Genomic DNA, 72,089 nt, shown 5'->3' with positions numbered 1-72,089 from the left:
TTATTTACTCGGTATACTATTTCAAGTACTGACCAAATAATCGTTTTTCCAATAGGTATTTACTTTTACCCATATTCTATAAAAGCAGAGAGTCAGTCAAGTGAGAAAAGTACAATGATTCTTTATACCAAATTATACACTCCCAATTAATCGCGATCGGTGGCCTTGGCGTGTCTCGTCGAGTTCAATTGTATTTGGATTCTATTTTATTTGGACATATCATTCAATTTACTGGATGAATACGGAATAATTTCCAAAGGTAAGCCTGTTATAGTGTATTTAATTATTAGTGGATGAGTGAAATGTACATGACTAATACAACGTTCAAGAATCAACGAAATGTCGTCGCTTAGTATAATCAGATAATACTATATATATATATTTTTTGGACAAAGGCTGACCATGTTATGTTCTGTGGTGACATACAAATAAAAGAACCTTTTCGACATTACGGATATAAACAGCGTGAATTGCGCAATTTCATAAATTACTGATACTGCTGAATGAGGCTACAAGGCTGTGATTCCAATATGACATGGGTCCGAGACCTTCGTAAGGAATGGACCCTGCCTTATCAACTACATCAACGCTCAGTTATTTCTAAAGTTTTACACTGTTTATGTTAACATAGAAAAAAAATCGGTGACATTAATAGGTTTAGTTTTAATATATTTATTCCCAAAATAAAGTTCATACATTAATACACCTGTATACCGTAATCAAAGATACCAGTAATGGAAGACAAGTCTAATAGACTTCTTCTTCATGGTGCGTCTTTTGAAAACGAAAAACATAATCTGCCTGGATTTCTTGAACGTCTATATATTTCATATAGATATCCTACCTTTTCTTTTAGGTTTTGAAGCTTCTGCAGAATAGACTAGAATTATTTTTACGAAGTTTTAATTTGAAATGTATACATACACATTATTCATTTTTCTACCTGTTTACTCTCTTTTACATGTGTTCAGGTATTTATATTATCAAGTATTTAATCGGTTTTTACTGAAAGCGAAAGAAAAAGAATTGAAAGTTTCAATACCCGGGGCCATTTTTGATACCTTTAACAAAAAACCCGAATTACCAATTTGTACTAAATTTCTTTCGGATTCGTGAGAAACTGTTTCATCGGAAACTATTCTTTCGGATGGTCAAAAAGGAAATGGACAAAGACATTTTATAATTAGCGATTTGTAGAAACAGTTTGAGCCGCGCCATGAGAAAACCAACATAGTGGCTTTGCGACCAGCATGGCAGGCTGGTCTGGATCCATGCTGGTCGCAAAGCCACTATGTTGGTTTTCTCATGGCGTGGCTCATTTGTTTATTAAAGTAATTTTTTCATATCCGTATTCTTGACCCATCTCAACAAAAACTATAATCCTAAAATTCTATTAAAACATCCAAGGCTCTTTGTTTTAATAAATTTAGATGCCTTAGTATGCCTAAAGTAGCAACAACCGACGCAATTTATTTTTGAATTTTATAAGTGCATTGATAAATAACGTTTATAAAAATTATAAATCTAAATAACCAACGGTACATAACACTATACATTTGTTGTATATTATAAAAATGTATCAAATATTGAATTAACATATCAGTTTTGTCCAGGTTCTGTGAAATGCCAACCTACGTTCGTTTTCGATGATGGTAAGTAACACCGAAATCACGCAGAAAACCGTGACACTTTGCCAGTCAGAAACCCGTTACCAAGGTTCGTCCGAAACAATTTCTTCGTGTGACCGACACCCCTAATCGTTCATTAATTACACTCATATTCGCCTTGGATACCAACTTTGACCAGAGACCATCTGATTATAAAGACTAATAGTTTAGTTTCATTTCAGCTATAATAATTCGAAGTTTTTGTTAAGCCATTCGAATGACGACCATCTACAAATATAGACCACTTTTTACGCTGTTTATATGTAGATTTAAATTCATGTTTATCGCAAAACCTATCCACAGTTAATATCTTTATGCCCAGTAGAGCAAACTTTTCATTTCATATTTTATAAAGTTTCTCTGCATGAGAGAATGCATTAGAAAATAAGATTGCCATCTCAACTGATTTACCAAAAATATTTATAATAGCCACTTTCTGTGTTGTGTGAACTTGAATGGGTAGATTCAAGTTTCTCTTTAACAAATCATTATTAGCATGATTTATTTTCGCCCACATTCGTATATTACAAAATCTGACTGAATGCTTGAGCAAATTAAATAATATTTTACCCAAATATTGTAACATTACCTCCATTGCATTGAATTTTATCTGCTGAATATTGGTTAAATTACAGAGGGCCTTGTGCAATTTCTATGTAAATCCTTCAAATTGACTGATAGTATTAATAATTCTGATAGTATTAATAATTCATTTTGCGGCTATAACCACTTTTCAACAATTTTTTCGCCCAGTCCCTTGATGTCAAAGGTGTAATACGGATAGAATTGATTTTGCTAACAATGACAATTGCATATATAAAATGTATCAATATATTTGCACAAAATATAATTAGTTTTGCTAACAGTGACCTTTACATATATAAAATGTATCAATATATTTGCACAGATACTTACTGTTTGTTTTAATATTTCAGATAGCTAAGCATGAGTACATTGCAACCGGTTTTGCTCTTCCTGTTTCTACACGTGCTTGTAGCAGACGACATCTCCCACCTCCACAATGAAGGATCAATTGAATATGATAAATATTCACGTGCAGTAAACAACTTGGACCTAGAAACAGATATAGGAATAATCGAAAGAAGCAGACGACAAGCTTCCACCGCAGCTGATGAGGAATATTATGTTACGCAATGTGGCTATGACAACGTACAGCAACCAGACGGTCCAAGCGTCCAGGTTCTTGGAGTTTCTCTGCAATTCCCCGGAGCGACACTGGTGGTAAGTTATACTTTAGTGCATGTTCTCTTACATAAGGTCAATTTGAGCAAAAGATTGAGGTTTTATGTTATAAAGGGAAACATGTCCGTTCACCTAACTTGGAAGAATATTGACTTATTGACTTCACAGACATCAGCAAACTGAAATATAAACCTAGTAGTAAGAAAGTATAGTGTAACTCAAATTCATCAAACATTATCGTTTTAACTTTTCGTCTCGTCTGCAGCAGTAAGTGGATGTAATTTGTTAGTTATTTCAAACGAATTATTGCGTTTGTTTTAAATATTGCTTCATTTTATTAACGTTGATCAGTAAGTAACGTACACAGCGTTTCCGGGTGAGGTACTGCACTTAATTATTCTCCACAAGTAACTGACAACATCCACACATGAATCAGCGGCGGGATCGTAAGATTGTCACGGAGAACACCCCCCCCCTCCCCCACTCCCCCCGTGAGATCCCTTGACAAGTAAAACTATTTGCTCCTGAGCTAATCATCTGAATGGAGATAATTTATTTAACATTTATTGAATGGCTTGCCGGTTAGTAGTCAAAACTGTTGCCTGGGGTCCGGAGGACAGAAATGAAACCCTTTAGACATTTGACCAGCAGGTCATTCAGACCTCGGGCAATAGTTTTGGCTATTGACCGGCATGTCATTTAGTAAATGTTTTATTACATGCCATGAGAAATAATGTTCATAATATAGAACATATACTGGTCAACAGTACAAACTAAGGACTGGCAATTTATGTAAGGACTCATGTAATAATATATTTATAAAACGAATCGACATATGATTTGACTATCTGTTACCTGTTGCAGGCTGCAAAACTTCTACATCTCCTGGTTAGATTTATGCCACGTACGCTCTATCTGAAGATTGTCGAGAAAAACACGGTGGGCATATTTCCTACAATTCAACTACCAGCAAATCTATTTACAGACTTCACAGACAACATGCCGTCAATTTGTGGAGGTAATATTACAATTAAATGAACAGATCGTATTCAGTGCAATTCCAGAGTATATAACCTTACATCATGTCCTAGTGGTTAACATATCCGACTAGAGAAGTCGAAGCTTCGAATCCCACTTGAAGCAATTCTGATATGTTCAGCCAGTCAAGAATAGATCTAAACACAGAGCTCCGAATTTAGGTGTTTAGACGGAGTAGGGGCTATGACTAGTTCAAGAATAGTTACCGATTGCCTACCTGCCTAAAGCCTGGCATGAAATGTATGCTAAATGTATGTGAACAAAGCAAGTGCGACTGTGGTACGCTAGCCTCTATGGTTAGAAGTTGTTGTTTAAGACACCGGTCAATAGCCCAGCAATATGTAATAGTTATAGTATGTGTGAGAGTGTGTTACCAGGATATATCAGAGCTAGGTGTACATCGAGGGTATTTTTCTCTGCACATATCGTCGAGGCCGGTAGGCCGAGACAGATATGTGAAGAGAAAAATAACGAGATGTACCCCTAGCTCTGATATATCCTGGTAACACACGAGCACTACATATTATAACTGTTTTATCGCATAGTTTATCATTAAAATTTATATATTATTTTCATTTAAATTTGTTTATTATTATTTTTTACTATTTTGATTCCCTTTCTGCGCCTCGCTGACTGAAACACTAAAACTTCTGTTTTAGAAAATGTGTTCCCCAGATAAAAGTACCCAATAAATTTCTGCATTGGTTTTAAATCTTTGCATTTCATTGGCCAGACATATTGTAAAACTTGTTGTTTTGTTTGTAAAAAAAATCAAAGAAAAAGAAACATTTGAGAAATCTCAGAATTTCATATATTTCATGTATTTCTGAATTTGGCAATAACTATCAAGTTTTTGAAATATTCTAGTTTATTTATTCTTTTACTTTATAAATGTAGGTGTTTGTGACAATTCTTTCTCTGTGAACTGTAAATTGGAGCTAAAATCATCTTTTCTTTGAAAGGGAAAAATTATACTCCCTTGATTGGACCTCAATAGAGAAAAAGTGTTCCGATATATATCGGAACAGTTTTACTGTGCTGATATATATCGGAACACTTTTTTTCTTATGAAACTCCATAGAGATTTCCGTGTTGATATATATCGCAACAGTTTTGTAAGATATCAGAACAGTTTTGTAGTAATAATGTGTGTTACTATGTATAACATGCTGCAAAGATCAAAGGAAAATTGCCGCACTATGCGATAATACCGTTTATTTTTCCTCGGCTTGATATCTTGTAGTACGTGCGTGCTCTTCATATTTCTGTGAATTGTCTTTAGTCTATATAGGTTTTACATCTAGGTTAAGGAATATCAATTTCTTTATTAAATAACAGTAAATATTCTTTAAAAGCACGGTTTATATTTTACAAATAAATACGAACTGACAAAAATCAAGATAGATAGAAATCCGGTCCTTGTGTGATATTCGTAACGTAATGAATAAGTGAAGTTACTAGTAAAATAAAAAAAGTGGTGGTATGCATATCCGGATTTCTGTTTCAGGAAGGTGTGGAATTCAGCGACAAGGGAGTGAAGAAGTTGACTGTGATCAATGGTGTACCACACCAGACTATCCTTACCAATCTTTAAAATACTCTATTAACTATCTTTGGGCTTACGGGAATTTTTCTAGATTGTTTGTCGTAGAGACCAACGTCATTTGCCTAGGGTTCAATCCTTCAGGTAAGTCTTTCTTCTTCTTCTTCTTCAAATTACTACACTCCTTCATAGCTTTGAGGATTATGTGTAGGGTTCGGTGAAAGTAACAAAACTGACCTTGGGAATGTCCGTAGTTCTTCCTAAATGGGCACTCCTTTCCACGCTAGAATGTTGCCCGTATGATTGTATCTGTTTGTAAAACGTTAAATTCATCATCAGGTCAGATATAGGATGCCGTCACACAGTCTACGAAATTGACAGTATTGTGCTGTATTGCAAGATATAGGTATAGGCGTGCAATCAAAGATTACGCTATTCATAGTGCTTCAAGAATCCCGATGTGGGATAACTTTCAGAAGACTTTCAACACACATGATATGATTTATTTCCCTTAGATTGCATTTTTAGCACTAGGGTTATCTTGTAATTTATGACGGTAAACTGTTTGAAACAGTGCTAAATAAGTGCATAACGTTAGTACATTGTCAGCAACCTAGATAATCCAGAATTTCTTGAACGATAATTAATTGAACTATACTTCTAACTAAAAGTTTGCTTTAGCAGAGATGAGTGATGTTCTCACTGAAAAAATCTTAATCGAAGAATTCTCACCACAAATTTAGTTTGATCATAATTTGCCGAAACTGTCAAGACCAAATGAAATTTGAGCCGCACCATGAGAAAACCAACATAGTGCATTTTGCGACCAGCATGGATCCAGACCAGCCTGCTGTTCGCTTTCAAAGCTTTTTGCAACTAGAGAAACCGTTGGCGAACAGCATGGACTGAGCGGATGCGCAGGCTGGTCTGGATCTATGCTGGTCGTAAATGCACTATGTTGGTGTTCTCATTCTGCGGCTCTTTTTTATATCAAGCAATAATTTGTATAAATTTCAGGGTCTGAAAATTTACTATAAGAGAGTTTGGGTTTATGATGATGGCGAGAATTTTAGACAATCAGACAGTGACAGACATCCGGGATGCTTATACATCTGCTGTAGGGAATGCCACGTGGGAGACAATGAAGAACGAATACGAATATTTCATTGTTGGAACATTGGCATGGTTCAATGGCGTTGGAAGCACCAATACGTTAAGTATGTTTTTGTTTCTTTTCGCTTTTACAATAATTAGTTATTTAAGCTCGGTTATGATAAAAGTTTCAGGCTTATTTGAACCACTCTCGAGTCCGCTTCCTGGAAAAAATACTGGTGTGATATTAATTGTGGACGTGAACCTAGTGGAGCTCGAATCCACGACCCTGGGATTAGCGGCCGACACTTTAAGCACTAGACCACCGCATGAGAGCCATTATGGAACTAGGTGTGTCATATAACTGGACACCCCTACAACCATTTATTGACATTTTTATATACCTTATCTTTACTTCATATCTTGGTATTTTCATTTTTTCTATATTTTTCAAGAATTAATACGTACCAGCTTCATTTCTTTCGCTTCGTCTTAAGTGTTCACTATTCCTCAGTAAAGATACCTGTTCTTAAAATTCAGTCATTCTAGGTTTTTTAGGGTTGTCGATAAGTTGTTGAGCTGTATTCCGCCGCGGCTAAATATCTATATGCATCGAAACTTGTCAACGCGATTGATTTTTATACAGTGAAATGCAAGTCCGGTGTAGTAAAGTGGACAAAGAAAAATAAGACATTTCCAAACTATTTTATTCTAACCCGCCACAACCCAGGTACCAAACCCAGTATGCACAGATGAAGTGAAAAAAAAATACCACTAGTTTTTGTTTGCTGCTGCTGCTGTTTTTTTTTTTTTTTTTTTTGGGGGGGGGGGGGGGGGGGGGGGGTGGGGGGGGAAGGGGGTGGTGGTGTGGGGGAGGGATTTTTTTCGACTGCACTTCACTACACCGCGGAAGCGAGATATACCGCCCTATACATCCTGTCAATATTGACATTTCAAAAATGTTCTATTTCTATTTTCAGAGGGTATGGCGTGTTTGAACATATTTGGAAACAACGGTATCAGGCTGTGTTCGGATGAATTTGGACAAAGGCAATTCATAAAACAGAAAGACCTGAAATTGTACAACATACTGAATTATGTATATAACAATAAAAGAGAGTATGTAAACGCTGACACCTCCATCTGTGAGTGGTAACAAAAGTCAGAGTTGCGCAAACGCTATGAACAATGAGTATGTTCATTTACATTTCTAAAATCTTTTGGATCTATTAATTCCTAAGGGATGAAAGCCTTGTTTATCTGTTTTTGTTTATCGGCATTATCCGGCGATCTCATTCATCAGAGGTTCGTCAAAATCGCGTTACGAAATACTAGGAGACCATGGTGGACCTCTTGTTTGCGAGAATGGCGGTCTTGGACTTGCAAGAGAAGAAATGATTTACGCAAATTTTCATCTGAAAAAAGAACACAATAACCACAAAACTTTTAACTACCAACGAAAAACGTCTGTGACTGTAAAAATACAGTAATACATCAACGATGTGACCAGAAACTAAATGTCTTACATGTTAGACTCTGGTTGTAGGTCCCCTGTATGCAGATGGAAATCTCAGGTTAAGGTTAAACGTTTTGGTGGTAACGAGGTTCTGCTGGAATAAGTATATTCTTGATGAACGTCAGTGTATGAAAACAGATGAACGTCGGTGTATGAAAACAGATGAACGTCGGTGTATGAAAACAGATGAACGTCGGTGTATGAAAACATAAGGACATATCAGTTAGATTGTGTTCATCATACAGGTAGTTAAAAAAGGGACTTTGACATAACAAACATTTGAGAATGTTGTTAATACATATATCCCTAACAAGATTTCTAGAAATACGACTTTTAGGTAGTGAACTAGTGATAGATATGTGATGGATTTAGTAAACTGATGTCAGTTTATACCTAATGTCTAAATAACAGTTCTTGCAAAATATTTGATGGTTCATTGTAGAATTTATTATATAATTATTATAATTTATTGAAACGTGTCTTTGTTGTTGTCTTTTGAAGTGTCTTACCAAATTAAACTTTTATTGTATGCTTGTATTTTTATTTTTTTATGTCCGATTAAGCTGTGCATTACATGAACCGCACCATGAAAAAAAATAATATAAAGTGGTGTTATGACATTTTGAAAAATAATACCGACAGAATTAATATTATAGAATCTATTTTCATTTTAAGCTCCCCTGGCGTCGGCGTCGGCGTCGGCGTCACACCTTGGTTAAAGTTTTGCATGCAAGTACATACTTATTTTTTTCTTTTTCTAGGTCTATTACCAACCTAAATGGACCAAGTTCCATAACTATGACATGTATTTTGAGCAAATTATGTCCCCCTTTGGACTAAGAAAATCCTGGTTAAAGTTTTACATGCAAGTTACTATCTCCAAAACTAATGCAGATATTGAATTGAAACTTCACATGTGTCTTCGGGGTTATAAAACTAATTGATAGGATCAAGTCCCATAACTCTAACCTGCATTTTAGCCAAATTATGTCCCCTTTTGGACTTAGAAAATCCTGGTTAAAATTTTGCGTGCAAGAACATATAGCTATTACTAGAAGGCATATAGATTTGAAACTTATTTTTTTTTTGTTTTCTGGATCAAATACCAACCTCACTGGGTCAAGTCCCATAACTCTGACATGCACTTTGGGCAAACTGTGCCCCCTTTTGAACTTAGAAAATTCTGCTTAAAGTTTTACATGCAAGTTACTATCTCCAAAACTGATGCAGACATTGAATTGAAACTTCACATGTGTCTTTGGGGTTATAAAACTAGTTGATAGCATCAAGTCCCATAACTATGATCAGCATTATGGCCAAATAATGCTCCCTTTGGACTTAGAAAATCCTGGTTTAAGTTTTGCGTGCAAGTACATACAGCTATTACTTAAAGGCATATAGATTTGAAACTTATTTTTTCATTTTCTAGATCAATTACCAACCTCACTGGGTCAAGTCCCATAACTCTGACATGTATTTTGGGCAAATTATGCCCCCTTTTGAACTTAAAACTCTTGTGATATTTTAACATTTTGGGTAAATTTTCCTGCTTCTGGGACATAATCGAGCTTGGCTATCTTACGGACAGCTCTTGTTTAAATTGTGACTGATAATCTCGAAATTTGTCGTAATGTATTTTAAACTATCTTGAAAATGTGTTATGGAAAAGATACAAGAAAGGACCTCGATTATCTTAGAACGGTTGCGATTTCAGTAATTGTACGTGTGCGCGTACGTGTGCGTGCAGTAACTCATAAATATCTGCTGAAAGTGATCGAAAAATCTGTTTGCTTCCGAGATTGAAAAAGTTTGGCTGATTTTTTATTTAACGTTACAAGCAAAAAGAACGTCAGTATTTTAAGCACTGGTTTTAAAAGAGGTTTAATGTCGTTAACTTGTTTCAGCTTTTATTAATTTTCAGATCAAGATATAACAAGATAGTACATTTAAAAGATTATAAACATATGCCAGATATAGATGCATTGAATAGGGTTTATTTACAATAAAAATGCAAATGTTATAGAAAAGATGTGTGGAATCATATACATAACATTAGCATAAGTTTTCCATTAGCACATATCTGTCTCACGTCCTTGGAAATTTAGACGTAAAACGTCATTAAAAGCCATGCAAACTTATTATCATGCTATCATATATCACCCTTTCATGTTTTAAAACACGTTCACACAATGTCTCGAGCCTGCATTTACCAAAGTTTTATATTCAAAGTGTAAAAGAATGAGTAACAGGTTCTATTCTATACATGTAGGTTGTTACTGACACACGGGAGTCGTCTGGTCCCATCTTTATTTTAACTGCAAATCGATAAAATACATATATGAGGTATATTGTTTTCTGTTTTAGTAAAATTATCTATAACGGATCTTCTTATACTGTAAAGCCGAGACGTTGTTCTTTAAGACGGCCCCTTTTTAAAAACGCAGGTATTGCCATTCTTAAGCATATACACACTGACTGATGTTTTAGAAGGAAATGGCGACCATTTGTTAATTTGAAATGTGTCCTAGTTTTTTTCAGGACTGTGTTAAAACAATCCGCAACCTTAACCGTTTTAAGTTTTCACTCTGGGCATCTGTGACATCATTAATCCTATAAAATCGTGCAGAAAATAGTCTTTCCGTGCCGGACTTGTTTGATTGCATGTCCACGTCTGGCCTTTTCGATTGCTAGCAACATCTGAAATGACCAAAGTATACGAAGTGTCAGCCTGAGAGAGCCGCGTGCTTCTCTTTGCTAAAACATTTTATGCCAAACGCTTTCAACTATATATATAGTGATAGAAATGTATTATCCGTGCGTGCATGTATGCACCCCTGTGTGCAATTCTATATGCTGGACTTTATTGAACTTATGAATTTATTGTTTTGAATATTTCCACATGTTAAAAATACACAAAGAAAGTCACAAATGACCGTATATCAGCTTCAGTTTGAAATATTTCTATCGGAATTTTGATTGTTTTTTTTTTCAGCAGCTCATTCGTAAAAGCAAACGGAAAATGCATGTAAGTCAGTTCGGCTATTCAGTTTCAGTAGTAATACAAAATGAATGTAGATATTCTGTTATGATCAAATTGCATATAAAATAGATAAGCCCGCTATATAGCAAACAAGTCACCACTTCAGTATCGAAAAGTACCAATTGTAACTTTTATTATAAATCAACTTACATCATCTTCGTATGGATATCCTCCGTCACGAAGTCTTGAATACAACAAGCTTTCATTAATATACACTTCAAAAGAGTCTGAAATTAAAAAGATGGCAACAACTTCAATTAATTTGGCGTGTTTCAAAAATGAAGAAAACATTGAAAGAGACTGAACTACAAATGAACCGCGCCGTGAGAAAACCAACATAGTGCATTTGTGACCAGCATGGATCCAGACCAGACTGTGCATCTGGTCAGGATCCATGCTGTTCACTAACGGTTTCTCTAATTGTAATAGGCTTTGAAAGCGAACAGTATAAATCCTGACCAGACTGCGCGGCTGCTCTGGATCCATGCTGGTCGCAAAGACACTATGATGGTTTTCTCATGGTGCGGCTCAAATGTAGATTACCTGTGATCCAGAGCACATTGGTTCATGACATTGTCTTCTTCAAGAGTTAAGCATCAAAACGTCTTGAAAATCATGTTTTCATTAACTTAAAGCCAGGCAAACAACCAGTAAATGAAAATATATTTAAAATCAATCAATGGTCTGAACGGGATTTCTCTTACGTTTGTCTCCGGGCTTAGCTCTGTAGCTAGTAATTACTGTTATTACGTAAAAAGACATTTGTCCGCTATAAATAGAAACTTTGCAAGTGGAAAACAAATTAGAAATTTTAAGTTGCATTAAGGAGCACTGCTATAATTTGCTGACCATCATTACACTCAAACAACTCTTTTCACAGACTTTCAAGTACATACTCAGTTCGCCTTTCCTCTGCTCAAACGACACATCGGATTCTTCATAGTTGTCTTGTACTGCCAGACGTAGATTGTCACAGACGCCCTGTCCTATTCATCCAGACCTTTTTTATATAAAATAAATTGAAATAAGTTAGCAAAAACAAATCCGAAGAAAAAGGTTCGAGATTTGATATAACTATACATTCTCGAAGCGTGTTTCCTTTCTTTTAATATAGTAAAAAGAGAAAGTGGCATTTTTGTGAAGTAAACTCACACGCTCATCAAAACTGGACATCTGTCATGTTTAAGCACAGCAATATTGTTGATATCTAAGTACCACGAGCACTCCATAAATGAAACTAAATATTCAATATTACAGAACCTAGCAACTTAAAAGTTTACAGCAGGACAAATCCCCGCAAAAGCATAGAAAATAAATAAGTTGACTTTTACGTTGGATATAAGCTGTTATTCTAAAAATTACTTGTAAACAATAATTAGTTTGTCTCATAAAAAACAACAACTCACCAATGCGTTATTAATACCCGCACGTGTTGTTTTCTTTCACGCGAAGCACGTGTACGAGGTTTTCGATCCCTCCCATAATCTTCATAATCATCCGAGTCTTCAATGTATTCTCCACGCTGTCTTGCAGTCTCGTCGTGGTTTATTCGCAATATATCATAGTCCCCGTGCCTGCTTTCGTCATGTCTTGTGAAATAATAATTCTTGTCAGTATAACGAGATCTGTTTGAATACTTGTAATAGTCCATCTTGATTTGGTTCTTGTTTTCTAAATAATTCAGAAACGTTTCCTGTTCTTTTAATGTCACCGTTAATGTTGATGTATTTTTAAGTATACTGGAATAAGACGAACCTTCACATGATGAATACCCCGAATTAACGGAAGAACACCAAAGAAATTGTTTTCAGCTTCATTAACCTTTCTGTTTATAATTCTCTATTCTTTTGAATAAGTACGCCTTTGAAACTTCAAATTATGTCTATATTACTTTTAGATATAAAATTATATTACACATGTCGAAGTATGATGTTCTTTTCCACAATATACTTAATATCGTCTCATAAGTCGTTAACATAGTGTAAAAGTTTCTATTAAGGTTTTGAAAAGAAAAATTCTTAACTTTGTAAAGATGAATACAGAATATTTCAAAGCAAGATCTACTGTGATTTGTATTTGCGTCAAAGTTTATATTGAATCTAAATAGATGAAAAAGAAGCAATAAGGTTCATTTCTATAGGCAAACTTAAATGTAAACATAATCTGTGTGATCAATATTGTATATGTATTGACGACTAAAAATTAAAAACGCTTCAAATCAACTTTCAGCTCATCGATCAAAACTTTAAGAGGTTGGTAAATTTGATATATCTTTAGACGGTTAAAAGAGATCTCTGCATTAAGATTATCAGCAACCTCTAACCAACCTTACTATTGCCGTCCTGCTTGAGCTTGAAGTCACCGGTCTAACTTGAAATCACCCGTCCTGCTTAAAATCACACGCCCTACTTGTAATCACCCGTCCTGTTTGAAACCACCCGCCCTACTTGTAATCATCCGTCCTGTTTGAAATCACCCGCCCTACTTGTAATCACCCGTCCTGCTTAAAATCACCCGCCCTACTTGTAATTACCCGTCCTGTTTGAAATCACCCGCCCAACTTGTAATCACCCGTCCTGTTTGAAATCACCCGCCCTACTTGTAATCACCCGTCCTGTTTGAAATCACCCGTCCTATTTGTATACAATCACTCGTCCTGTTTGAAATCAACTATCCTACAGGAATCACTCGTCCTGTTTGAAATAACCGGCCTTACTTTAAATCACCTGTCCAGTTTGAAATTATCACTTCTACCTGAAATATTCCGTCCAGCTTGAAATCACCTATCTTAACTGAATCATCCGTCCTACTTGAAATCACCCGTCATGAGCTTAAAATAGCCCATGTTACTTTTAATCACCCGTCTTATTTGAATTCACTCGTCCTACTTGGAATCAGCAGTCTTACTTACTTGAAATCACCTGTCCGACTTGAAATCATCCGTCATGAGCTTAAAACTCGTCCTACTTGAAATAACCCGTCCGACTTGAAATCACCCGTCATGAGCTTAAAATAACTCGTCTTACTTGAAATCACCCGTCTTGTTTGAAATCACCCAGCCTCGTCTTAACTGAAATCACCTATCCTACATGAAATCACCTCTCCTACTTGAAATCACCCGTCCTGTTTGAAATAACCCGCCTTACTTGAAATCACCCGTCCTGTTTGAAATAACCCGCATTACTTGAAATCACCCGTCCTCTTTGTAATAACCCTTCTTACTTGAAATCACCCGTCCTGTTTGAAATAACCCGTTCTACTTGGAATCACCCAGCCAGCTTGAACTCACCCGCCCTACTTGAAATCATCCATCTTACTTGAAATAACCCGTCTTAGTTGAATCACCCGTCCTACTTGAATTCAGCCGTCCTGCTTGAAATCGCCCGTCTTACTCGAAATCACCTGTCCTACTTTAAATTACGCGTCTTACTTGAAATCAGCCGTCCTGTTTGAAATCTTCCGTCCAACTTGAAATCGCCCATCTTACTTGAAATCACCGTCCTACTTGAAAATAACAAATGTTTCTTCGACACATCGAGTGCAGTACAAGACCCTAAGCTCAGAGGTCAGTTTGTCATATGAAATATTGAACGTCATTTTTGTCCGCTCTGTAATCAGTTGTGTATAAGTTGGTCGATATTTAAATGAGCTGGCACAAACATTCATCTAAACAAGACTGTGACGCGTGAAAGACCAAGATTCATAATCTAAAGGTCAATGTCACATTCAGAGATCAATGATCTATATAGGCATTCGTAGTTTGTGTATGTAGGCCTATGGGCGAATATTCAAATAACTTAGTAAAACATCCATGTAATATTTACCACTTGCAAGACTCAGCTAAAGATCATGGTCACACAACCATGTTTAGATCATTTTTCTTTTTCTTTTTAAGTAATTAATAGTGATGACAGGCGTCCTTGTAACTTGCGACAAATTGACACTGTAAATCTTCAATGTGTGAAAACTATGCTGCCAGTTCAACGTTCGATGTCAAGGATGCTTGAAACTGTTTTGTGCTTGGCTGAATTTCAAAATGCCTTGGCACAAATGATAACCTTTATCAAGACGATGTTTTGCGTGCAGGAACTATATCGACAGCCCAAAGGTTGAGACCGAGGAGCAATGACTAGCTGACACACACTTGTCCGGGGCATTCGTGTCCTATGCACACATTTAATAATCAAAATGCCATTTTTATGCGTTTACACGAGTATACTCCTCATTGGAAGTGAATCGCACTGGTAATTCTTGGATGATTTGCAAGAAGTCAGTGTGGTTTATATTCTTATAAACGCACGAAAATACATTCATTTCTTACAGTTACATTTTAAGTAGCTTGCTACAAAAATAAGTGGTTTGCTCTCTACGATTACCAGAAAATCAAAAGACGTGTCAGGAAATGTATAAATAGAACAGCCAAAAAGACCCACCAACGTCATATGAAAATACTGTTCCTGTTTTTTTTATTAATCCAGTGAAACATCATATAGTCCTGACGAATTAGTTTTATCTATAAAATTACAGTTCTTTTTGAAATTTTGGTAAAATTGAACGATGCCATTCTTGATGGGTTTTTTTCTGCTTTTTTTTTGGAGATGACGTCAGATTTCGCGGGCAATTTCGCAGAAATGGCCGTTTGATGTCGTTACGGCCATGCTATTTATATGAAAATATACGTGTTTTTTTTTTCATTCTATACAAAATATACAGTGAATATAAACATTTATAATTAAATCATATTTCACACAACATTTATGTCTTTGGTTTAATATCAATTTCAACTATAAAATATCCTTAACAACAATCGCATTTTTAATAAATAGTAACTACAGTATATACATTTTGTACATGTAACGCCGTGCTCGTCAAAGGTTGTACTACATTTTGATAGAAAAAATATAATTATAACTTACTACTCCTTTCGGAGAAGTACCATAGTCCTTTATGTACATGGCATTGTTACACATAAATATTTACACTCAAAAAGCGAGAGAAAAAAACCAACACATTGCAAGCGGTGTCGCGAAAATCTCTACTTGGTCAAATGTAGAAAATTCTCTTACTCATCTATACTTGCTCATTTAACCACTTCAAGCAAAAGACCATTGTTTTAAATTTTCCAGGCTAGTTGAACTTATGACCAAAAATGTGCAAGCAGTGGAAAAAAGTTTTATTGCCTTGAAGCAACAACATTAAAGGTTGAGCAAACGTTAGCCGGTAGATGTGACATCAGTGTGCTGAAGAGAAAAGAAGTGCGTCTGTTCATGTCGTCTGCATGTAAACGAGATGCAGAACTACTGAGGTCCATAGTATCACCATACAATACGGTGTCACATAGAACTTTCATTGAATGATGCTGTAGCATATATAAATGGCACTTTCTTCACTTATTAGTACCCTAATTTTGTGTCTTTCAAAATTGCCACATTTGTAATTACTCAGACGTTATTTAATTAAAGACGTAATGACGTAAAGTTTGTAATCGAATGTATTTTGACATCACAAAATGTTACAAATGTCAGATCCACCGTATCTCTCTATTTGATATATTTCTTTCCCGCGCTTTGCTCTCCACACAGCGTCCAGAACCTGTAAAAAGAACAAATAAATGGCCGTTGTAAATCTAAAAGCGTTTACAAAAGACAAAATGTCAACTGCTTTTAGTTAATATTTCAGCGCAAAAAAAATCAACATTTCTAAGTATTCTCTAAATGTTTAATTACATGTATATGTAATATTTAGTGATATGTATATTGCGGTTGACTTGATTTAAATTTAAGACATTGATGCTGAAGTTGTATTCAATGTGATAGTACTTTGTTATTAGCAATACATTCAGACTGCACTAATGACGAAAAAAAAAACACTACAAACTAACGCGATTTAGAAAACAAAAATATGAACAATATGTTTAAAAACGTGGTTTTTATATCGACCTCGAGGTTGAGACCGCAGAAGGAACGCCATAATTTCATATCGTGTATCTATGAAAACATGTTTATGGATAATTTTATTATATGATCAATTTATGAGAAAACTACTTCTTATTTGCCAACATTTTGTCTAATATATTTTTGCATTATCACACGCCAGCCTGCAGAGTTACTGATTAGGCATTTTATGGTGCCGTAAACTGTATTGCCCAGGCTATACATGAAACTATAACTCGTGTTATTTTGCGGGCAATACTGACCTGCAACGTATGCTAACGTTTGTATGATAATGCACCTACAGTAAAGACCGCCATACGATATCATCGGATATGAAAGATTTTGTTGTTACCGTGTAATAACAAGGGATACATACCTCGTCAACATAAGGATATCCCCCATGCATGATTCTGGAATACAGAAGTTTTCCATTGACAAATACCTCGTAAGAATCTGTAAACAATGACAAAAATAACGTCAACGTCAAAATATTTAGGTAGAAACTTGAAAGAACATACAGTATTGCCAAAATGTTTTGAAATATTATTTGTCTATTTACATACTATACAAACCCCCCCTCCCCCCCCCCCCCCCCCCCCAACACACACGCCTTCTTTCTCTCAAAAGACTAGCATAAATCTCTCTCAAAGGACTTCTCAAAAGACTTGCATAATCTCTCTCAAAAGACTTGCATAAATCTCTCTCAAAAGTCTTCTCAAAAGACTTGCATAAATCTCTCTCAAAAGACTTGCATAAATCTACCTATACTTAGTCTCTTATACAAAGATATTCCCTTACGTTCTCTGCCGTAGAAGTCTTTAAACTTCACATCAGGATAATAATCTTCTAATGCAAATCTTATATCGTTTGTCAATCGCTCGCCTGTGCACCCTGCCCTGAAATAAACAAACAATATCGTGTTATTTCTACTGAACTTTTACAAATATATGTAGCCCGTCGCAGAAAACATGATATCCGTGTTTCTTCGTCTACTGCTGTATGCTCAATGTTTCTCACAAACCATTTAAAGAAGATTCTAACATGGCTCGAATTGATTTCCAGTTAAACAAAGAAGAAAATCAAGCTCTGTATATTCTGCGATAAACAACGGTTGACGCGCGAGAGCATTATGACGTCAAATTGCCGCATGACGTCCGATACATTACTCCTCGCGTAAATGAAGCCCAGCATAATATTTATCAAAATATATCAATGAGCATGTCAGAATGAAAACAATCAAGGCCTTCTTGTGATTTATCGTCTAATTTACCACGGTTCATCGCTAACGCCCTCGTGGTTCAATTCCTACGCATCTGAACTCTGAACCGTGGTAAATCAGACGATAAACCACTCGAAGGCCTTGTTTATTTGTTAAGTAGTGAATGATATTGTGAAACAAACCTATTTTTAGTTTTCATTATGATCCTACTATAAATGCAAGTCCGCAGAAATCTATTTAAGTCCGTTTTCTTTCATTCAGTTGGCGGTAACAGAAGCAGCCTTCAATAGAAAGCAAGTAATATTGATTTCACAAAATAATTTCATAGGTAAATATTGAAATTTCTGGTATATCGAACTTATTCTCAACGACGGACAATACATAGATCTGTTCGCGAATGTTGATTATTCTAGTCGGAGGTGCGTAAGCTCTAAAATTCACAATCATGCTTTTGTACTCCGGCGTCTCGTCACTGGTCCACAGATCCGTCCCTAACACTTATTTATTGTTTAAATAATTATGAATTTCTTTGTTTATATTTCGAATTATTTACCAGTGCTCAACTACGACTTGAACTCTCTCATTGGCTTGACGTCGGCTATATTCGCTGTTACGGCTGCTACGGTAACTTCTTTCTGTGGTGTATTTTTCTGGACTACGATAGAACTTCTCTTTGGCGTCTCTAATAGCGTCATAATCCTCATAGTCCCCAATACCTGTGACGTATCTCGTCTTTTCATATGACATAATTATGTCTCTTTGAGCGAGTAGACATAATCGGTTATATATTTTGTGACATGTCTATAAATCATCTAAATTTTACCGCCATGTGTAATAAACTTCTCTTTTTTCCCTTATAATTATTCACTGTTATACTCCAAATGTACTTCGTAAAACTATTTAAAAGTCTTCGAAAATATCTTGTTCATATTTCAAGATCCTATCGTTTCTTTTTAAAGAAATTCACATATTAACATAAGTTTACATAAAATCCACAAACTGGTCCAGATTTTAATTAATGTTCAAAGCGACTTGATCTAAATCTTTAAACATAAAGGTTAAAATATTTATTATTCATGCATTATTCAGATGTTTTCCGATTTTTTATTGACAAACATATTTAACGCTTTCAAAAAGAAATATCGATTTCATCAATTGATAGATTTGTCTAGTATTCGATGTTTAAACGTTCTTTACAACTTAAGGTGCTGTATGAAAGCAGAAAAGGATAAAAAGACAGCAGAGGTAAAGGTCAGCAATAATGTAAGTCATTTTAAAGGCAGTGACCTCCAGATTTCGGCTAAATATTATCGAGTTTGTTCGTATTATGAACATGAGAACATGAAATTTCTAAACTATCTTTAAAATGCAAAAGCAGGGGGAAAATATGAGTCGGAAGTCGAACCTGGACCGCCTCGACAAAAAATTTGTACCGCGATCTTGACAAATACACCACGGAGTACGGTTGTTAAATATAAATATTGATGATTTACGCACTTTCCCTTCTCGATCCCGTTGCAAACGCTTTTCAATTTTAAATGTAAAAATTAGTAAAAACAACTAATTCTTATGTGTTTCTATAACATACAACAAAGAGCTATAAGAAATATACATTGTACTTCTTTGCATACAACCTGTCAGTTACTAGATTTCAAAGCCTTCTTAATAAATATAGCAATAATTTCCTGATATCTAAATATTTTCTCTTCTTTTTGTTGTCGTGCGACCTAGAGGCCAGTGCCAACTATATTGATGACATGATGAAAAACAAATACAAATACAAACAAGTATTGTAGTGGCAATACAGAAGAAATATGAAAATGCCATCGCGTTTTAATTTCTTTCTATTTTTGACCCCAAACAACAATGTTCAGTCGAATTCACGTTTATGAAAGTCGAAATCACAATGGTGAATAGACGAAACGGCGATGGTGGCAAACCGCGATGATGAAAATGCGATATGAGCCGTGCCAAGTGAAAACCAACACAGTGGCTTTGCGACCAGCATGGATCCAGACCAGTTTGCGCATCCGCGCAGTCTGGTCAGGATCCATGCTGTTCGCTTTCAAAGCCTATTGCTATTAGAGAAACTGTTAGCGAACAGCATGGATCCTGACCGGACTGCGCGGATGCGCAGGCTGGTCTGGATCCATGCTGGTCGCAAAGCCACTATGTTGGTTTTCCCATGGCACGGCTCAATTATAATTTCGTGTTTTGACCATTGTGGTTTCTACTTTCAACTTTAAACATTGTTTTCAGCATAGTTGTTCGACGTTCGACTCTCGTAATTTCACCATCCGATTCATATGTACATGGATTTTTCCTTTTTCATCAAGAAAAAGGGTAGGACCTCCATTGCCCTCTTGACTTGATTTCTCTTGATACTGTGAAAGTCTCTTAACATGTCGCCTACTTCAAAATTATTGAAGGCAACTGTTCAAGCAAAAATGGCTGCTAGAGTGCGGAGCTAGTTCCATATGCGTTTTATCCCTGTAGAGCTGTAAAACTCAGTTACACCATCAAAGGCTATGATGGCCGGGACCCGCTTGTAAAACCACGGCCCGCTTGTTATACTATCAAGGTCTGTCATGGCCCGCTTGTTTAGATTTTATTTCCGACTATAATGTTACCATAAGCAGCAGAACGAAGGCAAAATATCAGTGTAGAAAATTTGGGCTTTGTACGTTGGACATTACTAGTGACAAGGGAGATTAATCAATCCAAGATTAAACTACAATCGATCTAATTACTTCCCTTTGACCGCTTTCAACTTGCCCAAAAAAAATTGTTACTTTCCCATAGAGTATTTCAATTTTTGGATCGATTCAAAGTTAACAATGTAGAAATTTCCTTACTGCAGACCGAACAAAAGTAGTGCCGTAGGTACAAACAAATAGTTCAGTGCCTTACATTTATTTAACCATCAAAATATAATTATTTTGCCACGACGGTATTTTCAGCTGTCGAACGTCAATTTTAACGTATTTTTAGTCAGTATGATATACAGACCTGTTTTTTTTTTTTTTTTTTTTTTTTTTTTTTTTTTTTTTTTTTTTTTGACTGCAGTATCATATTAATGCGCAAAAACTGGGTCACCGGACAAACGCCGAAGATATAAATAGATTTATTGGCTAATATATTTACGACTATTTTGGATTCTGGCTAAATACATTTACGATTGTAGTAGCATAGCGAGACACCGGAAAGTTGTGAGTTGTAAATATTTGTGAATGAGAAATATTTGCTAGATTTTATAGATGTTTGTTTGGTTTTGTTTTTTCTTAATTATTCATTCCGTCAGTAGTGTTTAAAGTGGCATTATGCGCATCTTACTGCACATATAGTGTGTTTGGTGAATGTTTTATAAAAGCAATTTTCGGTTGCTGTGCATTTAAATGTGTTAAATCAACGATAATGCCGCATAAGTATTTGAAGTTGATTCTTTAGAAATAAAGATATTGGACTAGTAAAATAATAGTTCTTTTCTTCAATCTTCTAGGCAGTGATCTCCCTTACATATAGGTAGAGATTTCTGAAGTTGAAGGGAAGCAACTCCTGCGTGCAGTTCGACTTTTCTTAAAAAGACTGCCCCAGTCAATATAAGAAAGGTCATATTTGGAAACTTATTATTTCTTACTGGTAACTGGAAGTTTGGTAAATTAGGCTAAAAGCTATAATTTCCTCCACCCTTTTTACACACACATCTATTTCAGATAGATTTTTACTTGAAAAATGCGCATAATTCCACTTTAAATACAAATGTACATGTATTCCATCAAAATGTTGGTAAAGTAATGAAATGACGGCGCTAGGAACATTACTCGTTATTTTTAAATCAAAGGTTCACTTTGAACAGCATGTTAAACTTTACTATTGATTATTCTCCGATGTGTCTCTCAGTTTGCATGCCTATATCGGATTGACAGCAGTCGGACCGATATAAAAATATGACCCACACCATTTTTTTCCTTACGATTAGGCATAGTGTTATGTGTGTAAGATATGATTAAACATCCCCACAGTCAGTACCTAACCATTCATATATGTTAAACACATCAAAAAGAACAAAGGTCAAGTATTGGCCAGATGTCGTAAGAAATACAACTTAAACGTAACAAATGTAAGCTGTTTGGAATGCCGATTTCAACGTTGATGATTTTTTTCAGTGTCAATAACAGTGAACTGCGTAAAAGACGGAGTATCCCCAGTGACGGATAGTCGGTATGATATCTATTCGATATCGGACCTAAACGTGATATCGGTCCGACTTAAACTATAATGGTCTGACATCATTTTACGATATCTATGCTATGTAAAAGAGATATTGGTTCAAGGATGGATAGATTTAGACTGGATTAGATAACACTGTTATAAAGTGCTGAAACGTTAAAAGCTGGAAAGTCGCCATATGACCTAAAAAAAGAACGTTTTCAAAACGGAACAGAAATTATTTCAGGGACTACATGCATCTTCCGCTGGCTTTACAGACCTTCATTTTGGAAATTTGTACAGAAATGTTGTTATATTTTTTGAAAAATATGTTACGTACTACTAAAACAAACAATAATTTGTTTCTAAATGCTTAAAAGCATCAAGTTCAGTTAAACGGTCAAAAGTATTCATGATTACAATTACGGGCTGATGGCGGGTTATGGTTTTATCGGTCACGCAAAATATTGCAAAGGGCTCTGTTTTAACTTACTTGCAGTATTTAATTCATATGTACACAGAGTATAGCATACGGATAATAGATCAGAGGCTACAAAATTATATATTTCGAGAAATAATTGACGAGGAGTATGTATTAGACAGTCATATTTTTACATGCGGAGAAGGCAGTGGCTAGGTAGCCGGTTCCGTGAATGTCAAATAGCTAATGTTAATTGATAAATGCTAATCGTCAAAATCTTGTACAATCTGTGTTGTTCAAAGACAATCGATCCTCCAGTACTTTCAGTCCTTTGATTATTGGACGGTGACTACACGGCAATTATATTTTACTTTTTCGCCGATGTAACCGCTGTAAACGTAATACAAAATGTAATACATATTCCAAAATTGTCACATTTCGCCAGGATAAACGTACACAAGACAATATAAGTTCTTGTTGTTAGCTGTGTACTGGCACGGACAGAATATTATGCGCCGTGTAACCGACCAGTTTCATCAGCCGTTGTCATGGTAACACATAGGACTACATTTTTACGAGCCGTTTTAGATCGCTTCAAAAATATTGATGACATTATCTGTCGTATAATGACTTTAAGAATTCATTTTACTTATTAGATAAGCATTATTCATCTTGTTTTTCGGTCAAGTTATAAGTCACACACAGAAGAATTTCGGAATGCTACTTAAAATAATTTCAGCACTTGGTCATATGAGAAAGTGACAGGTCATGATATCTCGCCCAGGTTAACTACCCTCTGTCCACGTCATGATTGTTGTTTTTGTTCAGTTACTAATTGTTTGACAAGCTGACTAAATAGGAATTATGACATGTTTATTTTCTAATGGTCATTTGCGTGTGTGCTCCGAGAAAAACATTTTAGTCATCCGATAGACAGTTTTCCTTAAATACAGCACACTTTGAGGCAGAGCTTTAGTATCATTCTGGTACTCAGTTAGGTTAGATGCGTATGTTCGATACTAGCAAAATGAATTAGTTAGATAAAGACCGAGGCAATTAACGTTGAAGTAATTATGTCGAAGAATAGAAGTTCTGTTAATAACTGAGGAAATGTTAGTGAACTATGTTAGAGAATTATGAAGAAAGACATTGATGTATATATTATCTTAGAACTTAGTACAATATTAAAAAGTAGTTATCATACAGAACAGAGTTGTTGTTGTTGTAGCTAGAATAGTGAACTTTAGACCCTGTTACACCACACGGGACTGATTTGGTGCCTTAAAAGAACCAGGATTTAAACGAATCTTCACAACGTCGCGGACACAACACGAAAGAAGTACTACCAACTACGACGAGGCCACCATGACGATTTAAGACGAAATAACTTTTACCACTGACGATTTTGCAGACGACTGGAAATGGAACTGATGACCGATAAACCTCTTAAGACAGCTGTTAGAACCCCCATGAACAAACGAAACGTACGGACAAGATGCAATTTAAGGCTCGGCAAGGAAAGAGAACATCCATGGTGTATGGTTATGGAAAAAGAAATCGATACTTCATCAGGTTAGTGACTGTTCATTTTAACTCGTATACCAACGATGCTATTCGGGAATTCTTTAGATACATTTTTGATTTGATGATATTTTTAGATCTGTTAAACATTTCATACATTTTTATATACGTACCAACAGAAACTTTAATCTTAAATATAGCGAATTTTCGTACATTCAAGTCATCATTTATAATTTTTTATTAATATTACAAACTATAACGGAGAATAATTAGGAAGATGTTATCATTCATAAGGAAAATACGTAATTGTTGTACAGATAAATTTCAAAGAATGTACAAGTTACTTATTAGAACATAAAAATGTCAAAGAATACATACATAGTCCAGCTTCATTATTTTTGTTATAGCCTTGGGAAAGTAAAGTAGTATAATTGCTCTCAATTAGTAAAATGACAAGGCAACATTTTATGAATCATAACCCAAATGCTCTGAACTCCATGAGATTTTGATATGACGTTAATAACGTCTGTGAGGCGTGTGTTACGCTAAATGTATTATTATAATGTGTCGTTGTATGATGTGTCAAGAACCATCATAGAGCACGTGTAATGCTTATACATAGTAGAATGTCGCAAGAAATGCGACCGTTGATGAAACAAGAAGTTTCTTATTTTATGAGTCTTAGGGGAATTATGTCGCTAGGAAAGCGACCATGTATTGATATGGAACATGAAGTTTATTACTGAGTCTTTGAGAATAATGTCGCTAGACATGCGACCCCGGCAATCAGACCTAGAGATTGCTTCTTATGTATGAGTCAGAGTAGTTGCGGTTATGTTTCAATATGAATTAGTATTACTTGTTAATTAGCTGGAAATTCATTAGTAAAATATTTCATTGCATTACTGCTATTAAAGGCGGAATTCCGTAAAGAGAGAGAATAAAACATGTTTTTATGAGTCTAAGTGTAAGATTTAAGGACAAATTTGTGCATGATAAATACATAGTTTTTCAGCGTAGAGATAACTGTTATTAGAATTATCGCATAGTGCGGCAATTTTCCTTTGATCTTTGCAGCATGTTATACATAGTAACACATTATTACTACAAAACTGTGCTGATATCTTACAAAACTGTTGCGATATATATCAACACGGAAATCTCTATGGAGTTTCATAAGAAAAAAAGTGTTCCGATATATATCAGCACAGTAAAACTGTTCCGATATATATCGGAACACTTTTTCTCTATTGAGGTCCTATCAAGGGAGTATAATTTTTTCCTTTCAAAGAAAAGATGATTTTAGCTCCAATTTACAGTTCACAGAGAAAGAATTGTCACAAACACCTACATTTATAAAGTAAAAGAATAAATAAACTAGAATATTTCAAAAACTTGATAGTTATTGCCAAATTCAGAAATACGTGAAATATATGAAATTCTAAGATTTCTCACATGTTTCTTTTTCTTTGATTTTTTTTACAAACAAAACAACAAGTTTTACAATATGTCTGGCCAATGAAATGCAAAGATTTAAAACCAATGCAGAAATTTGATGGGTACTTTTATCTGGGGAACACATTTTCTAAAACAGAAGTTTTAGTGTTTCAGTCAGCGAGGCGCAGAAAGGGAATCAAAATAGTAAAAATAATAATAAACAAATTTAAATGAAAATGATATATAAATTTTAATGATAAGCTATGCGATAAAACAGTTATAATATGTAGTGCTCGTGTGTTACCAGGATATATCAGAGCTAGGGGTACATCTCGTTATTTTTCTCTTCACATATCTGTCTCGGCCTACCGGCCTCGACGATATGTGCAGAGAAAAATACCCTCGATGTACCCCTAGCTCTGATATATCCTGGTAACACACTCTCACACATACTATAACTATTACTTATTTTGAACATTTATGAAGAAACTATCATTTTGTATTTTACAATAAATGTATCCCGAATAGTTATTGGAGGTTTACGAAGTTTTTAACAGTCCTGACTTAAGACAACGACGCTTTATTACTAAAATGAAATAAAAACTATAAAATATTGAAAAACAGAAAACAGGAAACCAGATTGGCATACAAAAGACAAATTTCAAAACATTCTATTTAGAGATTCTAAGAAGGCATCCTTTTGTAACGTTCATATATAGACAAACGAAACTTTTGACAATGTTAAATGATTGCTTGTATCTTCATTAAACCGAGGGAATGCTCAACAACAAGACTTCCTAGAGCTACACTTCAAACCTTCTATCAAAAGGACCTTCCTGAAGCCGGGCAAAGCTATTACTCAACAATGAAGGCTATAATAATGGGCGGTGGCATACGAACATATTTCATGACTGTTTTGAGAAAGCTGACAAGTTGACGGGTCACCACTCTTACAAATACGACTATAGCAACTGCGGTGTAGAGATGTCAACCATGGAACGGGAATGAATGATGTCACTTTACACGTAAAAGCAAGTATCGTTCCGATTGTTAAATATGATTCTAGAACATTGTTTCATTTTTAGTATATACTAAGTTGTAGATTTTTATTATTTCATTATAATATAAAACAGTTTACGGGATTATTCTTATTAATATTACTTTTGCATATTTAATCGTATTTTCAAGAGATTTGTGACCTAATATATTTCTTTATTATCAGTAATTTACATTTTACGCAGGTCTAACAATTACATGGAGTATTTCTTAATGATAATATTCTTTTTGACAGGTATATTTCTGACAGTTATATTGTGTACAAACAATTATTATTTTTTATTTCAGTTACAATCTTGAAGGCAAAACCCCTCTGGGAAGGGAGGAAAAAGTGCATTTATAATCGCTAGTGTTTTATTTTAATTTAATGGGGTTTTGACTTCAAAACGCAAGGAAAACAATCTAGGACTGAAACAAAAATGAAAATAAATTGATTATTCTAGGACTGAAAAAATCCGTGAAATCGTGAAAATTGTGAAAATCAAATCTACGTTTGCCATGTGATTTCCTATTCATTGAGTATGTATATTATGTCATGTGTTGAAACTATATATTCTTGATTTTGTATTCTATTCTTCTTAAAGACATTAATCTTCCGAAGTACGGCTAAAAACATTTAAATTAAAATTTACGTATTAATCAGCCGGTTTTATGCATTGCCTATGTTAAATTGTTAATTGCCTCACATGAATTTTTGTTTTTATTTTTATTCTCTTATAGATAATTAAAAAAAACTTTCAAGGAAGAGGCGAGTGTCGTATAATGACTTTAAGAATTCATTTTACTTATTAGATAAGCATTATTCATCTTGTTTTTCGGTCAAGTTATAAGTCACACACAGAAGAATTTAGGAATGCTACTTAAAATAATTTCAGCACTTGGTCATATGAGAAAGTGACAGGTCATGATATCTCGCCCAGGTTAACTACCCTCTGTCCACGTCATGATTGTTGTTTTTGTTCAGTTACTAATTGTTTGACAAGCTGACTAAATAGGAATTATGACATGTTTATTTTCTAATGGTCATTTGCGTGTGTGCTCCGAGAAAAACATTTTAGTCATCCGATAGACAGTTTTCCTTAAATACAGCACACTTTGAGGCAGAGCTTTAGTATCATTCTGGTACTCAGTTAGGTTAGATGCGTATGTTCGATACTAGCAAAATGAATTAGTTAGATAAAGACCGAGGCAATTAACGTTGAAGTAATTATGTCGAAGAATAGAAGTTCTGTTAATAACTGAGGAAATGTTAGTGAACTATGTTAGAGAATTATGAAGAAAGACATTGATGTATATATTATCTTAGAACTTAGTACAATATTAAAAAGTAGTTATCATACAGAACAGAGTTGTTGTTGTTGTAGCTAGAATAGTGAACTTTAGACCCTGTTACACCACATATCGACGAAAAAGCAATGCAATTATTGATACATGTAAGTTTGCGAAAACCCAGGAAAGAATAAAATAAAGAGATAGTGAATAATATTAAAAAAAAAACAATAAACGGCTGGTGTGACTCCTAGCCATGCTGATGGTAAACCTAAAGTCATAATGGCCGCAGGTCCAAATTCTTCGGGCATTGTATGGCAAGCAGGCCCAACTAAGTCGTATTATTATATGCATAGTCTACATCTACATCGTACGTCGACTCAATCACACTTGACTATCACGCGACGGGTGGTTTGGTCAAGAGAAAAGATGGAAAGGATAGATAGTTAGAAAAGTGGGACAGGTAAAAAAGAAGAGTAGAAAAAGTGTTACCCAGCTACGTTTTCGCCCCTTTAACCCAAGCCTCTCCGGTTACGGTGGCCGCGACCGGCACAGCCCGAGGAATCATCAGGCGGTACTAGTAACTGGGACGGTCCTATTTAGAACTTTAGTGATGATAGCCCCTGCTTGAAGGATACCAAGTCAGGGGCGTCAGCGGTCGCCGACGGTAGGCTGTTCCATATGGTGAGGGTCCGGGGAAAGAAGGAGTTCCTGTAGTATGATGTAGATGATGATGGCTGCCTGTACTTTCTGCTGTTTGTAGATCTAGTGCGGCTTGAAGATGGAGTAAGATGCTGTTGGGCTGGGATGTCTACCAGGTTGTTGACAATACTGTGTAGCATGATAAGCTGGGCTTTAGTTCTTCTGGACTCCAGCGTATCCCATTGTAAGTGGTCCAGCATGGTGGCGACGCTACTGGTGTTGTGGTGCCTAATAGTGATAGCGTGCTGCCTTCCTCTGCACCATCTCCAACTTTTTAGTCTGGTCCTTAGTGTAGGGGTTCCATACGGTGGAACAGTACTCTGGGTTTGGACGCACAAGTGAGATGTAAGCTGTGGTCTTTGCTTTCTCATTGCTAATCCTGAGGTTCCGATGGAGAAAACCCAAGGTACTGTTCCCCTTCTTGGTGATCTTACCAATGTGGGTGTTCCAGGGGAGGCTCTGTGTCAAGTGTACTCCCAGATACTTGGTGCATGTCTCAGAATTGAGTGTATGGCCCTTGAGAGCGTAGTCAAACATGACTGGGGACCTCTTCTGGTGTACTCGTAGGACACTGCATTTTTCGGGGTGGAATGACATATCCCATTGCTTCTCCCAGTCCGCAAGGTTATGTAGATCTTGCTGTAGTATTTTGCAATCGGCTTCAGTGTTGAACTCGCGGTATACCACACAGTCATCGGCGAAGAGTCGTGACTTGGATAGGGGTAAGTCATTGATGAAAGCAAGAAAGAGAATGGGGCCGAGAACACTTCCCTGGAGTACGCCGTTAGTAACGGTTACCGGCTCGGATGATACCCCATTAACGATCACACGCTGCGTTCTGCCTGTTAAGAAGGCCTGAATCCATGTCTTCCCTCTGATCCCGTAATGGTTTAGTTTGGCTAGGAGACGCCTGTGTGGTACCCGGTCGAAAGCTTTGGAGAAATCTAGAACTGCAAGGTCATGCTGTTTACCCTTGTCTAGAGCCTTGATGAGCTCATCCACCAAAGTCAGTAGCTGTGTCTCGCAGCTTCGCTTCCTCCTGAAACCGTGCTGAAAGTCAGTCAGGATTTGGTACTTGTCGAAATGCCGCATGATGTTGCTGACTACAATGTGCTCGAGCATCTTGCAACATGCATGTAAGGGACACCGGCCTGTAGTTGCTGGCCTTGAAACGCTCTCCCTTCTTGAAAATGGCCGAAACGTTTGCTTTGGTCCAGACATCAGGTATCCCACCGCTAGACAGACACTTCCTGTATATGCTGCAGAGGTATGGGGCACACTCATCTGCTAGTTCCTTGAGGACTCTTGCAAGCATCATATCAGGTCCTGTTGCTTTATGCGGGTTGAGCTTCCTGAGTAGTTTGAGGATGCCTTCTGTAGAGATGTCGATGCCTGGCATAATGGGGGAGGGGCCGCCGTCTGGTGTTGGTACTGATGCCGTGCTTTCCTGAGTAAAGACCGACTGATATTGTCGGTTGAGGATATTGGCCTTGTCTACTGGATCGCTGTGCAATTTCCCCTTATCTTTCAATGGTGCCGCACCGCAGCTGTCTTTCCTCAGGGACTTGATGTAGTTCCAGAACCTCTTTTGTTTACTTGGCCGGTGTTCTACATTTGGGTCTCCAAACTCAATGAGGTTTTCGACATACTTCCAGTATGCTCGATGCTCCAGTTTCTGTGATGAGCTACGTGCTTGTACGTATCGCTGTCGGTCTTTGGCGGACCGGGATTTCTTCTTCTTGATGTATAGTTTGTTCCTGTGCCTGTGTCTTTGATAGTTTTGTCGATCCATGGTTTCTTTTCTTTGTTGCCCGAGACCATCTTAGATGGAATATACGTGTTTATCAGGTTTTTCAGCTTCTGCTCGAAGGTTACCCACGAGTCGTTGGCATTCATATCTCGTGTGATGTCAGAAAATTCATCGAAGTATGAAGAGAGTTCATCTCGCATCTTGCTATAGTCTGCCTTCCTGTATATATAGACCTTCCTGGCTGATTTCTTCACTCTCATTGGTCGGAGGCTAGACTCTGCTATTCCCGGTAAGACTTCACACTTGTTGATGAGGGTCTTGTTGTTCGTGAGGAAAAGGTCGAGCAGGTTACTGGTATATTCTGTGACTCGGGTGGTGAGTTGACTATCTGGTCTAAGAACGTATCTTGGCATACATCAATGAGCAGTTGACATTGCTTCTTGTGTGTAGCCTGGGTATGTGGACATTCACTCTCCCAATCAATGTCAGCAAGATTGAAGTCTCCACCTAACCACAAGTGCGCGCCTCTTGGTATTCTGGAGAGGATTGTCTGAAGCTGTTCAAGGTATTCAGTTTCTGTCCTAGATGGAGGCTTGTAGAAGGAGCCGACGTACAGGTCTTGAGCACCCTTTACTCTGATTCTGCTCCATACGAGCTCACAGTCCCCATCTGGTATCAGTTCTTCTGGCTTTTCACAAGCGTACTTAATTGTCTGCTACGAGTATAAAAACTCCTCCTCCTTGACTAACCCTGCGGTCTCGACAGTATGACTTGAAGTTCCGGGGAAATACCTCGGATGATTTGATACTGTCATCAAGCCAGGATTCAGTTCCGACAACAATGTCGGCTTGGATTGAAGTTACCATATTCTCCAGTTGTGCCTTCTTCCCGGGGCTTTTGGTGGCCTGGCAATTGACTACAAGTACTCTCAATGGAAGGTCATGTCGTCTTTCCGGTTGGCCGTCAGTGGTTGAGCTGTAGTGCCGACGTTGTGGCGAGGATATAGCGTTTGGGCAGCTGAAGCTGATCTCACTATCTGTATCAGTAGCGTTTCTTAGGTTGATGAAGCTGTTGCTGGTATCAAAGATGGAAGTGTCGAATATACCGGTAGAGAAGTTTGGCCGACCACATTGGACACATTCCCAGGTGTAGTTGGCAAGGGCTTTAAAGACTGCATCATTCATCCCCATGCATTCCTAGTGGTACCACCAGTCACATGTGTCACAACAAACACAATGTGTCGTCCATTTGCATGCTTTGTTGCATATTGCGCAAGGGAATTTGGGAGCTCTTAGTGTATTGTCTTGACGAGTTATAATCTTAAAGTAACGAGTTTATTCTACTTCTTCTTATTATTATTAGCAACCACAGCTGATAAGCTAATCAGGCTTCATTAATCTGGAAATTTCCTAATTTTCATGGGTCACTGTACTTTTTTGGCCATAAAATCAATATTTGTAAAGATACAGTAATGAAACAAACATGTTTCAAACGGTCATAAAATGCTCCATATGGCTATATAAATCGTTTTCCAGCTGTATACCCCACTGAGACCAAAGGCTTTGTTTATTCAGAGCAGCATGACATTTTCTAACAAGTTGCCGATAATCCCACTAAAGAGGCGTTGCACTCGTCAGGTACCTTCTTCAAATCAAAATGCGAGTTACAAGATTCTAATGAATATTAAAATAATTTATGTAACAAGAAAGCTGATTGGATGACCTTTACGATGGTAGGCGTGAAATTAACGTCCGATATTCAAGAGCCAAAATATAGTCCCCTAAAGTCAACTTGAAAACTTTGACAAAATACGCATTTTTTCATATTTTCACGAAAAGTTATGAAAAATATAATGTTTGCTGTTTAATTTGGTATAAAAATTATATTTCTGAGTTTACTATAAGTATACCGCATTTTGTTTTGAAAACGGCGACCTTTCATCTACAGAGGTCAACACGCGTGCAATCCAATATGGCGGATCACGGCAGTTATCGCCGAGTACACTAATTACGAAAGCCGATAAATACTGGCAAATTACAAGCGTACATCATAAATATTTCGATCTGAATCAATCGGTAAGTGAATAATTTATTTTAAAATGTTAAATTTGTTATTTAATTTAAGGCAGATTTAACGTTTTTGATGCAAATATTGAGAAGGAACATCATGTTTATAACCGATCTCCGGATTCGTCCCAGTTTTCCGATGTTTCGCCGAAGATATTTTTCAAACAGCGTAATATTTTGGCAAAATTTTGTTACAAATAAAACAAATTGGTTATAATGAAGTAATCTGCACCAAAGATTACGTTTATTTTTTAACCACTTTGAAAATTTTAATGATTATTCGTTCGGGTCTTTCGTACCTATAATTTTCGTACCATGACATTGGCAGATTAAAGCATGTCATCATTTTTTTTAAATCGAGATTATTTAACGTTATTTAGTTTTTTAAGTTTTATAAATCTAAAATTATTTTGACTTTATAGGTAAATCATAGCTGCAAGTTTAAAATGACCAACTTGCCTCTGTTTATTTCCTAAAATAATAATTAGTCTTTTTTTCTAATTTCAGCTGGCAGAGATGCCTCCCCTTGGACCTTTTTGCCAGTCCTCTGGCATCACTACAGAATTATTAGAGACAGGAAAGTTTCCTTTGTTGGCAAGCTTAACCAATGGACTTGTGTTAGAACTTAAACACTATGCAGATTCGAAAAGTTTTACGCTACAGCAGTTTGTCGATTTGTTGTCCCGACTCAGTCCAATGTTTTCAGCAGCAAAATCGGTAACATCAGTGTATAATAGAGTTAATACCCTAAAAGAACAGAAAAGAAAATTGCATTCTAAGAAAAAGGTGAAAGGCGTGAAAAATGTAACTGAACTCCTGAATAAAGAATTTCATGTAACAGCCAGTGTAATAAGTACAGAACAAACTGAATTGTCATCAAATTTCAATTCGGAGGCAGAGGTATGCAATGATGTCCATCCCGCATCAGAAAAACACAAAACAGAAAGTCTGCAGAAAACAGACATCAGCGTGCAAACAGATGGAAATCCTGATGATGATGCAAAAACTACAAAAAAATGGAACATGAAAAAGTACCTTTGTAACAAACAAACTAGACAGTTGAGGAAAATACAAAAACAAATCAGAGAACATGAACAAAAAATGCAGAAAATAAGCAGTCGTACAGGACACTATTCAGTAAAAAATGTGAATAAGCGTGATGAAAATTCGAGAAAGAATAGTCTTCTTTTGCGTAAAAGTTCCAGCAAGGTCAGGGCACAACAGTTTAAAATCAAAAAGTTGTCGGAAAAAAATGTGTTGACTGAACGACGATTGAAAGAGATTCAAGAAGAATATGATGCATTAACTGTACAGAATGAAAATTTAAAAGATATAAACAGATCTCTTAAAGAGCTGTCTCAAAGTGAAAAGGACAAAAAAGTGCTAGCTCAGAAGTCCAACAGCTATCTGAGAAAGGAGATTTCTGATCTGCGGACAAATTTAAAGCAGTGTGTCGACAGTGATTTTCTTTTAGAAAGTAGCTCACATGAAATATGTAACAACTCCATTAAACAAATGAAGTTACTCTTGGATGAGAAAGAGCAACAAATAAATGAATTACAAGAAGAAGCAATAGAAAAAAAGAAAATTGACACTAGAAATGCAAATGGATGTTTCACGGACAATGTTCGCCTCTGTGTAATGGAGCTCGCTGCTCTTGAAGTTGCGACAGAGAAAGTGTCGAAAGTGATTCAGTGTGTTTCGTCCCATTTACATAATTATAGCTTGAAAAATGACGAGCTGCCAAATTCTACAACAGTGCAGACAATAGTTGATGAGGGCACTTCATAGCCAAAACATATATCGCTGAAAAACTTGACGAGTCCAGCACATGGGGTCTCAGTCGCGATGGTACGACCAGGAAAAAGAAAAAGATCCTCGACACAACGGTTACATTAGACGATGGGAAAGTAATCAGCCTCGGTTTCACCCAGGTATCACGTGAAACTGCTTCAGCCATAACAGATGTTACAAAGTCCCACCTGAAAGAACTTTCCGAAGCACACGAAGCAGTCAGCTCCTCACAATCAAATCTGGAAGATATAAACATCAGTGAAGAATTTATAGTTAACTCTTTGGAAAAACTTGCTTTTACTATGAGTGACAGAGCAGCCAATGAAAAACTTGCCGATAAATTATTAACTGAATGGAGGGAAAATATGTTGTTAAGATGCAGAAGTGAAACTGAAGTTAGCTCCGTCAAACATTTTCACTGTATGGCTCACGTCTTATTAGGCTTTCATCGTTATGTGGTAGATGAAATCAAGTCAGTTGAAAAGGAAATTTTAGGAAGTGATGGGCCTATCGGCAGGGACAGTCTGCCAGTTTTCAAATTTTGGTCTAAAAAGGAGTCGGTGGGTGAACGTGTAGTACGAACTACAGCTGACACTTTCGGACCTGTTGGCGAACATACAGGCTTACGTGATCGTTGGGAAGCTCACTGTGCAAAACACGGTATTAAATCTGTCATTGGGAATTACAAAGACAACAGATTCAATGGACTTTTCGAAACAGCTGCTCAGATTTATGTGCATCTCAATGACTTTCTACATGTCATAAACACAGTTAAAAATCCTAACCTCAAAATAAAATCTGTTCAAGCAGATCTTAAGTCTGAAACAGTGTTGACACTGCTACTATGTCTCGCTATACTCTACGTGAAAGTTACTGGGCCATACTGGTGGCTTGTCACTTCAGGATCAGTGAGCTACCTTGAGCTTCACACACATATCCAAAGTCTAGAACTCTACCTGAAAAAGTGTGAAACCAAACCAGCTCTCTTGCTACAAGATACCGATTGGCTAGGTGACCTAGAAACACATATACCAAACATAAGGATGTTCACTAAGGTTATCAACATAGAAAAACCCTCAGGTCTGCTTCTGAAGTTGCTTGCTGTGTCTTCCACCGGGCTATTGAAAACTGTTCAAAAACAGTTATGCGACTTTCTTGAGGGAGGTCAATTCAGTACCAAGCCATCAGAAAAAGATCTGTCCAGAACAGGCTATGCTCATGTAACAAATCTAGGATGCGAACACCATTTTGGTGATCTTGACTCGAGCCAAAAGAGACGCCCTAACGCTTCCATGCATCATCATTCATCTATTCAACTCCTGAAAAGAAATAGAACTGATATGATAAAATGGATTGATAGCATGCCAGAAAAGGATAAAGAATCGCTAATGGCAAGTGCTAGGAAACGCGGTAAAGAACTGCGAAAGCAGCACCGAAGAAGTGAACAAAATGTGCAGACCGAAATACTGGAAATGATGGAGGCTGAACCGAAAAAGAAACGTCGAAAAACTGCTGTTGAAGTAAACCCGGAACAACCGTATGAGGATGTTTGTGTAAGTCTTCCAGAAGGTGACTTCAGAGTTAACGATTATGTCATAGTTGCATACCAAGATGCTTGGTATCCCGGAATAGTGACACATGTTACCAGCGTTTCAACTGCCACAGTCAGCTTCATGGCTCCATGCAAAAAGGAGGGCACATTCAGCTGGCCAGTCAGAAAAGATATTCAGGAAGTGAAGAAAGACTTTATAATCAGTATGGGTGATGTGCCTGAATGTAAGAACTCTGGTAGACAGTGGTACTTCGCAAACTATGCTGATATAAATGCAACATTTGAAGCTTTTGCTAAACAATTCTTTAATTAACTTTGTTTTTTTAGGAGTGATTTTAAAAAAACACTTTAGTGTACATATATCATGTGACGGTGTTAGAGTGGCAATGAATTATTTTATACTTGAATATGTTTTACATATGGTTATGAAATGATTGTCATTTTACAGATTTTTAATTGCAGTTTTTGCTTAATTTCTTAAAATATTTCATAATAATTTATTAAATAAATATAGTTAATTTTAACTGCTTTGCTTATTTACACTTACAGAATAATAAAAGGTTTATATGCCAGGTCATATACAGATGGAATTGGTCAAAAATATCAGCCTATATGAGCCAAGCTGAAAAAAAAATTTCAGTATAAAAAAAAAATGTGTATCTGATCACTGTTCTTGTGGAATAGCAAGATAACCCCTTCAGATATGGTTATGAAAACATCAAAAATAGCTTCTAGAGAAAAAATGCCATAAGTATACCAAGTTTCATAAAGATATCTTTAAAGATAAAAAAGTTGTGCAAGATTGAAGTATTCTGTTTAATCGCTCGGGTCCGCTACATCGCGATATTTTACTTTACTTTATATAGAGAAAAAATTCCAGAAAAAGTCGCTTTTCATGAAACTTCAATACTGCATAACTTTTTTATTTTTTAAGATATTTTGAAAATTTAAACAGTTCTGTGCTTGTTTATTCAAGCAGAATAAGATTAAAGTGTTATAACTGTGAAAATTCATGTTTGAAAAAACAGCTGTGGTTGCTATTATTATAATCAAAAATGCAAGCAACATTTAAAAAGCTAACATATGACATAAACCATAGCAAGATATACTTTGATTTACCTTGATCCCGTTGGCCGTTCAGTGATCTGCAACTTGAAATCAGTAACTTTGCAAATTTTAACTACAGTAAAGCAACGTTCAGCCTTTACATCAAATGTGCTGAAAAGAAACAAAACCCTTTAATTACATATCAAAACAGTTTTGTCTAATTATGTGAGTTACATGTGTAAAAATCAACATCATGATACCCGTCACGACTGAGCGGGTGCATCTGAATAGAACATTATTCGCCGAGTTTCTATAACAACTAAACATTCACGCCAAACAGTAAACAAATATGGCGCCTGGATATTGGGGATCCCCCACGTCCACGTTAGATTGGTGTGAAGAAAACTATGCTGTGACACATTTCATAGCTGAATTTTGTAAGAATCTTTGAAAAACATTTTTCCAACATCCTGAACCACAATTTTTTAGAATAAATTGCATTTAGGTTTCTAAAAATATGTTGCTAAATTTTGACATGGGATGATGCAAAATGTAAACAAACGTATTTCGCGTTGTTACAGTTTCTGACCTTTCCGTATGGTGTCAAAATTTTACGTTTTTATACCAAATTTTAATGCCTGCTTCCAAATGTGTTAATGCTTATGATTTAGAGATAATTTCAAGACCGTTAAATGTAAAATTAGTGAGGCGATTACTGAAGATGATGTAGCGACAACTGAATTTACTGATAAATCCACAGACACTTTCAAGTAATATTCCCCTGCGCCCAGCCCTTCCCGCCTCTACGAAATGCCAACCGTTTAAATCAAACTCATATGTGTCAATCATTAAATATATTTCATTTTAAATCCAGCATGTTTTAAATTAAAATATCAATGCAATAATTATATAAAGAAGTAAAGAAAACTTACTTATAGTGTTTGAACACAATTTCCTTGACCAAGGATAATGAGATCGATCCAATCTTGGTGGGTGTTCAACATCAAGGCCAGGACACAGAAGATACCATCTACTACTGTTTGCAGATCAAATTGCCCTTTCGCCTTTTCTTAAAGTTAAATTGATAGACTTGTACCTTTACGTCACAAAAGCAGCAATGCTGAAGCTATTTTTGGATCTCGTCCATACAGGTAACTCCGCCTTTCCGATATGAGTAAAAAAAAGTACTGAATGAACTTGTTTACATTGGCTGCATCACCGAGAAATGATGATTTAAATACTGTAACCGGGGTCCTTTTCTCAGGGAAATTAGCTATTATTAAACAAGTGGTAGAGTTATAATATTCTTTTATTCCATTCTAAATAATAATATTATTTCACTTTCCAATAATTCCAATTGATCAATTCATAGTACATAATAATTTATTATTCTCAAAGTTTCCAAAGTATTTCTTGCCTAAAATATTAAAATATCAATTTTGACTAATTTTGACTTTCCGGTGCCTAAAACAAAAACCTAAATCTAACTCAAACTCAAAACTGACTTCTTTCAACTTTCCCTCCAAACTCTGCAACATATTCATTCACGCCCACTTCATACTTCAACCAATCACATCACACATGCATCATATTTCAACCAATCATATCACACATGCATACATTAAAACTTGACCAGTACTTGTCTACTCCAGTGGCTTATTACTTTCTGATACTAATTAACACTTACTAATTAAATTATTACCATATCAAATTCTGTCTGGAATATCTTTTGAAGTAGCAGACCAAATCAGATGCACATATGTTTAGCTATAATTATTTCTAGATAAGTAATAAACTGTAGAAAGGTAAGGGCACTCTGATAAAATAATGACTTAATGTTATTTTAATGACTTTCATAATAAAAATATATCTAAAATATAGAACTGGTCACATTTTCTCCCTCTCTCACTGAATTTGCTCCTGCAAATTTGTAATATTAAATAACATTTGAATAATAACCTTCTACATTATGAAACAACAAATGTTATCATATTAAAATTTAACATATATATACAAAAGAAAACAATTTACCACACACAAATGTTATAGATCAAATATCATAATCACAGTTCAATAATATGTGGCAATTAAATTGTGACAAAAAGAAAATGTTCAAACTTGAAATTAAATCATTCATTATATTACATAAGTTTTTTTTTTTTTTTTTTTTTACAAGAAAAGTCCGGCTGAAAATACATTTTCACTGTTTTACACAATTAACTATCTGTGCCACATTTCTTGGTCATTTTTCCAGTTCTGCACTGTCCTTGTACTTGTCACTGCTCACTGTTCATGAATAGACATGTATGTACAATATCACACATTTTTATTTAAATACACTTTTTGTAGGATGTGATCAATGTTTCAAAGTCTAGACTCAAAAATGCCATTTTAAAACATCGTTTAATAAAGAATTCTCTTTATCAGAACATATTTACAGTTTACAATCTGCATATGCTGACATTTTGAGTCAATGTACTGTGACTAACATTACAATTAAAAACATTTGACTATCTACAAGAAGAATAAGTACTAAAAGTTTGACTCTTCAAACTCATATGAATTAATAAATGTAGTGAGCCCCAAATTAGTGTTCCCTTCCAAAACGAACAAAGAGGTAACTATACTGGAAAATCACTAGATTTACAATAATCTGGATAATGTAGAATCATGATTCAGTGTACTGCTGAAATCACTCCTTGTAACCTGGTTCTTATTATACTCCAAATAACTTCAACTCACTGTACTGTCTCCTTACCCCTTTTCCTATTCCCAAGCATAAATCTACAAATCTCCCTTTTAGATAGAATGTTTATGATAGCACATACAACATTTTGCTTTAAACATCTATCCCCTCTCATTTCTCAATATGTAGGTACCTATTTCTCATATTTTCTTATAAACCTACCTTTGGTTTCTAAAAATTTGTAGCCTATAACAATATCTTGGGTATCACATAATGCTTACACTAACAAGGAAACAAAGCTGAAAATAACAAGAAAGGTCATAGTTTAATTTAGATATGCCTGTATATTAAGTTCCAAACAAAAATAGCCAAACGAAAAAAAAAATGTGTAGGCCTATACAATTTAGAATTTTGTCATACATGACATACAAAATCCTTTACAACCAACTTAAATTATTTAACGCAATGCCTTATTTAGTAATAGCAGTGATCAGGGTATCCACATAATCTCCACTTAGAACCCAAAAGTTACTTTCTCTTCTCTGGCTCAATAATGCTATATATCTTATTTACACTGGATTTTATATTATTCTTTATCTACAGGCGTAATTATTGCTTTACTCAATATGTGGACGCTTGCGCACTTTACCAGAAAATGTGTATTTGATGTGGAATTCTTTCCTGACATCCTCTGGCAAGTCCTCGTCAAAACGCCATAGTGTTCTTGTTTTTCCTTCTTCATCTCTGTACCTTACTTTGTATACCTTTGTAATGGCTTGCCTGCAAGACTTTGTCAAGTTCCCAGCTGTCCATGTCGGCATCACTTCCTGGGCTGTGTGAGTCTGCCGCCATAGTATCCTGGGAAATATTTTCTTGTCTGTCTTCATCTTCTTCAGTTTGCAGCTCCACTACATTCTGATCCCTCAATGCCTCTGGGATGTTTGTTGGTCTCAGTGCTGGGTTGAAGTAGGGTTTTAGTTTGCATGGATCACACTCTTGATAGCTTTGTGTGTTTCTAAATTTCTGAGTCGATAATTGACTTCACCGAGTTTTTCAGCTATGTAGAATGGTCCGGTCCACCGCTGTGTCAATTTCGGTGATAATCCTGGCTCTGTCCTTGGATTATACAGCCACACATTGTCACGGACATTAAAGTTGGGAGTTTTAGCCCTCTTGTCGTAGTATTTCTTGTACTTCTCTTGTGCTTTCAGAGTATTTTCTCTCACCAGCTCTCTGCACACTGTCTGATTCTCTATAATACGTCTAAGGTGCTGTTCATGTGTTGTACCTGCAGTGGTCGTGGGTATGAGGGCTGTGTCCAGAGGTAGTCTGCATTTTTGAACCTACACCTTAAAGACAAATGACCACACCTACCACAATGTCTGCACTTCTGTCTGTCTGGCTCCTCTCGCTCATGGAATCTTCTCCTGTACTGTGGGTTCTGATTGTCCCTTCTGTATGGCTGTCTGCTCTCCCTGGTTCTATTTACTCGCATGTTATGATTTGCCTGGTCGCTGTCTCTTAGTGTTTTATCCTCATTTTCAGAACTTTCTGCCATCTTAGCACTTTTCAGCAACTCATCCAATGTTTTAACTTCCCTCAAAACCACAAACTTTCGTATGTCCATCCGTAAACCATGAATACTCTTGTCTAATATGTCACTTTCACTCTTTCCCAGATCACGTCCCAGACTAGTTACTGATTCAACATAATCCTGCACTGTTCTACTCCCTTGCTTTGAATTTACATATTTTGTGTACAGACTTGATCTACTGTCCAAATTAGCAAATCTGCTGATAAAGGCCTGCTTCAACTTTTCAAAATCATGTTTCACTTATATATAGATGTCAACAATGATTGCCCGGTTGTAAAGAATGAAAAAAACAAGCAGGTACACATTATAGGACATTTATCATAGCTAGTTAAAAGTTCAGAGAAATAAATTGAATTTTGTAATGATTTACTGAAATAATACAAATAGGTGCTATTAAGTTGTTTGTAACATGTGATGCGGTCAACATCAGTGACGGAGGCAAAATGTATTATTGTCACTGACCCATATCAACAAATGAGTGTATTGTCATTGAAATCTCACCTTAATGTTAAGACAAATGGATTGGTATAGAGGGATTATGAAAATATTCTAGATATCTAAAGAATAAAATATATTGGTCTGAATCATATTTCCCAGTATTGCCCGGGAATTACCAGTATTTCTCGGGAATTCCCTGTATTTCCCACCGTCCTGGGAAATATGAGTATTTCCCGCTTTAATGCCAACCCTGGTTGGATTCGCTGATCATTGACTGAAGGTCAAAAGTTCGAATCCTGGAACCGACCATGCCTCTTCAGTTGAAAAAAGTCGGCAATTTCTTATGGAATATGTGAATCTTAGTCAAACTAATTTGACGCGATCCTAGGAAACAGTTACGAGTTATTTTCTCCACTCGAAAGAAATTGTCATCGCTAGATTTGGGTTTAAATGCTGATCAATTTTTGTTGCGATTACGAGATAATTTCAAATAAAACTTACATGTATCAAAAGGTAGTCCAAATAATTGTACTCAAGAGTTAAATATCGTTTATTTTTTGACTGGTCGATATTCCCTTTAGGTAGACAACGTAAAATATCAAAATGTTAAATCGGTCTTCCCGTGGTCTCATTAATTATTAAGACTAATCAAAAGGGGGATTCAATTCCTCATTAATTTATGTAAAAGTTATCATAATTCCCTTTAACACGATTAACGTTACACATAAAGTGCAAGCGATAAAACCAACTTTACATGACGGTGTGCTGTTATTTATCCTCAATTTGTTTGGTCCTTTCAGAGTGACTGTCACAAATACAAAACAAACTCAACATCGAATTATTTTGACTTATGTGAGTCTATAAGTGGACATGACAGTTAGATCTACAAGTGTTGTGTAGGTTGAAAGTTCAATGATACCTTTCTATAAAACCTTGTATACCTTGCGTGGTTGGAAATTTCGTTGATAATAATTGTTATAACAAACAAAAATGCTGTTTTCATTTGAACGTAGTTGAAATATTCTCTATTCTACTTTTAAAACATATCCATTATCACCTAATTGCACTTTACAATGTATGCAAGTACGGCGATACTTCAAAGAGTCAAAGCACGCGCTTTGTGTGACGTCAAGATAAAGAAAAAATGTTTCACGACAAGGTGAATGAATAATTTATTGCAGATGAGGCGAGGTTAACCTGTCAGGGTTACTCCAAAAATAGCTTCAGCTTCACCGTCTTTGTGACGTAAAGGTGCAACTCTATCGAGTTGAAAAATGTTGAAGGGGCAATTTGATCTGCAAACAGTAGTATTACTTATGCAAAATGATATCGGAGTCCGGACTCGGTTTGATTGAGTCTCAACAGTTCATGAATGGTGATAGAATTTAGCGCAACACCTTTCACACACCCTAGCATCAGCTTTAGCAGATCGCAACTTCTATACTGAGATATTGAATTGACTCCATGGTCCCAAAAATATATTTACGAAACAATAATAGCAAATTTTAAAACCAGAGCACGCAAGGATTAAACTTAATATACTAATACTAAAAGTAGTGAAATATAACGAAAGAAAAGGATGGTCACATTACCAGATGATGAATTTGCTAAATTCATTAATAATCTCAGGTAGTGCAATACATGCAATAAATTCATGAAGGGGGGTGAAGGCAACTTCAAAATACAATACGAGGTGCATGAGTAATTCCGTATCAGATATGCTTGTCATCTCTGACTGCCCTTTCAGCAGAAGGGAGCATTTAAACATCTATTGATATTCTGTGCAAATCAAGACACACCACTAAATGACTGAAATCCAGATTCATGGACATCAAGAAAAAAAACTTTTGGGGCCATTTAAAAATTTTGTGTAGTCCCAGGGTCTTATCAAAGTTCACCAAACTTAGAATGTTTATTGGCATAATATCTTCACCAAGTTTTATGACCAGCCAGATGGTCTTTGTCTATCTTGAGTAACAGCCATTGAATTAATTGAAATTGAGAATACTGATAACTGTCTGCTCAATAAGAATGGTTTTATCCTGCATAACATGATGTTTGCTGACATGAATATGAAGTAACTTTAAATTTTATGGCACTGTTTAAATTATTGTTCATCTGTTTTAAAGAAATGCATGCAACCTATACGAAGGCAGTTAATCTTCGGTAACAGTCATTAATGTTTATAATAATTTTCTTTTCCGGTGTACTTTATGATTTGTTTTCGTTAACAGCAAATATACATCATGTAAACAACTTTTTTTACAGAATAGTAATATATTTATTCAATGTCTTTTTGTTCTGAAAAAGCTTGTATTTCTGTTATGGAAAATGTGATTTTGCAAGCATACAATGACAAAGAAAAAAAGTTCACTAGATGGGAAGTAAAACACCTCTTATTCTTTTGAAAAATTTAAACCGTTTGTGTTACTCTTTAATCATGCAGCTGACTGTTGACTGAAAAAGTAAGAAATCAGAGTGTTTTTAGCTCGACTTTTCGAAGAATAGTCTAGCTATTCTACTCACCCTGGCGTCGGCGTCGGCGTCACACCTTGGTTAAGTTTTTGCATGCAAGTACATACAGCTATCATTTAAAGGCATATAGCTTTGAAACTTATTTATTCTTTTTCTAGGTCAATTACCAACCTCACTGGGTCAAGTTCCATAACTCTAACATGTATTTTGAGCAAATTATGCCCCCTTTTGGACTTAGAAAATTCTGGTTAAAGTTTTACATGCAAGTTACTATCTCCAAAACTAATGCAGATATTGAATTGAAACTTCACATGTGTCTTCGGGGTTATAAAACTAGTTGATAGCACCAAGTCCCATAACTCTGACCTTCATTTTGGCCAAATTATGCCCCCTTTTGTACTTAGGAAATTTTGGTTAAAGTTTTGCGTGCAAGTACATACAGCTATTACTAAAAGGCATATAGATTTGAAACTTATTTTTTCTTTTTCTTGATCAATTACCTACCTCACTGGGTCAAGTCCCATAACTCTGACATGTATTTTGGCCAAATTATGCCCCCTTTTGGACTTAGAAAATTCTGGTTAAAGTTTTGCATGCAAGTACATACAGCTATTGCTAAAAGGCATATTGATTTGAAACTTATTTTTTCTTTTTCTAGATCAATTACCTACCTCACTGGGCCAAGTCCCATAACTCTGACATGTATTTTGAGCAAATTATGCTCCCTTTTGGACTTAGAAAATCCTGGTTAAAGTTTTACATGCAAGTTACTATCTCCAAAACTAATGCAGATATTAAATTGAAACTTCACATGTGTCTTCGGGGTTATAAAACTAGTTGATAGAATCAAGTCCCATAACTCTGACATGTATTTTGGGCAAATTATGCCCCCTTTTGGACTTAGAAAATCCTGGTTAAAGTTTTGCGTGCAAGTACATACAGCTATTACCAAAAGGCATATAGCTTTGAAACTTATTTATTCTTTTTCTAGGTCAGTTACCAACCTCACTGGGTCAAGTTCCATAACTCTTAACATGTATTTTGAGCAAATTATGCCCCCTTTTGGACTTAGAAAATTCTGGTTAAAGTTTTACATGCAAGTTACTATCTCCAAAACTAATGCAGATATGGAATTGAAACTTAACATGTTTCTTCGGGGTTATTAAACTAGTTGATAGCATCAAGTCCCATAACTCTGATATGCATTTTGGTCAAATTATGTCCCGTTTCGAACTTAAAACTCTTTTGATATTTAACATTTTGGGTAATAATTCCCTGCTTCTGTGACAATATTTTGAATAGTCGAGCTTGGCTGTCTTATGGACAGCTCTTGTTGATGGTCGAATTGTTCTGCAATTACACTATGAATACTGGACGATACGATGTACTTCTGTTTACCAAATATAATTACTTGTTTGTCCCAAGTGTACATATGACCATAGACTAGCTCCTAGACTTTGATATATTTTTCATATTTAAAAATGTGAATGTAGCCTGTCTATAGCCTATGTCCAATATCATAATATTACAACAAGTTCTATGTGAAAATCTTTAAAATAGACTTGCATTTGTCACTATCATATAAAATAAGAGAAAAAATACAAAAGTTGATTTTTTTGTAACAAATTCTTTATTATCCGTCTAGTGGTTAGTCTAACATAACCGTTTAGATCTATATCTCATTGATCAGCTTCAACTGATAATTACTTCAAATTTTAATAACGATAACTGCAATGTACTGATCAAAATGTATGTAATAAAGTGTTATTACCATCCATCTTTTATAAATAGACGATATATATGCAATAATAAATGACGTGTAACAGCTACTTGTATTACTTTGACTTTTTTTATACCCTACTCAAAGTATAATGTTCAAACTGATTATTATGTGGCTGTCCTTCATAGGACATCAAACCAGAACATGTACAGTAGTTAACAGTATATACTATAGTATACATCTAGATAACTAAAGTCTTGTTGTCAGATGTTAAATAGAAATGAAACATAGCGAACATGGTTAATCTTGCTAAACTGTGTATATCTGTTTTTGTTGTTGTTTTTTTTTGTGGGGGGGGGGGGGGGGGGGGGGGGGGGGGTTCGGCGTAGCTGAATAACATGCATTTTGACCTATATTCTATAGTAAGCAGGGCACGGAACAGGTGCGCGCTGAAAAGATAAACCATTTATTACTAAGTCTTAAATAACATTGAATATTAGAAGGCACATATTAAATAGAGGATATTTAGTCATTTTAATCCACTACTAAAATGATTTATTCTAACTTTAAAGCCTTTAGTAATTTATAATCTCAAGAGAAATCGAAAGTACACTTTTTTCCCGTTGCGTACCTCGCTTTCATATGAATAAGTGGTGGATGGTTGTAACTGTAGTATGGGTCGAGATATCGTGCTAGTGGATACTTTTGGGGGATTCTGACCCAACACGAAATTATTTCAGAATCGGCGCAGGACGTCGAATCCTTTTGACCTGCTGTAAATCTTTTCTGTCTTTACATCCTATTTAAGTATGATTTTTCCATGCGCCAAAACATTATTACCTCTACGCCGTTTGTCTTTTTAAAAGACATTTCTTGTTTTAAATACTCTGGGTACATTTGATCAAAGTGTAGACTGGCTTCCGTCCCTATGTTTGTCCTTATTTACATATATATCAGTTTTCTTCATTAAGAGTGAAGTAACTCCAGCAGGTTGTTTCTACATTGACATTTTTATTGCCTCTGGCTCCAAACATAGGTGTGTGGTTCAGCCATCAGATAAAATTGTATTATTTTAGAGGCTTAAAATTTTCTTACAAAATGTTTGCAGTATTTATATAAAAAAAAAAATAACCATGCAGCCAGGGAGCCAGGCTAATCAAAGTGTAGTTATGTTATTTAGTTGCTGAAAGCTAATTCTCAAAGAAATCACTATGAACATTCAAGTAGTTATAAACAGCAAGTGTTAATATTTGGCTTCACCTTGATCGATCCATAAAATTTGTGAATCATTACTTTTTCGAGGCAGATTTGAATGAAGCAGTGTGTTTTTGTAGCAAAGCAACAGTTAGTGTCTTTGACCCGTTTTGTCTAATAAAAATCACGCTGTTGTTGACACTTTGCTTAGCAGGGCTTTGTCCCCTAGGGGTTGATCTATATATAAAAAAACCTAAATTATTTTAATTACACAAACGAGTGCATGACATGTGTTGGAAATCCGGAAAAACTGCCATAATTTCCTTGATTTTATAATAGGGGTTGTGAAAGGGATAGGTTAAACACCTAATTCTGGAGAAGGTATCAAAATAAAAAAATTTTGAACAAAGAGCTATAAAAATTAAAAATACATTTATTCTATACTTCTTTGTTTTGAAACACACATTCCTGCCATTTTACGGAATAAAACACAGGTGATGTTACTTTTCATTGACGGGAACTCTCGAGTATTTTGCGACGTGCTTCAAAATTTTGAAAACACCCGCTCCCCTGCTACCTTAAGGAAAATTGAAAGCGTACTTTCGTAAGTTAATTCTGCGAATTTGAAAACAAAAATATTATGTAACTGTTCACACACCTGGGCATGTCGGAGTGGCACATTTGAAAATACGCTCTACATGAGTATTCGGATAAATGTTGAGCTGAATCTGCCATATGTTTTGGCAAATTATGTTAACCTTGCTCATTTTGAAGGCGTTTATTAAAAATACTGAGATTTCATTAAATGTTGGACACTGATTTTTGTGTAAATTGCTACAAATGGACGAGCTTCATTGTGTTCAGCAGATGGCTATGCGTTCTGCCGGTTTATGTTTCAGGATATTACCCAGAATTCGTTTAGCAGCCGCTTCTATATTAACATGAGTATATTCGGTAAAATAATTTTGTATCTGTAGTGCTTTGTTTTTTCAATTACAGGGTGTTTTTTCTTTGTTGTTTTGGAGTTTACGCCGTTTTTCAACAGTATTTTAATAAGGTAACAGCGGGCAGTAGAATCAGGCATGGAGGACGAATGATTTCAGGGACAGTATATCTTATCAAATCGTCACCGTGAGAGAACATTCACCTCGCCCAGGGATCGAACTCACGGCCTCGCTATCCTCCCTGTTGGGCTAAGCGGGGAGGCTAAAATATTGTTTTTGCTGTGTCCTCACTAGTCTGGCTACCGACTAGATAACCCTTTTTTTTAAGAAAAAATAATTATGTTATATATTCTGACTATATCAGTCTTGGCTCCGATTATCCAGTGTTTTGCGAGAGAAGGGACATAATTATACAAAATTTGAATAGCCTCAAGAGTTATCTCCTGTGAACAAAACACAGATGTCATCACTAGCGTGTGACGGGTTTGTTTACAAGACATGCAATGTTGTACATCAGTACCGTACATTATACCGTTTTTTCTTAAGTTATTCCAGTCATAGAATGCATTGTACGTGATTTTCCCCCATGCTTTTTAGCTCGACTATACCAAGTATATGAAGAGCTATCCTACTTACTTTTCCGTGTCCCCACCTTGGTTCAAGTTTTTTTTACACTTTCTCTTTTTTCTCCTGTAATTACTTGATGGATATGCTTTAAACTTAGAATAGTTATTCCTCATCATCACCCACATCATATGGCACAAGGGCCATAACTCTTGAACCAATATTTCATGAAATATTCCCCCTTTTTACCTAGAATTTCAGGTTAAAGTTTTAATGCACTTTCTTCGTATCTTATACAGATTCCCTTGAGGTATTTAATGGATTTGATTCAAACTGAAAGTAATTGTTCCTCATCATCTCCCACATCATATGAAACCAGGCCCATAACTCTGGTACCAATATTCAATGAATTATCCCCCCTTTTACTTAGAATTTCAGGTTTAAGTTTTGATGCACTTTCACTATATCCCAGTTATTACTAAACGGATTTGATTCAAACTTAAAATAGTTGTTCAATACCATCACTCACACCATATCATTATGACACAAGGGTCATAACTCTTGCACGATTATTTCATGAATCATCACCCCTTTTTACTTAAACTTTCAGGTTAAAGTTTTAATACACTTTAAAGAATTCACTCTATCTCAGTTATTACATCTAATGGATTTGATTTAAACTTAAAATAGTTTTTCACCTTATCACCCACATCATATGACACAAAGTGCATAACTCTGGTACCAAGTTTTCATGAATTATGCCCCCAGTTTCTTAGAATTTAAGGTTAATTCTGATGCATTTTCACTACCTCTCAGTTATTACGAAATGCATTTGATTCAAAGTTGAAGTAATTGTTCCACATCATCACCCACATCATATGACACAAGGTCCATAACTCTTACACCAATATTTTATGAACTTTGCCCCCTTTTTATACACTTTATCTTTATCCCTCTTATAACTTAATATTTTTGACACAGACTCAAGCTATTGTGCAATATATTCATCCACCATTGGAGTTATTAAACACTCCAGTGACAGCTCCAGTTTCCTCAGATGTGCACAGTTTCACTATTCAGCATCGGAATAGTCGAGCGCGTGTGACGATTAATTTATTTCCAGGTGACACTGCAATTTATCTTGCTGTTAAAAGCTGCAAGATTCCCATATTCAGCAAGAAGTCCCCAGAAAGCTAAAATATGGGAAGAAAAGTTGGAAATTGAGTTCAACCCCCAGAAAATGTACCATTTTGAGAGAAAATAAATTTTAATAGATTATATTTGTTTCTGTTTACTAGTGTCATTATCTTTTAAAAGGTATACTTGACCAAAGTTTCATATCAGAAAATATGAACAGTTACTGCATGTGGTTTATGTAATCATAAAATAACAAAATTTTATGTACGTGTACTCGTTCTATGCATTAGGTTTAAAAAAGAACACACTGCATGATATTTAATTATGAATGTAGGTCTATATTTACAATTACTTTACACAGACAATTTTAACACAATTGGATTTTTAACATTCGAAGTAAAGATTATTTTAGTGACAGTTGGACATTGGATATCTTTAATCAAGAACTGCTGGGAAGTTTGTTAGATAATCAGAGTAATAATATCAACTTACAGTAAATTTTCGTGTCTCAATATAGCCAAAACTAGAATTCTACGGAAAGAATATTTTAAAACTGTATTTGGTGTGGGGCACACAGTATTTGGAGTTTTTACCAGTACCAGCAAATGTGTCATCTGTAAAATGTTTGCAGTCAGTATAAGAATCATACTGCTTTGCGGGGTCGATCGGTCACAGATCAAAGTCCTAATGACCCTGAGACTGAAATGATTCTGCCCAATTACCTTTAGAATCCTTAAACCTGCTGCTTTCAAACTTCTTATGATGATTACCTATGATTAGTAAATTACCTCTGTTGATATGAGGGTCAACATGTCAAAAGGCAAGGTGAGCCGGAAAATTCCGATAACAGATACTAAAAATTATAATTATTATTAATAAATGGAAAATTTGATTGCCATTTTATGGGTCCGTTACCTTAAAGTAAAAAAAATGATTGAGCCGCGCCATGAGAAAACCAACATAACATAACATCCGCGCAGTCTGGTCAGGATCCATACTGTTCGCTTTCAAAACCTATTGGAATTAGAGAAACTGTTAGCGGACAGCATAGATCCTGACCAGACTGCGCGGATGAGCAGGGTGGTCTGGATCCAGGCTGGTCGCAAACGTACTATGTAATTGGTTTTCCCATGGCGCGGCCAAATTATGCTGGTCTGGATCCATCCTGGTCGCAAACGCACTATGTAGGCCTAATTGAAAATTTTGAAAGCGTACAACTTCTCAAACGTAAGTTTAATTTTGGTATAGATCTATTGCACATCCATCTCTGAGTTGCTTTTTTTATTTATTTAGAAGCATTGAACCAAGCAAAATATGAACTGACTTTGTTTAGCTGAGTCTATTCATGAAATATAATAAATGAAATGTGTACCATGCCTCCACTCAGTCAGCTTCGTTGTCATATAGTTTAAATACATTTTATTGCTTCAGAAATAAGAGTGCTATCAAAAGCAAAAGGGTCAGTTAGGCCATAAGTTATAGATCTACCGACATTCGGGGACGCTTACATGTGCAAATTGTTGCCGAACCTGACTGGCATTTTTTCCCCAAGCTTTACAACAAAATATGGCAATATTACAGGGCACAGAGGTTGCGTGATTTCACATAATTTTGTTTTGTTTCGATGCCTACTTTCTGGAGCTGAGACGTATCCGGGACACCATCCAGGCACGAACCATGAGCAGTTGCTTCACTTGCTTCACTGCAAATTCGTGACGTCATTACAGTTTGAAGATGATGAGGCTCTGCTTTGTGGTTTATGCTACACAATGATTGATCGTTCTGATTTTTTTCGACTTTCTCGACACGCCTCATTTTGATGATCAAATGCTGAAACTAAAAGCTTATTTTGTAGGGTTTCAAATTAAAAGATCTATATTAAAATCTGTCAAGGGACAGCTTAATATCATTACTTATATTTCAGTTGTAGACTTTGTAGTTTCTGGTATTTTTTTTTAAACAATGAATCAAATGAGCCGTGCCATGGGAAAACCAACATAGTGGGTGTGCGACCAGCATGGATCCAGACCAGCCTGCGCATCCGCGCAGTCTGGTCAGGCTCCATGCTGTTCGCTTTTAAAGCCTATTGGAATTGGAGAAACTGTTAGCGAACAGCATGGATCCTGACCAGACTGCGCGGATGCGCAGGCTGGTCTGGATCCATGCTGGTCGCACACCCACTATGTTGGTTTTCCCATGGCGCGGCTCAATTATCTTTTTCGCGATAGACATGACTTGAAATTATACCACTGCTTGTTCATTTCAGATATTATTTTCCTACGATAGTGTCACTAGAACACACAGCAGAAAAAAATACGCTTACACGTAAGTGATACGTATGACGCGGTTTGACCCGTAAGGTTTGTGTCATACCTACTTTTAGTTTAATCATATTTTATTGTAATTATCACACAAGACGTTATGGTAAATGTACATCAAGACAATAATATACAGATACATATGTAAATATATATACAACAGCAAACTATCAAGACATCAAGATATATATAATACTACTGTACGTTAAGAAATATTCGGTAACTTTGCAAAGGTGTAAAATCAATCAGTGCACCCTCATCGCATCTGCTGCCGAATCCCCACACCCAGCCCAACCCAGAGTTTTCAAATCAGATATTAGTCAAACGATCAGGAGGCAGTGCTTGAGAAACGATTTGTATTTTTTATATAAGTTTGTACTTCTAAAAACAAAGATTTGTTCTCCTCATCAGTTAATGAATCAATTCCGTGAAGAAATTTGTGAGTACTAAGAGGATGAAATCTTCGAGTATTAATAAATAACAATCGACGAGCATTGGCATAATGGCTACATTTTAAAAAAGAAATGTTCCGCATCTTCAATACCATGTCTACAAGAGCAATCGGGATAGTCTCGTAAATTATGGTTATAAAATAGATCGTTGTTTAAGTTGTTGCATCGGTTTCTAATACGTGTTTGAGCAACATTACAGAATCGTTCTCCTATTAGATAAAAAGACGGAACAATTGGAGATTTAAATTTACTCTTCAATTTGCTCTTAAAAGAGTGTTAGCATTGCGTGTCGGAAGGTCAAGGTTATTCCATAGTTTAAACTGATTTTGAGTAAATTTCGAGACGTCATACCTACGTTATTATATCGGCAATATTGCTATTTGTGCCGCCGGAATCTTTTTAATGACAGGATATTCTATAGCTCCGAATCTCATGCTTTGCAACTTGAAGGGTACCCACGATTTACCCAAATGCTGTTGGTTGTCGCAAACAAACATAAGCGTTTATTTTGGCGGGAAAAGTGCACGTGCGTTTCCTGGCCTATTAGAGTTATTAATACGGTGTTTTATTATTAGAATCTAATAAATACAAACATCTACATCTACATCTACATCTACAGATATACATGTAAAGTTTTGGAAAATGCACTACAGTAGCGGTATTGGCGTCCTGAAAACTGGTGTGTAAAAAAAACTTAAAAATCATGGATTTGGATAAGAGACACACATATGTTAAGTAATCGTAACACCATTTATTGGACATTACAGTTACAGTATGTACAAAAAACTTGGACGGGCCTCTGTTTTTTTGTTTTTTTTTCATTTAACTTCTGACGTAAGTTATAGACAATGACGTCACATACTACTTGGAAAAGTCAGTGGTTGCATCGTATGTAGAAATATTTATTCTGTTATCGTGTGTAAAATATAGTCATTAAACAATTCGCCACTTGGATACCAGTATAAGATTCAAGGATTATTTGTAGATTCTATAAGGTACTGTAGAATTTTATTTCTTTCTCGTTTATTTTGTTGTTGTTGTTGTTTTTTTGTTTTGTTTTTTTGCTTGTTTTAATGCACCATGAATGACACTTCCCACTTCGTTATTTTGGATCGACTGAACAATTACCATGTTCGCCCATAGCTTATCCTCACGATACACGACCTAGCCGCAGGCCTGGAAGAGACGGAACAGATCGATGCAGTCTTGCTCGATTTCAGCAAGGCATTCGGTAAGTTTCCCCATGAACGACTTGCCAGCAAGCTAGAGTACTACGGCATTAGGGGCATTCTTCTGCAGTGGATACGCAGTTTCCTGGCCAACCGTACACAGGAAGTCTTAGTAGAGGGATGATCATCTGATACAGCACCAGTCACATCAGGCGTGCCCCAAGGATCAGTCATCGGACCCCTACTCTTCCTGCTCTACATTAATGACCTCCCACTCCAAGCCAAGTCGCCAATTTTACTGAATCCTGTTTAGAGTAACATTCATTTCACCACATTTGAATATTTAAACATAAATACGTAATTCATAACTATATGAAAACTAAAAAGCTGTAATTAACTGTTTAAGTGAAAGTATATTTTTTTTTGTAATTAGCTTCACTTGTCCAAGAATTTCATAATCAGTCTACTTTTATATGTCATGTTTAGCATAATGAAATAGTAATAGTAGTGTGTTTACCCTGAGGACCGCCTTGACAAAGTCTTGACCTTTACGTTGAAGTAAGTATTCACATCTTGGAGACGCTTTAGCATGTTCAATCCATATATCATTTTCAAGCTGGGAGTATTGAAACTCTGCGAAATATAAACCTTATCAGTAACATTGAAATATAAACTAAAGAATTAGCATCAAGAGTTTGTAAGTACTTGTTCTGCACATGTTTACACAAAGTCAGGTAAAAATCTCTTACATATTATTTTATACGAAAGGGTCTCCGTAATAACTATGCAAAGTAACCATTTTGTGCTAAACTTTTAATTCAAGACATGAATCCATCTAGCTTCAGTAATCCGGTTATGTCACTGAAAACTACAGCACAGTTCTACACAGTTTTCAACTGTAAATGGCACATCAGTGATTGTTGCCGTAAATGATTATGAAGTAGTAAAACTTGTCTCAATATCAATGTTAAATGAATATAAACTTGGAACGATATGTATCTCGTATACTACTTTTTTAACAGAAATTTGATATCCAGTACGTCGTTGTGACCATCGCTATTCTATTGCGTTAAACAAGCAAATTCGATGAATTGGTATCCCGAACCAAAAGGGCGGGTAGTGGGGTGTGTGACCAAGGCAAGGTGGTGACCAGGTGTGGGTACAAAACTTCACATGTTTATAATAAATGTTCATGGAAAAGAATGAAAGAAGTTTAATGAAATTCTACCAATTGGTTGGTTTGTTAAGTATAAATCTGTAGATTTTTAAACAATTAAAGGGCAATAACTCTATGGAAAATTGACCAATTGAAAAAAAAAAAAAATGACAGACATCATCAAAGTATGTTGGTTCATATTTATTTCAAGTTTCATGAAATTCTACCAGCTTCTACCAGCTTGTTACTGAGAAATGGCTGCAGACGTGAATTTTTCATTAAATCAAGGGCAATAACCCTAAGGGAAATTGACCAATCCAAAAAAACCTTAATCGGCATCATCACAGTATGTTGGTGCATGTTTGTTTCAAGTTTCATGAAATTCTACCTGATAGTTACTGAGAAATGGCTGCAGACAGACATTTTTCATTAAATCAAGGGCAATAACTCTAAGGGAAATTGACCAATCCAAAAAAAAAAACTTAATGGGCATCATTGCAGTATGTTGGTTCATATTTATTTCAAGTTTCATGAAATTCTACCTGATAGTTACTGAGAAATGGCTGCAGACGGACATTTTTCATTAAATCAAGGGCATTAACTCTAAGGGAAATTGACCAATCCAAAAAAAAACTTAACGGGCATCATTGCAGTATGTTGGTTCATGTTTATTTCAAGTTTCATGAAATTCTACCTGCTAGTTACTGAGAAATGGCTGCTGACGGACAGACTGACGGACAACGCCATTTTTAAATACCCACCTCCTGATTTCATCGGTGGGGGATAACAAGTAAAAGCTGCCATACTGTGCACAGTATTTCCCCTACGTCAATCAGTACTTTCTTACGTATCACAGGAAAAGCATTTGTAATCAGTGGGAGTACACTTAGAATATGCCTAAAGATATCTTTAACTAACACAAATATATGTCAAAGATAGAGTTCACTTATACTTTGGTAATTATAATGCATACCTGTTCCACAGGAAAAGCATCTGATGCAATCCATTCCTGTAAAAATTAAAGAAAAGTTAATGATTTTTTTTATATAACTTTCAGAATATATGAATATATATTGATGAATTCTGATTGGTCAGTATTGCCCATAACTATACAAAATAAAACATGATAATGTCTAGTCTTCCTTCAGTATTAAAGGCTGTTAATCAGATTTTGGTCTTTCATCACTTTAACATCTGATCATTTAGACTTATGTTTATCCACCAAGTGCTTAATTCATGTAAAATATTCATTCAGCGATTTTCAAAATCTGATTACTTATCATGGTTGCCAAATCGAGATAGAGATAAGCATAAATATAAATTGATAAACATAGTTAGCCTATGGAATGACAGAAATGTATATAAGAACTATTGTAATATATTTGTTGCATCCGTGCATTTTAAATAGCCTAATTTCATTAGAAATGCATGTATGCCTCTATTGGTTTCGCAAAATTAAGAGTCAAACTCGCAATAAAAAATCCATAATTTTATGTTTACACATCATATCATAAAACAGTTATGGACCTTTAAGCTTCGATGTTTGTGTTATGACAAGTGTATGAAGAAATGTTTGTTTCTTTTTAACAATTAACCAGCTCTGACATATAAGTGGGTCAAAATAAGTCAAGTTTAGTTGTTTTGCTAACTAATCAAATTTCTGGTGAAACATTTTTTCAACATTTTTATGACTGAAAATTGAAAGTACATACAGTTATCTGTGTAACAGAAATAGCCGTGGCTATGGTTCTTAAAGGGTATTGCACATTCCACTAACTCTCACAAATAGACTCAATCAATTGGATTCTACTATGTTTTGGCTTTGTTGCATTCTATGCTTACAAATGATCTTATTAAAGTTTTTACTGACTATCACAATAACAGTATTTGACCATTTAAGTATCCGTTTAAAAGAATTCCGCTTCAGCTAGGGGTGGTACACTTCTTTTTGTTTATGTTATGTTTAATGTCGCACCAACCCAATTATAGGTCATATTATTAGCGAGTCTCAAGCTTTGATGGTGAAGGAAGACTCCCAGATACCTCTGTGCATTATTTCATCACTGGTTGGCACCTGGATAGAACCATCGGCCTTCCTTAAGCCAGCCGGATGGCTTCCTCACGAAGAATTCATTGAGTGAGGCTCGAACCCATATCGGTAAGGAGCAAGTGATTTGAAGTCAGCAACCTTAACCACTCGGCCACGGATGCCCCCGCTGCATATTTTATCACCCCTCATGAACAGAGGCAATCAAACCAAGTCAACTATTCCCTAGTTGCGTTTTATGATTTCGCAAGACCTTAAATATTTCAATAATAAGCACAACAACAGTCTTTAAGAACTTAGTGTCGGCTGTAAAAAAATCTCTGTATTTTGCACACTTTGTTACCCCTCATGAACAGACACAACCGGACTTGCTCCAACTTTGTTTGGTTGACATATGCTTCCAAATGATCATCGTAAACATTTTATTAATTACTCCTGACTTTGCTACAATGATTTACTTTCCCAGCTTAAAACTCTTTAGTACAGAATAATATTTACTTATGATCAGTTAAATTAAAATGATATTAGAGAAGTTAAATTCTAACAGCACATGAGGCAATTCTTTATAGTTTACAGCGCAATTTATATAGCCCCATAATATTTAAGAATTAAATGATGTCTTTTGTGCGTTTACATAGGTATACAAAAGGGTCATGATGACCTTATACCGCTCACCTGTTAAACTTGGCCTTGGAATCATCAAGATAAACATTCTGACCAAGTTTCATGAAGATAGGATCATAAATGTAGCCTCAAAAGTGTTAACAAGCTTTTTCTTTGATTTGAGCAGGTGACCTAGTTTCTGACCCCACATGACCCAGTTTCAAACTTGGCCTAGGAATCATCAAGATAAACATGTTGACCAAGTTTCATGAAGATAGGATCATAAATGTGGCCTCAAGAGTGTTAACAAGCTTTTGACAGGGTGATCTAGTTTTTGACTCCACATGACTCAGTTTCAGTTTCTAACTTGGCCTAGGAATCAACAAGAGAAACATTCTGACTAAGTTTCATGAAGATATGGTCATAAATGTGGCATCTAGGGTGTTAACAATATTTTCGTTTGATTTGACCTGGTCTAACATGGCCTAGAGATCATCAAGATAAACATTCTGTGCAAGTTTGTTTCAAATCAAAGCATAAATGAAATCTCTATATGGCTGAAAGGGCCAAAATAGAAAATTTTGCCCCATTCAGGGGCAGTAACTCTAGAACCCATGACGGAATGTAGCCGGTTTTTTAAAAGGAACCCAGATCTTATTGTGACTTAAGTTGTGTGTAAGTGTAGTTAAAATCAAATGTAAAATGTCACTTCTATTATGTTCACAAGGTAAAATTTAACAAATTTTGGCTCTTTCAGGGGTCAATCAGGGGCCGTAACTCCAGAACCTATTATTGGATCATGGAATCCAAGATATATTGTTGCTAAAGATATTTTGCAAGTTTGTATCAATCAAACCATAAATGAAGTCTCTATACTGCTGCAAAAGCCAAAAATTGCAAATTTTGGCCCTTTAAGGGGCCATAACTCTGGAACCCATGATGGAATTTGGCCAGTTTTCGATAGGAACTGAGATATTATGCCAATACAAGTTTTGTGCAAGTTTGATTAAAATCCATTGAATAATAAGGTATCTATTGTGTTCACAAGCCAAAATAGCAAATTTTGGCCCTTTAAGGGGTCATAACTCTGGAACCCATGATGGGATCTGGCCAGTTTTCGAAACGAACCGAGATATTATGCCAATACAAGTTGTGTGCAAGTTTGATTAAATTTGATTACAAAATGTGGTCTCTATCGTGTTCACAAGAAATTGTGACAGACGGACAGACAGACAAGGGACAAAATGCGATCACAAAAACTCACCCTGTCACTATGTGACAGGTGAGCTAAAAACACATTGGGATTTCTTGTAAAACCATGAATCGCATGTACAGTCTCGTGGGAAGAGCCACGCTTAATATTACTGCATCACTGTTGTTTATAGAAATATAAACGTTCTTTCCACTCTTCAAAAATTTTATTGGAGGATAAATATTTTGAAATGTGCTGCACACTACAACCACTTTCCATGAGCGATAACATTTTGATGACTTTAAACAGAACGAACATTCAAGTTTACGCCCTTAGTGGCGTGCAGTTGTAAATACATTACATAAGAGATATGTTCATGTTCTCTGATATCTAAGCTGTTCAAATATATGTTGAGAATTATTCTATTTTCTATTAACATGTATTAATGGTTGATTTAGCAATGGTAATCATTACTTATATTGCACTTGAAAACAGTATTTTTTACCTTGGTGCATTCTTCAATTGCATATACTGATTATGTTTGCCTAATCTTTAGGGGTTAATTGGCAGATAGTGTACAGGGTTGAATGAGTTAAGGCTTCATAGACACAATATAACATCATCAGAGGCTCTCAGGTGTTCAAATCAGCCAATTAAGCGGTATAAGGAATCGGCCAACAGACTAATAGTCAGGTGCATTACATGTATTTCACTATTTCGTCTTAAAATTGGAGTTCCAATCCAGATCATCTCTAAAATGTGGACACCAAGGGGCTAATATTTAACAAATTACTTCGTTTTATATTAATCCAAACAGCTCCGAAGGTATGACACACTAACATCTCAAATAAAATCAGGAAGGTAGACAGATTGTAAATTCTACTATCCTTGTGTGTACACTGAAGATACATTAAACACCTGTTGAGACATTATAAAATATAGACAACAACTTTTGTTGTCATACATTTACAACTTCAATGCCAAATATATCATTGCGAAAATTTATATCACATCGCTTTTGTACAAATAACCAAATTTTAGCTTTTACCTTTTTCTTGTTGTGAAGTTATCGCTGTTAGAAAAAAAACAGTGGTGTACAACTTCAAAATATTACAGGTATAACGCAGTTGTAGTGTTTAACAATTTCCATTAGGCCTACCTGCGTTGTGAAAACCAGCATCTGCCAAATGCTCTGACGGACTTGCTGAATTGTTTCTGAATGATCGCCGTCTTGACTCAGCTGTAGCATAGTTCTGATGAAGCTTATGTCTTGGACCTACATGAATAAAGCAAACCTAAAAGTTTGAAACCAAATGATAGTCATTTCTTAAAAAAATTTTTAGTAAATAATTTGAATATTAGGTATATCTGGTATTTTCACAATGAAAATATCAAAAATATTTTACACTGGCATGAAACTATTTATCATATGAACACTTTATCTTACATTTTTACATGTTACTATGCCATTCATGAAATTACTGCATCTAGTTTTCACCCAGAGAAAAAGTGAAAAATATTTCAGTCTTACTGTAAACAAACAAATACCACAACCCTCTTTGTTTCTCTGCAAAAGGCGTTTACAAGGATAATAAAGAGGTATACTGAAGACAGAAACTGTGATAAATTTGACTCACGAGCTATTAGTTTACTTAAGAAATAATATATCTCATTTTGTGCCTTTGGCCTACTGACCTCAAAATCTAAATGGGTGACCAACCTCCCTATCAAGTTTCATGATCCTAGGCCCAAGCGTTCTCAAGTAATTGTCTGGAAATGGTTTAAATGTTCCGGGTCAATGAAACCTTGACCTTTGACCTATTGACCACAAGATCAATAGGGGTCATCTGGTGGTCATGATGAACCTCTCTAGCATCTTTCATGACCCTTCGCCCAAGCGTTCTCAAGTTATCGTCCAGAAACCGTTTAACTGTTCCTGGCAAATGAACCTTGAATTTTGAATTAAATGACCTCAAAATCAATAGGGGTCATCTGCTGGGCATGACAATCTCCCTATCAATTTTCCTGATCCTAGGTCCAAGCGTTCTTGAGTTATCGCCTGGAAACTGTTTTACCCTTCCTGGTCACTGTGACCTTGACCTTTTACCTACTATCTCGAAATAAATAGGGGTTATCTGCTGGTGATGACCAACCTCCCTATCAATTTTCACGATCCTAGGCCCAAGCAATCTTGAGTTATCATCCGTAAACCTTTTAACTGTTCTGGGTCACTGTGACTTTGATCTTTGACATACTGACCTCAAAATCAATAGGGTCATCTGCTGGTCATGATCAACCTACATATCAACTTTCATGATCCTAGGCCAAAGCATTCTTGAGTTATCATCCAGAAACCATTTAACTGTTCAGGGTCACTGTGACCTTGATCTTTGACATACAGATCTCAAAATCAATAGGGGTCATCTGCTGGTCATGACCTAGGTAGGCCCAAGCGTTCTTAACTTATCATCCAGAAACAGTTTAACTGTTCAGGGTAATAAAGATCTCAAAGTCAATAGCGGTCATCTGCTGGTGATGACCAACCTCCCTATAAACTTTCATGATCCTAGGCCCAAGCGTTCTTGAGTTATCATCCGGAAACGGATTGGTCTAACCGACAGACCAACTGACAGACAGACCAATCAACATCTGCAAAACAATATACCTCTCCTTCTCCGAAGAGGGGCATAATAAAAATTATTCTCATTATTTGATAATTTTATTTACCTAAAGGAATGGTATGTGGACTGTCACCCTCCGACAAGTGCCTTTGTCTAGCTTTCAATTTTGGCCGTATGCAAATGTCGCTTTCAGGTTCTGTTTAAGCAGACAATAATATTACTCTAAAATTGCTACAATAATACAATTATTCATTTCTTGTTTTAACGAGATAATACATTATTCTACAGCAAATAAAGATTACATCGATATAATTATATTTGTTTTACAGGTTCACATAAAGTAAAATAGTAACAAGAGCTGTCCGTAAGACAGCGCGCTCGACTTTTCTCAGTGCTTGACTCTGAATTTGAGCTTTGCCAGTAAAAAAAAAAAATCCAAGTTAAAAAGGGGCATAACTCTGTTAAAATTAAAATTATAGTTATGAGAATTGTGTCTCCCGGTGTAGACTTTGATAGTAAATAACTATTTTGAGTTTCAAGTCAAAAGCTTTAATAGTAACAGAGATATTTGACTTTATCAAAAATTTTAACAAAATTTCTAAGTTAAAAAGGGGCATAATTCTGTCAAAATTCAATTCAGTGTTATGGGGATTGTTTCTACTGTTTTGAGTTTCAAGTCAAAAGCTTTAATAGTAACAGAGATATTTGACTTTATCAAAAATTTTAACAAAATTTCTAAGTTAAAAAGGGGCATAATTCTGTCAAAATTCAATTCAGTGTTATGGGGATTGTTTCTCCTGGTGTAGACTTTGATAGTAAATAAGTATTTTAAGTTTCAAGTCAATAGCTTTGATAGTAACAGAGATATTTGACTTTATCAAAAACTTTAACCAAAAATTCTAAGTTAAAAAGGGGCATAATTCTGTCAAAATTCAATCAGAGTTATGGGGATTACTTCTCCTGGTGTAGACTTTGATAGTAAATAAGTATTTAAAGTTTCAAGTCAATAGCTTTGATAGTAACAGAGATATTTGACTTTATCAAAAACTTTAACCGATGCCGAAGCCGGGGCGAGTGCAATAGCTCTACATTTTCTTCGAAAAGTCGAGCTAAAAAATGTATGAATATCTATGAAGCAAAACATCAAATACAGCTATGTATGGTAACTGTGGTAACTGACATTACACTTGAACATCTCTCTTCTATGATTATACATGAATGTTACTGAATGTACAAGTATAGAACGAGGAACAGCGCTGATAACATTGGCTGAAAGAAATGGTGGGAACTTTTAGGTATTCCTACAAGTTAGATTCAGGATATTATGAACTATTCTAAATTAGATGGCAAGCATTAAAATTTTGTTTCTGTTGTTTTTTTAACTGTCACATTTACAGGGGAATTTTCTTATCATCTTATAAATTTTTTTAATGAAAAAGAAAAAGAATGCTTAGTCAAACAAATTCTTAGTATAGCACAAAAGATTGAAAGTGGTTCTGTTTTATGGTAGTTCTGCATGTTTGAATCGAAATTTTTTCTACAATGTAGAATTTGATTAAACTCTGATTTTTCAAATCTTCAGTATATACTTTTTTTTTTTTTTGAGATATCTGACCATGATTAAAGTGAACCACACATTTCATGCTAATTTCTGAAATATTTAACATGTCAGATGTTTTAATATCATATTTACTTTAGAAAGATAGTTACAGTGCCATTGTTATAAATTTACTCACGGGCTGACATTAATTCATAAAATGATATTCATATCTGTACGCTGAATCCTGGCTTTGTTCTACGTTTTCCGGATAAATGACCTTACCCATCATTTCTGGTTTATCATACATGCAGAACTATCCTAACATTGTTAATTTCTCAAAACTGTGTGCGCTACCCTATAATTTGAGTGACAATATGACACTGACAAATTTGGTTGATAAATACAACTGTGAAAAGATTCAATGGCATCTGCATCACACATTTGTTATAAATATGAAAAATGTCTGTAAGATTTATTTCCAAAGTATCAAGCATTTTCAATGACGCAGAAGAATTTTATCTGAATCTAAAATTGTAGGACTCGGAAAACAGAATCTAGAAAAGTATCTTTCTGGAATAAATTGGAGGTAAATACATGTATGTAATCTTTAAGAAAGGTTATATATCAACAAAGTCAAACAAGTCGAAAGAAATATCAAAGACAGATACATCACAGGTACGTACAACAAAGACACTGTATTACACCATCAATGCCTGAGTTTCGTTAAGGTTGAATTGCTAACTTAGACTAAACAATTACCTCTTAATACGACACGCAAATTTTCAGATGGCTGTTTTTCTATTCTGCCTGATTTGTTGTTACCTTCATCATTGTCCAATAAAGCACCGACGTGTTCTAAATTAATAAACAATATCACAGTCAATGTTTCAACGATGATGATGACCAATAATTTTGGCCACATTTTTGACAAATCTTATTAAATGGAACAACAGCCTCGATAGAATGGTTATCAGTCATTTGAAAAGTTTTCTTTTCTTACATCTGATGGTCTCTGTGTGCAGCTGAGCGGAATTGTTCCAACTAGTTTAAAAGAGCACATTTAAAGAAATTTCCATTCACCAACTAAGCCTAGTGGGAATATCTTTTGAAAAAAAATGTGTACGATCGTAATTACGGAGGATGGAGAGTGATAAAAATCGCTGATAAATATTGGCAGATCATAGAAATTAATTGCCAAAGATTCATTCATGAACTCAATTCAGTTAACTAGAAGACGCTTTTGTAGAAAAGCGTATGTCTCCCCCAGTGCATAGTCGTATAGGCAAGAAGTCAAGAGGGGACAGGAGCCAAAGTAAGAGACACTGATGGTTGCAATAGGGATCATCTACTTGGCATGTCCAATCATCCCACTAAGTTTCAACAGTTTGGGCCTAGTGGTTCTGAAGTATTGAATTGGAAACGGTTTTCCATGTTCAAGCCCCTGTGACCTTGACCTTTGATCGATTGACCCCAAAATCAGTAGTGGTCATGTACTCTGCATGTCCAATCATCCTAATTAGTTTCAACATTCTGTGTCAAGTGGTTCTCAAGTTATTGTTTGGAAAGTTTTCTACCTTGACCTTTAACAGAGTGACCCCAAAATCAATAGGGATCATCTACTCAGCATGTCCAATCATCCTCTTAAGTTTCAACGTTCTGGGTCAAGTGGTTCTCAACTTATTGACTGGAAAGAGTTTTCTATGTTCAGCCCCCTTTGACCTTGACCTTTGATGGAGTGACCCCAAAAACATTAGGGGTCATCTACTCTGTAAGTCCTATCACCATAATACGCGGGCTTAGCGCAAAACGGTTGTAACTCCTTCTTTATTTCATATAAGTTACAACCGTTTTGCGCTATGCCTGCGATATGCAGTCTGAAGGTTCTAGGTCAAATAGTTCTCAAGCAATTAACCGGAAATGAATTACCATGTTCTTAAGTGGTTCTCAAGTTACTGACTGGAAATGGATTTCTATGTTCAGGCCCCTGTGACCTTGACCTTTAATAGAGTTACCCCAGAAACAATAGGGGTTATCTACTCTGCGCATGATCAATCATCCTATGAAGTTTCAACATTCTGGGTCAAGTGGTTCTCAAGTTATTGATCAGAAATGGTTTTCCATGTTAAGGCCCCTGTGACCTTGACCTCTGATGGAGTGACCCCAAAAACAATAGGGGCCATCTACTCCATAAGCCCTGCCACCCTATGAAGTTTGAAGGTTCTAGGTCGAATGGTTCTCCAGTTATTGATCGGAAATGAAGTGTGACATACGGACGGACAGGGCAAAAACAATTTGTCTCCCCCAGTTGAGGTGGGGGGGGGGCAGACGTAGTTATATACAGTATATATTGTCAACAGTTATTTATTCCAATATTGCCATTTGATACAGAAGTGAAATATATGTATATGAAGTTTAGTCTATAACTTATTTTCTCAGTTCCAAAATTAATATAATGATATTGCATACCTTTGTCAGTATTGATTAATTAATATACACAGTCTTGTTATCAAATGAAAGATGCCACTGATGTCTTGACAACTGTTACTGTAACTTTATTTTCTTCCATTCAAATGTGCATTTATCTACCTTGGATTTCTAGTGTTTTATATTGCAAAACATACCCTTCTCAAATTTGCTTATGCTCCAAAACATGAGTCGCCCAAACTATAGCAAACTATTTTATTTCTGTAGCAGAGCTATATAGTAATTTTATTATGAGTAAACTCTACAAGAGGGCCATGATGGCCCTATATCGCTCACCTGTTATCATTGCACTTGAGGACAAGGTCCTCAGAAAAAATATCTAAGTCCAAAGGACAGGAACAACAAAGGGAAGAAATTTAACCAAAAAGAAAAAAAAAATCTTAAAAGGTACAGATATGTCAAAATACACCTAAAAATTGGAGGTACCATCCATGTTGTATCACAGATAAGTGGTCTCGGTTTTTCCCTACGGCCAATAATAAAAAAGTTACTAAAAATAGGCTATTTATAGTAACGTAAAAGGGAAGTAATTAAAAAGAAAATTATTGTAAGTGAACCAAAGAAGTATCTGCTAAATAAATCTGTAGACCTAAATGAAAATTCAGGTCAGTATCTTCATTAGTTACGGAGATATACCCATTTTAATTTGAAATAAAGGGAGATAATTTGTCATAAAATCAGTCCATAGTTACCTACCCTGATTGGCTCAGTCCAAGTAATGACAATAATGAAATTTCAAATAAGTCCTATAAGGACTTACTGATATAAATCCATTTTGATTACAATCAGGGGAGGTAATCAGACATAAAATAACTCTGGAACCTACGATTGGATCTGATTTGTCATGGAATCCAAGATTTATTGTTGTTGAAGATATTTTGGAAGTTTGTATCAAATAAAACCATAAATGAAGTCTCTATATGGCTGCAAAAGCCAAAATAGCCAATTTTGGACCTTTAAGGGGCCATAACTCTGGAACCCATCATGGAATCTGGCCGGTTCAAGAAAGGAACCAAGATCTTGTGGTGATACAAGTTGTGTGCAAGTTTGGTTAAAATCAAATCATAAATGAAGCTGCTATTGTGCAGACAAGGTCAAAATAGCTAATTCTGGCCCTTTCAGGGGCCATAACTCTGCAACCCATTAAGGGATCTGGGCGGTTCAACAAAGGAACTGAGATCTTATGGCGACACAAGTTTTGTGCAAGTTTAATTAAATTCAAATCATAAATGAAGCTGCTATTGTGCAGACAAGGTCAAAATAGCTAATTCTGGCCCTTTCAGGGGCCATAACTCTAGAACCCATAACGGAATCTCGCCAGTTCAAGAAAGGAACCAAGATCTAATAGTGATACAAGTTGTTTGCAAGTTTGGTTAAAATAAAATCATAAATGAAGCTGCTATTGTGCAGACAATGTCAAAATAGCCAATTCTGGCCCTTTCAGGGTCCATAACTCTGGAACCCATAATGGAATCTGGCCAGTTCAAAAAAGGAACCAAGATCTTATGGTGATACAAGTTGTGTGCCAGTTTGGTAAAAGTCAAATCATAAATAAAGCTGCTATTGTGCAGACAAGCTCAAAATGGCTAATTTTGGCCCTTTCAGGGGCCATAACTCTGGAAGCCATAATGGGACCTGGCCAGTTCAAGAAAGGAACCGAGATCTTATGGTGATACAAGTTGTGTGCAAGTTTGGTTAAAATAAATTCATAAATGAAACCACTATCGTGCAGACAAGAAATAGTTGACGGACGGACGCACGCACGGACTGACGACGGACGAAGGGTGATCACAAAAGCTCACCTTGTCACTATGTGACAGGTGAGCTAAAAAAGCAAGTGGTAAAAACATACTATGAGAACCATACCTTCATTTCGACACAAAGCTCCTGGCTGTCTCTCTCGGTCAGCTTTTGTACTCTCACAAGATTCAAGTAAACGATCATGCACCTGTGCTTCGTCACTGACACGTGAAATAGAAAACTCTGGTATCACCACTGAACCTTCATTTACTTCTTCAACTTGTTCAAGTTCTTCATTTTCTGAAAACTTTCCTGCACATTGTGCAAATGTATTTAACATTTTTGATGGTTCAACAGTTGTAGCGGACTGACTTTTAATTCCTGTTGGGTTTTCCAGGTCAGTTTGTGAAATTTGTGTTATTTTGGTTTTGGTGCTTTGAAAACTTTTGTAAGTTGTATTTCGATTATTGGTTGATTCTATGGTTTTTACAACTCCATCAGCTGCCGCCTCTGCCTGCTCAGATGTTGACTGTCTAGTTGTGGCACATCCATTTTGGGTTATCGGAATGGTCTCTATTAAGTCTGTTGGTAGTGTTTCGCAAATTGTATCACTTTTCTTTTGATTCATATTGACTCTGTCTGTTTGATCCAGATCTGCAGTTGATAACAAGCGAGGTTTAGCTAAATCAGCCTCAGTCACATCTGTTGTAGTAGTTTCATCGAGATAACTGCGCTTAAGAAGGGTTTCTTCCGAATCTTGTGTACCATAGCTGGTATTGCCGTAAGGGGCAATGGCGGTTTCATGATCACTTAAAGGTAGAGCTCTTTCTTCCAATTCACATGCCCTAAATTGATAAGAATTTACAATATCAGCAGGTAAATCCAATTGTTCAATGTCTTTGTCCACTTCAGATGCCTGGTCACTGCTTTCTGAAAATACACTGGTCACAATATTACATGCCTTTGTGGATTCATTTGTGCATTGATGATATCTATCATGACAGTTTGTGTTTTCTGCATATATATGGCTAGGACTTTGGCAGGAATACTGATGTTGTAATGGATCCGAAATGCTTCGCCACAGTCTACATGTAAAGTTATTGTTTCTTAAAGGTGTTGGAGCTCTAATAACTTGTTTCGGCGCTGTTTCATCATCGGAAGTAGAATGTTCTTGTTCCTGTACGCTGTTAAAGGACCGATTAGCCTCTTCATCAAAATCCTCTTCATTTGCATATTCTTGTTCAACAGTGGATTCCAGGCTTGCTAAATGATTAGAACCGTTTTCGCTCGATACTGTGTGTGGCTGTGATTGCGCGATGTTTACATACTCAGGAAAATAAATTCCTCTTCCAAGATGTGAAGCATTATAGGTTATATTTCTCCTTTCGTTTGCAATACTTATAATTCTTGATTCCATGACAGTATCCAATCCATGAGCATATCTCATTTCGGCGCCCATATAGAACACACCGACATCTCTCATTTGTAAGTTAGCTACGGGTAATACACTATGTCTCTCGATTCGCTCTATATCCCTAATATTGTGCCATTCCCTTCTAACTTGATGAATGTCAGATATTATCCCAGCCTGGATTTCACTTCCTGATCTGACAAAAGATGGACCGGATGCTAAGGTAACTGAGGTTTGTTGCAGCAAGCTGGTTGTTTGTTCCAAGTTTCTTAATCCATATTCGTTAATCCCATAATATGGTCGGTTTACCTGGCGGTTGTTTAAGATAAACAAACAAGCAGCTGACAACCTAGTGTGAATGGTCAAGGGGTCATCTGCTCTCGTCCAATTTCCTTTCCAGAGTCCACAGCAATAACAAACAACAATGTCGCTTTCTCCATAGTAATAAAACCCTGCAATGGCTAGTACTCGAATGTCTTGTCCCGTGTGTTCTGGGAAGTGAAGAAATGTTATCAGTCTAAGAAACTCATCTTCCATATTTCTTGAGTCGTAAATCATGAAACGAGTACGTATTCGTCTCCAGATATCAACCGAATGGGCATACGTTTCCATTCGTAAGAAATGGTATGGTATATCATCGGTCGACATGAATCCATGCTGTGCCTCGTTGTTGCTGTCCATGACCCCTAACTAAAGGAAAATGAATAGTTAATAACATGTCTTTCAGGGAATTATTTGAATATATGAGTAGAATATATCTAGTATTTTCACAGTGAAAAATATCAAATATATTATTCACTGGTATGGGTAAAGATTGGTAAAAACAGAAAACTGGTTTGTTTTAAATGTAAGATTAAAATATCTTTCACTTGTGAACAGCATGTCCGATATTTCAATCGTGGCTATGCCATTCATGCAAACATTGCATCTTGTAAAAGATATTTAGGTAACTTTAAGATAATTCATAAAAAGTCATATCTGCCAGTGTTATTTCAAATATAGTGGAGTGTGAAGCTTTATCGAAGTTATTAAGAGCATTACATAATTATATCTTACACCAGTTTTGATTTGATTTGATTTGAAGTCAGCTGTCCTTCCATCAGCAATACTTAATCGATCAACGATGTAAACATTTTACTGCAGAAAGAAGTCGGCAAGACATAAACAATTGACATTCGCCTTTTATGTATGAAAAACCAATGTCGGGCTGGAATGTTCAGCCAACTAGACATTCAGCTCGACATTCGTTTTTATATAGCAAAAATCAATGTCAACCTGGAATGTTCAGCCAGCTAGACATACAGCTCAACATTCGTTTTTATACAGCAAAAACCAATGTCGGGCTGGAATGTTCAGCCAGCTAGACATTCAGCTCGACATTCGTTTTTATATAGCATTGAAAACCAATAAATCGACCTGGAATGTTCAGCCAGCTAGACATTCAGCTTGACATTCATTTTTATATAGCAAAAACCAATGTCGACCTGGAATGTTTAGCCAGCTAGACATACAGCTCGACATTCGCCATTTATATAGAAAAATAAATTTCAAAGTATATATGTAACAAACTCTACGGTATAAAGTATAAACCATAAAACTAAGCATTATACAAAACACCTTTTATAGACTGTTACATGCTATCTTGTTTTTGGTTCATATGACTGAGGTAAATAACACCAAGTCCTACTGCCTTAAGGTATTTTATACTGTAGTACATATGACAACACTTTTCCAAAGCTACTATCAGCTGGTGAAATTTGACCCTCCTCTGTTTTCTACTTCTGTCAGTCAGTCAGTAGCCCCATTCTGATAATACTTATTTATTTCTTTTACATATAGGGTGTCAAAACTACAATAAATATGTATCTGTGTATTATCTACTATTATATATCATGTAAAGCAGAACCACTAAAAGAGAACTAAGTAGTAGAGACTTACCCTAAGCCCTCTTTATACAAGGGAAATTATCTGTTTATAGAGTGAAACTGTTGAGTGAACACTGTGTTTCAATCCTAATCCTGTCTGTATTATATCACTGCAATGCTATGAGGTGCGCATGCGTCGAGAACAGTTCACATCTTTTTCGTAAAGACTTAAAACTTTTCAACAATATCCTTAATTTGTATAACTGGTGGTGGTAAGATACTCATTAGTTAACCAGCTGTGTAGATAATTCCTATTATCTTCCCAGCTTATTGGATGTTTTTGACTCGTACTGCAACTATACAATTTTCGGATAATTACACAATTCGGACAAAGAGTTGCTGGTTGGTATAGAATCATACTAATCCAGCAAGGATGGAACTAAGGCTGACATTGTTATGCCTTTTCATCTTTATAGTTGCACATTATATTTTTCCCTGCCCAGCAAATCAGTAATTTACTGTGCGACCATTTCCCTCCAAAATCCAGTATTGTTGGTATCTCAGTTGCCAACGTCCTCAAAACAGTAATTCCATCTAGAAAGCACAAAGAGAAACCCAGTGCTAGTAAGACCTCCTTATTATTTCTTTTATGTCTTCTGGCATGTCAGACCCCAGACATTGAACCAAACCCAGGCCCACCAGGCGCTTCCTGTCCTACCCAGTACCCGTGCGGGATATGTTCCCAAAATGTGTCCTGGTCACAAAAAGGTATCCTGTGTGACAACTGCGAAACTTGGTTTCACACAGACTGCGAAGGCATCGGCAGTCATACTTACGATAAACTCGCAGACTCAAAGTTCAGCTGGTACTGTCAACAGTGCGGCTCTCTTAACCACTCAAGTTCACTGACTGAATCCCTAGATACTCTCAGTGACACTTCTTATTATTCCCCTTTAAGTCACGACCACAGTAAAGCAAGTTTCAGCTTAAATAGCTCTTCTTTTCTCCATGAGCCCCCAGAAACCCCAAAGGCCTCATCTACCCCAATCCCTAAAAAGAAAAAGGTTACTCCCAAACCTAAACTAAAAACATCTGAACGTCTCACAGTCCTTAACATTAATTGTCGCTCTGTCAAAAACAAAATCCCTGAATTACACCTAGTCATTGACCAAACTAAACCAGATGTTATATGCCTTACTGAAACATGGCTTAAGCCAGACATCAGTTCCTCTGAAATATTTCCAGATAATCTTAACTATAAGGTATATAGGGATGACAGGAGTGAAGGTCAAGGCGGAGGAGTAATGATAGCTATATCTAACTCACTGATCAGCCAAGAACAACCAGACCTCAAGACTTCATGCAATATAACCTGGGCCAAAATTACCATCACTGGCCTTAAAGATATCTTTGTCGGAGCCTACTACAAACCCCAAGAATTAGACGTCGACTCCCTGTCCCAACTTTGGTTATCCCTTAGTAAAATACCCAAGGGCAGCATAGTATGGCTACTTGGAGACTTCAACCTCCCCGACATCGACTGGTCAAAAGAGTCCCCTAAACAAACTTGTAAAAACAGGTCCTTTTATGAAGAATTTATTGAAAGATATTCCCATTATAATCTTGAACAAATAGTTAAGATCCCAACTAGGTTATCCAACACC

General features: G+C 36.0%; 4 protein-coding genes and 1 long non-coding RNA gene across 5 annotated transcripts; 2 read left to right on the top strand and 3 right to left on the bottom strand.

Annotated features, from left to right (window-relative positions):
- The first annotated feature begins 118 nt into the window (after positions 1–118).
- Positions 119–8,588, top strand: LOC128558537 (uncharacterized). The gene is made up of 6 exons (XM_053548149.1): positions 119–259; positions 2,603–2,909; positions 3,735–3,888; positions 5,416–5,595; positions 6,469–6,668; positions 7,524–8,588. The coding sequence occupies exons 2-5, from the start codon at positions 2,613–2,615 to the stop codon at positions 6,486–6,488; spliced, it is 651 nt and encodes a 216-aa protein (XP_053404124.1). The 5' UTR covers positions 119–259; positions 2,603–2,612; the 3' UTR covers positions 6,489–6,668; positions 7,524–8,588.
- A 1,361-nt stretch (positions 8,589–9,949) lies between these two features.
- On the bottom strand, positions 9,950–13,090 carry LOC123555465 (uncharacterized). The gene is made up of 4 exons (XR_006687296.2): positions 12,506–13,090; positions 11,996–12,099; positions 11,250–11,326; positions 9,950–10,756 (listed from the first exon to the last, which is right to left on the bottom strand). It is a non-coding gene; the product is annotated as an uncharacterized LOC123555465 (long non-coding RNA).
- A 2,676-nt stretch (positions 13,091–15,766) lies between these two features.
- On the bottom strand, positions 15,767–19,347 carry LOC123554351 (migration and invasion enhancer 1-like). The gene is made up of 4 exons (XM_045344430.2): positions 18,805–19,347; positions 17,831–17,928; positions 17,409–17,485; positions 15,767–16,691 (listed from the first exon to the last, which is right to left on the bottom strand). The coding sequence occupies exons 1-4, from the start codon at positions 18,996–18,998 to the stop codon at positions 16,602–16,604; spliced, it is 459 nt and encodes a 152-aa protein (XP_045200365.1). The 5' UTR covers positions 18,999–19,347; the 3' UTR covers positions 15,767–16,601.
- Positions 19,348–31,978: 12,631 nt separating this feature from the next.
- On the top strand, positions 31,979–34,473 carry LOC123525318 (interaptin-like). The gene is made up of 2 exons (XM_045304267.2): positions 31,979–32,691; positions 33,190–34,473. Exon 2 carries the CDS (start codon positions 33,199–33,201, stop codon positions 34,471–34,473), a length of 1,275 nt encoding a protein of 424 aa, XP_045160202.2. The 5' UTR covers positions 31,979–32,691; positions 33,190–33,198.
- A 6,026-nt stretch (positions 34,474–40,499) lies between these two features.
- On the bottom strand, positions 40,500–70,583 carry LOC123554353 (uncharacterized). The gene is made up of 9 exons (XM_053547117.1): positions 70,499–70,583; positions 67,276–69,250; positions 63,685–63,780; positions 61,492–61,581; positions 59,924–60,040; positions 55,896–55,931; positions 54,284–54,399; positions 41,050–41,574; positions 40,500–40,784 (listed from the first exon to the last, which is right to left on the bottom strand). Exons 2-9 carry the CDS (start codon positions 69,239–69,241, stop codon positions 40,500–40,502), a joined length of 3,231 nt encoding a protein of 1,076 aa, XP_053403092.1. The 5' UTR covers positions 69,242–69,250; positions 70,499–70,583.
- Between the last annotated feature and the right edge of the window lie 1,506 nt (positions 70,584–72,089).

The sequence above is a fragment of the Mercenaria mercenaria genome, chromosome 7 (assembly GCF_021730395.1).
Source record: "Mercenaria mercenaria strain notata chromosome 7, MADL_Memer_1, whole genome shotgun sequence".
Lineage (NCBI taxonomy): Eukaryota > Metazoa > Mollusca > Bivalvia > Venerida > Veneridae > Mercenaria > Mercenaria mercenaria.
The sequence above is the reverse complement of the archived record's forward strand: the minus strand, read 5'-3'. Positions and strand labels throughout refer to the sequence as shown.

Bases quoted from the DNA above. Each gene is read 5' to 3' on its own strand.
- LOC128558537 (XM_053548149.1), top strand. From the start codon at position 2,613: ATGAGTACATTGCAACCGGTTTTGCTCTTCCTGTTTCTACACGTGCTT. The intron at 2,910-3,734 runs GTAAGTTATACT...TACCTGTTGCAG, and splicing joins TCCCCGGAGCGACACTGGTG to GCTGCAAAACTTCTACATCT. The intron at 5,596-6,468 runs GTAAGTCTTTCT...TATAAATTTCAG, and splicing joins CCTAGGGTTCAATCCTTCAG to GGTCTGAAAATTTACTATAA.
- LOC123554351 (XM_045344430.2), bottom strand. From the start codon at position 18,998: ATGTCATATGAAAAGACGAGATACGTCACAGGTATTGGGGACTATGAG. The intron at 17,929-18,804 runs GTAAATAATTCG...TGTTTATTTCAG, and splicing joins CAAGTCGTAGTTGAGCACTG to GGCAGGGTGCACAGGCGAGC. The intron at 16,692-17,408 runs GTATGTATCCCT...TTCTTTTTACAG, and splicing joins GATATCCTTATGTTGACGAG to GTTCTGGACGCTGTGTGGAG.
- LOC123525318 (XM_045304267.2), top strand. From the start codon at position 33,199: ATGCCTCCCCTTGGACCTTTTTGCCAGTCCTCTGGCATCACTACAGAA.
- LOC123554353 (XM_053547117.1), bottom strand. From the start codon at position 69,241: ATGGACAGCAACAACGAGGCACAGCATGGATTCATGTCGACCGATGAT. The intron at 63,781-67,275 runs GTATGGTTCTCA...TTATTAATTTAG, and splicing joins AGCTTTGTGTCGAAATGAAG to AACACGTCGGTGCTTTATTG. The intron at 54,400-55,895 runs GTATGCATTATA...TATATTTCGCAG, and splicing joins ATGCTTTTCCTGTGGAACAG to AGTTTCAATACTCCCAGCTT.